Raw genomic sequence first — 72,089 nt, 5'->3', positions numbered from 1 at the left:
GTGAAGGGATGGTCATCTATATTCCAGGCAAATGGAAAACAGAAAAAAGCAGGCGTTGCAATCCTGTTCGCAGACACACAACAGGCTTTAAACCAACCAAAATAATTAAGGATAAGGATGGACACTTCATATTTGTTAAAGGTAATACTCAATATGATGATATCTCAATTGTTAATATTTATGCACCCAACCACAACGCACCTCAATTTATGAGAGAAACTCTAACAGACATGAGCAACTCGATTTCGTCCACTTCCATAGTAGTTGGAGATTTTAACACCCCTTTAGCAGTCCTGGATAGATCCTCCAAAAGGAAGCTAAGCAAAGAAATTTTAGATTTAAACTCAACCATTCAACATCTGGACTTAACAGACATCTACAGAACATTTCATCCCCCAAAAACTGAATACGCATTCTTCTCATCAGCCCACGGAAAATACTCCAAAATCGACCACATCATAGGCCACAAATCTAACCTCAGCAAATTAAAAAAAATAGAAATTATTCCTTGAATCTTCTCAGAGCATCATGGAATAAAAGTTGAACTAAATAACAACAGGAACCTGCATACCCATACAAAAACATGGAAGCTAAACTACCTTATCCTGAAGGATATGTGGGTTATAGACGAGATTAAGAAGGAAATCACCATATTTTTGTTTGTTTCTTTTTTTTTTATTAAATCATAACTGTATACATTGATATGATCATGGGGCATCATACACTCGCTTCATAGACCATTGACAGATTTTCATCACAATGGTTAACATAGCCTTCCTGGCATTATCTCAGTTACTGTGTCAAAACATTTACATTCTTGACACAGTTTCGCAAATACCCCTGTAAGATGCACCACAGGTATGATCCCACCAATCCCCCTCCCTCTACCCACCACCCCCCTCCTTCCCCATCTCTTTCCCTCTTCCCCCAATTGTTAGGTTGTAACTGGGTTATAACTTTCATGTGAGAGCCCCAAATTAGTTTCATAGTAGGGCTGAGTACATTGGGTACTCTTTCTTCCATTCTTGAGATACTCTACTAAGAAGAATATGTTCCAGTTCCATCCATGTAAACATGAAAGAGGTAAAGTCTCCATCTTTCTTTAAGGCTGCATAATATTCCATGGTGTACATATACCACAATTTATTAATCCATTCGTGGATTGATGGGCACTTGGGCTTTTTCCATGACTTAGCAATTATGAATTGGGCTGCAATAAACATTCTGGTACAAATATCTTTGTTATGTTGTGGTTTTTGGTCTTCTGGGTATATGCCCAGCAGAGGAATTACAGGATTGAATGGCAGATCTATTTTTAGATATCTGAGTGTTCTCCATATATCTTTCCAAAAGGAATGTAGTAATTTGCATTCCCACCAGCAGTGCAGAAGTGTTCCCTTTTCTCCACATCCACGCCAAGACCATCTCTGGTCTTGAGATTTTGTGATATAGGCTAGTCTTACTGGAGTTAGATGATATCTCAAAGTAGTTTTGATTTGCATTTCTCTGATGATTAAAGATGATGAGCAGTTTTTCATATGTCTGTAGGCTGTGCCCCTGTCTTCTTCAGAGAAGTTTCTCTTCAAATCCCTTGCCCAGCCTGCGATGGGATCTGTTGTTTTTTTCTTGCTGATGCATTTGAGTTCTCTGTGAATTCTGGTTATTAAACCTTTGTCAGAGATATACCCTGCAAATATCTTCTCCCATTCTGAGGGTTGTCTGCTTGCTTTACTTACTGTGTTCTTGGCTGTGCAGAAGCTTTTTAGTTTGATCAAGTCCCAGTAGTGTATTTTTGAAGCTGCTTCAATTGCCCTGGGGGTCCTCCTCATAAAATACTTGCCCAGACCAATTTCTTCAAGGGTTTTCCCTGCACTCTCCTCTAGCATTTTTATAGTTTCATGTCTTAAGTTAAAATCTTTAATCCAATGAGAGTCTATCTTAGTTAATGTTGAAAGGTGTGGGTCCAATTTCAGTCTTCTGCAGGTTGCCAGCCAGTTCACCCAGCACCATTTGTTAAATAGGGAATCTTTTCCCCACTGAATGTTTTTAATTGGCTTGTCAAAGATCAAATAGCGGTAAGTAGCTGGATTCATCTCATGGTTCTCTATTCTGTTCCAGATATCTACTTCTCTGTTTTTGTGCCAATACCATGCTGTTTTGATCACTATCAATTTTTAGTAAAGTCTGAGGTCTGGTAGTGTGATTCCACCTGTTTTGTTTTTATTTCTGAGTAATGTCTTGGCTATTCGAGTTTTTTTCTGATTCCATATAAAACGAAGTATTGTTTTTCCTTTTCTTTTTTTTTGGCTGGGGCTGGGTTTGAACCCACCACCTCCAGCACATGGGACCAGCGCCCTGCTCCTTGAGCCACAGGCACCACCCCGAAGTATTGTTTTTTCAAGATCTTTAAAATATGACAGCGGAGCTTTAATAGGGAGTGTGTTGAAATTACATATTGCTTTGGGTAGTATGGACATTTTAATAATGTTGATTCTTCCCAGCCACGAGCATGGTATGTTTTTCCATTTGTTAACATTTTCAGCTATTTCCTTTCTTAGAGTTTCATATTTCTCTTTATAGAGATCTTTCACGTCTTTTGTTAGGTAAATTCCCTACTATTTCATCTTCTTTGGCACTACTGTGAATGGGATAGAGTCCTTAACTGCTTTTTCAACTTGACTGTTGTTGGTATATATAAAGGCTACAAATTTATGGATGTTGATTTTGTAACCTGAGATGCTGCTGTATTCCTTGATCACTTCTAGGAGTTTTGTAGTAGAGTCCCTAGTGTTTTCCAGATACACAATCATATCATCTGCGAAGAGCGAAAGTTTGATCTCTTCTGACCCTATATGGATACCCTTGATCACCTTTTCTTCCCTAATTGTGATGGCTAAAACTTCCATTACAATGTTGAAAAGTAATGGAGACAATGGGCAGCCTTGTCTGGTTCCTGATCTGAGTGGAAATGATTCCAATTTAACTCCATTGAATATGATATTGCCTGTGGGCTTGCTGTAGATGGCCTCCATCAGTTTAAGAAAAGTCCCTTCTAGACCAATTTTCTTGAGTGTTCTGATCATGAAGGGATGCTGGATATTATCAAAAGCTTTTTCTGCATCGATTGAGAGAATCATATGGTCTTTGTTTTTTAATTTGTTTATGTGCTGAATTACATTTATAGATTTACGTATATTGAACCAGCCTTGAGACCCTGGGATAAAACCAACTTGGTCATGATGTATAATTTGTTTGATGTGTTGCTGGATTCTGTTTGTTAGGATCTTGTTGAGTATTTTTGCATCTATATTCATTAGTGATATTGGTCTGTAATTATCTTTTCTTGTTGGATCTTTTCCTGGTTTGGGGATCAGGGTGATGTTTGCTTCATAGAACGTGTTGGGTAGTCTTCCTTCTTTTTCTATCTTTTGGAACAGTTTGAGTAATATAGGTCCTAACTCCTCTTTAAAGGTTTGGTAGAATCTGACGTAAAACCATCTGGTCCCGGGCTTTTTTTTGGGGGAGATTTTTGTATGGTTGATGTTATTTCCGAACTTGATATGGGCCTGTTCAACATTTCCACTTGATTTTGGTTAAGTCTTGGAAGGTGACGTGCTTCCAAGTAACGGTCAATTTCCTTCAGATTTTCGTATTTCTGAGAGTAAAGTTTCTTGTAATATTCATTAAGGATTTTTTGGATTTCTGAGGAGTCTGTTGTTATTTCATCTTTGTTATTTCTGATTAATGAGATTAGAGATTTTATTCTTTTTTTCCTGATTAGGTTGGCCAAGGGTTTATCTATTTTGTTGACCTTTTCAAAAAACCAGCTTTTTGATTTATTGATCTGTTGTATTATTCTTTAGTTTTCAATTTCATTTAGTTCTGCTCTGATTTTGGTTATTTCTTTTCTTCTACTGGGTTTGGGGTTGGAGTGTTCTTCCATTTCCAGTCTCTTGAGATGTCCCATTAAGTTTCTTACTTCCTCTCTTTCTGTTCTCCTGAGGAAGGCTTGCAGTGCTATAAATTTCCCTCTTAGAACTACCTTTGCGGTGTCCCAGAGGTTCTGATAGTTCGTGTCTTCATTGTCATTTTGTTCCAGAAATTTGGCAATTTCCTTCTTGATCTCATCTCTGAGCCAGCTATCATTGAGCATAAGGTTATTTAACTTCCATGTTTTTGGATGTGTATGCAGGTTCCTGTTGTTACTCATCTCAAGTTTTATTCCATGATGGTCCGAGAAGATGCATGGGATAATTTCTATTCCTTTAAATTTACTGAGGTTAGACTTATGACCCAAGATGTGATTGATTCTGGAGTAAGTTCCGTGGGCTGATGAGAAGTATGTGTATTCAGTTTTGTTGGGATGAAATTTTCTGTAGATGTCTGCTAAATCTACATGCTGGATGGTTAGATTTAAATCTAGAATTTCTTTACTCAGCTTTGTGTTGGAGGATTGATCCATCACTGCCAAAGGAGTGTTAACATCTCCGACTATTATAGAGTTAGAGGAAATCAAGTTGCTCATGTCTGTTAGAGTTTTTCTTATAAATTGGGGTGCATTCTGGTTGGGTGCATAGATATTAATAATTGAAATCTCATCATATTGAGTCTTACCCTTAAGAAATATGAAGTGACCATTCTTGTCCTTCCTTACTTTTGTTGGTTTAAAGCCTATTGTATCTGCAAGTAAAATTGCAACTCCTGCTTTTTTCTGGTTACCATTTGCCTGAAATATGGATGACCATCCTTTCACCCTGAGTCTGTATTTGTCTTTTAAGTTAAGATGTGACTCTTGTATGCAACAAATGTCTGGCCTGAGTTTTTGTATCCGGTCAGCTAACCTATGTCTCTTTAGAGGGCAGTTTAAGCCATTCACATTAATGGAGAGTATTGATAAGTTTGGTGAAATTTGGGGTACTGAGTTTTTCGAAAGTCCAGTGGGCATTTTTAATCCTTTTGCCACTGTGGAAGTTGGAGTTTGATCAGAAGTTTCTGAGTGAGTTTACTTTTGTAGTAGAGGATTGGGTTGGTTATTATGGAGGATAGGTCTGAGAATATCCTGAAGAGCTGGTTTGGTTATGGCAAATTTCTTTAGCATATGTATGTCATTAAAGTATTTAATTTCTCCGTCATAAATGAAACTCAGTTTAGCTGGGTACAAGATCCGGGGTTGAAAGTTATTTTGCTTGAGGAGATTAAACATTGATGACCACCCTCTTCTGGCTTGAAAAGTTTCAGCAGAGAGATCTGCAGTCATTCTAATGTTCTTCCCTTTGAAGGTAATAGATTTCTTTCTCCTGGCAGCTTTGAGAATTTTCTCCTTCATATTAACTTTAGTGAAGTTAATTATGATATGCCTGGGGGATGTCTTATTGGAGTTGAGTCGTGCTGGGGTTCTGAAGCTATCTGCTATTTGAATTTCAGGTTCTCTAAGCATGTCTGGAAAATTCTCTTTCATAATTTTATGCAGAAGGGCCTCTGTGCCCAGTGAGGCCACTTCATCTGTTTCAGGAATTCCTATGAGTCGGATATTTGCCTTCTTCAAGTTATCCCAGAGCTCTCTGAGTGAGTGATCCATTTGTGCTCTCCATTTCTCTTCCTCTTTGAGAGTTTGGGAGCATTCAAAGGCTTTATCTTCGATGTCGGAGATCCTTTTTTCTGCTTGGTCCATTCTGTTGCTAAGGGATTCTACTGTATTTTTCATATCTTTGAGGGCTGCAAATTCTTGTTTCAGTGTGTCTAAGTCTTTGGTGGTTTTGTCTTTAAATTCGTTAAATTCTTGAGACAGCTTTTGAATTTCTCCACGAATTCCTAATTCCATTTTGTTAATCTTGTTTGCCATCCAAATTCTGAATTCGATTTCTGACATCTCAGCCAGTTGTTTGTGAATGGGATCTTCAATTACATCTGCCACATCTTTCCTTGGGGAGAGGGTTGATCTATTCTGGTTATTTATGATACCAGAGTTTTTCCTCTTATTCTGCCCCATGATTGTTTTACTCCCTTTGATTTTCCTCTGGTGTTTTCTCAAGGACCCGTACAGTGCTGTGGCCTGAGAAACTGGGGCCCTGTTTGGTGTAGAGGGGCTAAGTGGTTCTGTCTTGTTTTCAGCTGGTTTCTATCTTACCCTAGTGAAATAGTTACTCTGGGTTGAAGTCTCAGCTGTGGAGAAATACCAGCAATTAAGTCACCCCACCCACCACAGGCAACAAATGGAAAAGGAAAATCAAACCTTCCTACAACCACACACCCAGGGCACCACCTGGATAGTCCCCAGGTGAGTGACTCAGTTAAAAAGGTCTAAGTGAATTGTCTTAGTCAGCAGCTGCCTTGGGTGGGAGAGTTCAAGAGGTCCCTGGGAACTAGATCACAGGGGTCTGGTGACTGCTCTAAAATGTCTTACTCCAGGGCTGCGTGGAGTCAGGAAGAGCCACCAGTAAATATCAGTCTGGGAAGATTGATGCCTCCTTCCCCACCTTGCAGTTCTGTCCCACCCAGTCACTGTTAGCCCCACAGGGCTGTGACCCAGTCAGTTGTCTGCAGTGAGCAGATACTCCAGGGGTTTGCACCTGCCTAAGTCACAGGGTAGTCTGTGTCTGCTCGACTAGGCCGCTATTCTCTGCCTTTATCCAGCAGGGGGTGGTGTGGCCTGTCATCCTTGGGCACTTGATGGAGGCCGGAGGTGTTCACTCAGTTCCAGCCCCACCCTTAGTTTATGTTACTGGGTGAAGGAAACAACCCTGTGGGAGTTTGTTTTTGACCTTGCCAGATTCCTCTGCAGAGGAGAGGCTGATTTGAGTTCCCAGAACCTGTGCCTCAGGCCCTGTCTTTAGTCCTGCGGGTTTATATTCGCAGCACAATCAGTTGTTGGCTGTAGCTTCTTGGCCTCCTTTGTCTATAGGCTGGTGATCCCCTAAGGGCCAGGTGCATCTTAGGTTCAGTAGAGCCATCCTCTGGATCAGCCCCACCCTGGGAGTTTCTCGGCTCTGCGGGTGTGTTTTCTAGTCCCCGTGTTCTACCTCCAATAGAGGGCCAATCACCAGAATCTATAAAGAACTCAATTCAGTAAGAAAAAAATTAAACAATGTAAGTAAAAAAGTGGGCAAAGACAGATGCTTTTCAAAAGATAGACTAATGGCCAATAAACAGAAAAAATGCTCAACATCTCTAATCATCAAATGCAAATCAAAACCACAATGAGAGATCACCTCACTCCAGTGAGAATGGTGTTTATAAAAAAAAATCCCGAAATTACAGATGCTGTCCTTGACGTGCAGAGAAAGGAACTCTGATACATTGTTTGTGGGACTACAATCTAGTACAACCTCTATGGAAAGTAGTGTGAAGGTAGCTCGAAGAACTAAAAGTGGACCTACCATTTGATCTAGCAATCCCACTACTGGGTATTTAGCCAAAGGAAATATATCATTTTATCAAAAAGATATGTGCACCTGAATGTTGTTTATTGCAGCACAATTTGCAATCGCAAAGATGCATAAACAAGTCAAGTGCCCGTCAATACATGAGTGGATGAATAAAATGTGGCATATGTATTCTTTGGAGGGCTACTCAGCCATAAAAACACGGTGTACTAATAGATTTTATAAATCTAGATGGAACTGAAGGCCATTTTTCTCAGGAAGTATTGGAAGGACGGAAACACAAACACATGTTCTCACTATTAAATTGGAACTAGTTGATCAACTGACCCATGTGCACACATGGTAATAAAACTCAATGGAAAGCAAGCAGGTGGGAGGGTCATAAAAGAGAGAAGTAAATTCCCACCTAATGGGTACAATGCACTCTATTTGGGTAATGGGCACACTTCCGACTTTGACACAAACTGTACAAAGGCAATTCATGTAACCAAAACATTTGTAGCCCTGTAATGTTCTGAAATTAAACAAATGAATAAACAAGCCAAGCAAGTGTTATAAGCACTAGAAATACATTTTTTAAAACTTTTAAAAGTTCATAAAATGTGTGATGTATGTGATGTGTGTGTAAGATATGAAGTGATTCTCAAATGACACACAAGAACAAATAATAGGGGTGAACAATATCACTGCAGTATGAGAATTAACCATGTTCTATATACCAGCGATAAACCTGTGTGAAATGCATCTTTATTCATTTGTAATAATAGAGAAATCCATTTACATTAAAATATATGAATGACTCAAGAATAAAATAACAAATCTAGAAAATGTTCTACACTTTTATTGAAGAATCCTGAGTCTCCAGAAAAATCTCTGGAAAGCACAGAAGTAAATGTAGAGGTATAATGTGATCCATTTTTAGAAGGGAGAATTCTGCACAAATTGATCTCTATTTTTTACACAAATCGCTCTGTGTGCCAAGCCTTGTGTTAGCACAAAGCTGCTGATCTGTGGGCCTGTGTTTTAGTTATTTTTGTTCATGCCTCTTCTTTGGTCAGAACAGGAGCCCCTCAGGGTAGGGACATTGCACAGGGCCAAGGTGACAATAGGAATCAAAGAGCAATCTGGTATAGTTGCAAAATACATTTTTCTTAACCTGAAATTTTATAAAATGCATAGTTTTTTCTGTCACATGTTATAAGATAAACGCTTCCTTGTAAAGAAAAAAGTGTCCTCTCCAACTTGATCCCGTAAGCAGACCCCAAATGAGTTACACGGGTTGATATGAACAGCGGTCTTGCAGTGTAAGTTAAGAATGTGATCTCTCCTTTGCAGAATAAGCCAAAAGAAGATGGCTTACAAGAGCCAGGGAGATTTTCGTTAGTACTCTGGAAGACCTTGTGTTGGAAAACAGACACTACTCTTCCTAGAATCACAGAAGAGACCAGTGGCAGGAGGGTCATAGCCCATTCTCAAAATGGCTTTATGACTCCAGAGGAAGGAGCATCAGTGAGAGAGACCATGCCTGCTCCTGAGGTTAGCCACCCCCTGTGCGTACCAAGCCTGACTGAACCTTGGTGCCTGCCCTGGCGAGGGCTCCATGATCTAGACATAAGTGTGCTAAACCAGGGTCGCCAAACTTTTTCTGCAAAAGATTGTAAGCAAATGAGGTGAATGTGTCTGAAAAAAACTTCATGAACACTTAAATTGGAATTTTGTATCAGTTCCATGTATCATGAAATAGCATTCTTTCCATTTTTGTCAATATGTTAAAAATGTAAACACCATTCTAGCTCATGGACCACATAGACACAGGCATGGCCAGATTAGGCCTGCGAGGCGGTAGTTCCCAGGCCTCTGTTTCTTTTCAAATCAGACCTTTCTTCACCCCACAATGGAATGTTGTAAGCTGCCTCGTCCTCTCAAAGTTTCCCGGGAGATAAACACCTGCTTGTGTTCTGTTGAGTTTTACTACATGTGCGGGGTCAGTTGATGGATTAGTTCCACTTTAATAGTGAGCACACGTGGTGTTTGTTTTTAAATCCTTACGATAATTCACTTAGAAGAATGGTCTCCAGTGCCATCCAGGTTGTTACAAAGGGTGTTAGTTCACCATTTTTATGGCTAAGTAGTACTTCATGGTGTCTCCACTCTGGGGAGGGCAGTGCTGGTCTCTCCCCTCACTGGCCGGCACCCCAAGTCCTCTGTGTGGGCATCTGAAGCCTCCTCAAGCGGCTTGGGCAGTAAACCCTCTGGTCACCACTGAGGGCTCATTTCCTTTCTTCTCAACACACCAAGAGAAAGAAACCCACAGCCCTGGAGGAAGACGTGAAGGAGCTGGAGGAACCTGGCGGTGGAAACAACTTCTTCTCCCCCAGAGCTGGAGCTTGTGATGGAGGTCAGGGCAGTCTGCGTCCTCAGGCCAAATGGGGAACCGGGTTCTTCTCCAGGGCAGGATGTGCCTTATGCATCCCATGCCTAGCACAGTGCCTGGCCCTCCGCAGGGGAGCTGTCTGCAGTGACGCAGACGACCTGGGACATTCGGCCCTGGTGTGCTACCGTTACAGGAAGGAAAGCAGAGTCCCCCATCATTCCTCAGCATAGTGTATGTGCTGGTCTCGTCTTAGCTTCTGCACCTCCGTAGTGCCCGGGGCACCTGCTTCGCTCCTGGTGATCCCTTCATAGTTCGTATTGCTCAAACTGGAGCAAAGCATTTCTCTGAGGCAGGGGCCTTTTTCTTTCTTTGGAACAATCGGTGCAGCCGAGGAGGGACCCCACCTGGTGGATGAAGAATGGCAGCTCGGCAGTCCTCAGGGGACTCTGACAGGGTCATGCAGAGCTGACTCTGAGTGAGGAAAGAAGGGTTCCTTCTGTCACCCTGCACTTCAATTGTTAGGGCTTCAGATCTTTCATGGGCCAGCTGGGACTGCACTGGCCAGCAGGAGGGAAGCCCTGCCCTTAATCTAACATAGACTGTGCCTCTGTGAGCCCGTCTGCCCTTGCCCCTCCTTCACAAGGCTGAGTCTTCCCTGCCCTCCGAGCTCATGTGGTAGTTGCACAGGGAAGGTGTGTCTCATGAATGGGCAGATGGATGGATGGGTTTGCAGGAATCCAGAGGTCTGGGAAGCTGTCTGTGGCATTGCTCAAAAGCAGCTGCAAGGAGTACTCTCTTTCCTGCTAAAAATAGCTTTGGATAAACAATTCCAGGGGATCTGTGACTTCTGCTCTCCGTAATTCAAACAATACCTTAAGGTACCTGTTCCTGAAATAGAGCCCAGGCTGTGGTCTCAGAAGTGTCTTTGAGGAGGCTGGGGGCAGGTGAGCTTCCTTGGCACTCTGAGCCGTGTGTGACCCTCCTGCTCTCAGGTACATGAGTGTGAGGGGACTTGCTTTCCTCTGCTATTTCTTCTGAGACTGGAGTGCCCACCGAGCACCAGGCGATGTCACATGTCACCTCTCATCCCTGATCTCTAAGGTACCTGGCATTGCAGGGGTAGTTACCCCTACTTTAAAGGTGAAGATGCCAGGGCTGGGGTCATGAGAAGGGAAGGGCATTTGCACCCCCGATGCCTCACAGTGGCAGCGCTTTCCTGGATAAGATAAAGAGCACCAACTTGTCAACTATTAGTCTTTATTTTTCCATCCTCTCAAGTTCTTGAGATGAACACCGTGCCTTATGCGGGTTGTAGGTTGGCAGATAAGATTTTAAAAATTGGTAGGAGAAATAGTCCCCTGAACAAACAGTGGTGGGCTAAGCAGGACCAGTGGAAGGGACAAAGCATGACCCCACTGGGGACACCAGGCTCCACAGAAGAGCAGAATTTCACCAGGAGAAAGGTAAGTGGACCAGCAACCCTGACAGCAAGAACAGCAGAGGCTGAGGCATGAGGGCCTAAAGAACAAGGCAGGTCCAGGAAATGGTGAGTTCCCTGCGTGGTCAGCACAGGGCGCAGTGTGGGAGAAGGTGGAGGGGAGGCCCTGGCTTATTCACTGAGGAGACACAAACCAGTCCTGAGCATGGCCTCCAGCCTGGAGGAGGAGGGCAGGAATGAGACTTGGGGTCTACCAGCCGCACCCCCTTCCCTTTATAGATAAGCCATCAGGGCCACAGGGCGTGGTAAGGACAAAGCAGCCTCCCTGATTCTCAGACCCTATCTCCAGTTTTCCAGGCTGTGCAAAGTAAGCCAGGGAGAGATTGAGCCAGACTCTGGGGGGAAAGTCCAGACTACTGCTGGTCCTGAACATCTCATCAGCTGAGGACAAGGTTCCTGAGCTCCGCAGAAAAGAGGAGGTGCAGGAGGTACCAGGAGAAAATTCCATTAACTATAAGCTCAGTTGTGGTCCACTAAGTGAGGAAATAGGTGAAGAGGCCAAATAGGTCCTGGATTATATCAGTAGAGGAAGGCGCACTGAACAGAGGAGACCCTGGCTCTGTCTGTGCGGATGAGCTGGAGAGCACACCTGGGAGCTGGCTCCTGCAGCCAGCGGCCACAGACAATGGAAAGGACAGCAGCTGTGCCTCTGGCATTTCAGACCCAAGAGAACATGGGGCTTCCCTTGAAGTTGCTGCTGACAAGGAGAGTGAGGTCACCAGGGAGAGTGACCCAGACTGACAAGCCCAGTGCAGTGGCATGATCATAGTTCACTGCAGCCTTAAGCTCCTGGATTCAAATGATCCTCCCGTCTCAGCCTCCCAATTAGCTGGGACTACAGGTTCATGCCAACATGTCCAGCTAATTTTTCTTATTTTTTGTAGAGTTGAGACCTCTTTATGTTGTCTGGGCTGGTTTTGGACTCCTGACCTCAAACAATTCTCCCACTGTAGCTTCTCGAAGCGCTGGATTACAGGCCACTGGCCAGCCCTCGAATTTTAATTTGTTGAGCTACTTTCTAGCCAGCACAGATTCTGTAATTATAATTCCATTTAGTTAATGACTTGTTTATTTCAAAAGGTACATTTGAATGGGCTATGTCATTGTAGGCTGGTTGCTATGGTCACTTCCTTGCAAGTCTGTGGGCCTTTGTTACACAGCATCTGCACATTTCTGCTGCCCTCCTGCTGTCTTTGAGTCATTGAGGTTACTGTGGATGTTACTGGAAACAGTTCCCCATTGGACAGAGCCACACAGAGGGTGCACGCTACTTGACCCAAACAGATTTTTTTCCCCCACTCTGCTGGACTTCAGAACAGGCCAATCAATCTTCACTATGAAATTGAAGTAGGAGTAAACCAAGCACTGCCCTAAAGAAAACAAACTGTTGTTGGCAGGATATTAATTTTCATTAAGATAACTACTTATCATTTTAACCAACTGTGATAGACACCAACCATCCCAGCTTATCAGATATAATTTAAAGAATTAGCAGTGTATTGTAGGGTGGAGGAAGAGGTGTCTAGTGTCTGGAGACAAAATTAAGGCTAATGTCCTACCTTAGGAGTCTAGGTTAGCAGACTCAGAAATGTAATTCTGACCTCCCAGTGTCTGGTAGCAGGCCATTGCTTTTTATTGCGTACATTTTAAAATCCATTCAAGTGCAGAAGAAATTATGCTTAGAGAGTTATGAGAAAAACTCCTGTGTAACTCAGTTTGGAGGGCTCTTCATATACTGTAGGATGTAATGAAAGAACAATAAAGCAGCTACTAGGTTATGAGTCAGTTTGTCTCAGTCCCACTCCAAGGATAGTGCAGCGCAGACACACAGGACCTAGAGCTCCACATCCTCCCACCTCCCACAGCACCATGGCCGTCTGTCCCTTGCATGACAGTATGGCTACCACCCATTTATTCTAATGCCACAGTGCCGGGCCCCCAACACCCCTGAACCCCTGTCCCAGCCATTTGCACTGTCATTACCCATGTCTTAGATTATTTTTAACTTACCTCTAAAAATCACAGGGCCCCAGGCCTCAGACTTCTCTCTCTCTTTTTTTTAAATTCACCCTCCAGGTATATCATGCTGTCCAATGGCTTTGAACACCATTGGTTGAAATGAAGAGTCTCATATTTATGCCACTAACCTGAACTCCTTCTGAACTTCAGACTCAATAGCTACTCTTCCATCTCCACTTGGAAGCTAAACACACCAGAAATTTATGAAAACATTCAAACTTAATCTCTGGATGTTAGCTCTCCCCATACCTCCTTCTAGTGTTGTAGTCCCCCATCCACAACTAGCCATTAGTGTCTCAGTAAATGGCAACTTGACATTGAACTCTGTAACCAGCTGCAGAGACTCAAATCTGGCACCATCACTTCCACCTACCACGAGGCAGATCAGCGGTGAGGCACGGAGGATACCAGGTCCTGGTCCTTCTACCAAGACAGACTTGCTACAGTAAATGCCAATCTCAGAGATCACTTGATGGGCAGCTAGAGGTTCTCTCTGGGCTTCCTCCCACCCTAATCTGGTTAAATGTCTCACTACCTGTGGGATCCCGGTGACCACATAGAAAAGCAAGACCTTCTGCTGAGTAAGGGCCTGAGATTCAGACCCTGTTAAGGTGGATCATCACCCCATTCTCTAGCATTTCCTATGGAATTGGAACCTTAGTTGCCAACAGATAAAACTAGGTGGTTTCTTCTCCCAAACATATTCATAAATTTATTTGGGAGAAGAAATCCTTTTGGGGGAAAAAAAGGACTTGAATTCTGTTCTTACCCCACCTCCTTTCTTGAATTCAAGAGTTTTAAAAAAGAAAGAAAGAAAAATGCCTATATGAAAATTCAGTGGTCCCAATCATTGCAACTTCATGGGGTTGGATCATTGAAAGGATTCATGAGACTCCACATGTTGTAGATGAAGGATGTGAAACTTCCAGAGATGAATGCCAAGGATCTTCTTTCAGTTCCCCAGACAGTCTTCATCTTTGAAATAGGAGTCACCAAAATATGTATGAAATTTCTTGTTGGTTTTGGGGGAAAAAAGGCACAATTGATCTTGGAGTGGGGTGCTGGCTCCAGGCACATGGTTATACCTTGGGCATATGTGTCTAAAATGATACAACCTTAGGATCAAGAGCTGTAACACCTGGGGATAATTTATATTGAACCAACACAACTGAATTTGAGCAAGACAGAAAGTATGTCTTCCTTATTCTATTCAAGAACAAGCGGTCTTCCCACCTCCATCTCCACTGTAACTCTTAAATCTGTTCACTTCTCTTCGCACCCACTGTACACACCCTATTCCAAGCCACCGTCATTTCTCACATGGATTATTACAATTGCCTCCTGCCTGGAGTCCCTACTCCACGCCGGTTACCAGTGGTAGAGGTGATGACTTGGCATAACACCTTCATTCCAATTCTTTTTTTTTATTATTAATTTATTTTTTATTTTATTTCATTTTATTTTTTATTGTTAAATCATAGCTGTGTACATTAGTGCAATCAAGGGGTACAATGTGCTGGTTTCATATACAATCTGAAATACTCTCATCAAACTGTTCAACGTAGCCTTCATGGCATTTTCTTAGTTATTGTATGTAGACATTTGTATTCTGCGAAACAGGTAAGTTTCGCCTGTACCCATTCCAAGAGGCACCGTAGGTGTGGCCCCACCCATCACCCTCCCTCTCCCCTGGCCTCCCCTCTCCCTTCCCCTTCCTTGGCCCTTTTCTCTTTGCTTTGCTTGCTACATACATTCAAATTCCTTTTGAGCGTCTTCCTCTCTACTACAAAGAGTGAGCAGCAAAAGTTAAGTTTTTTACATTGCTTTGCACCTTGATACATATGCACAGCAGGTCACGCAGGGTAGTGAAGGAAGTCAGGGGCTCTTTCTTTCCATTTCTGCTATTTCCACTGGCAGAAATGGGAGCTCTTTCTACAGTAGCAGTCCAGGGTCCATTCACTGGGCGTGTAGGCATTTGGAGGCAGGCTGCAGTGATAGCAGTGAAAGTGGATCACAGCTCAGGTGTATTTTCTTCCAGGAAGTAGTGTGGAATATAATAAAAAAATTTAACCTGATTACAAATGTTTGGGAAAAAACCCACTGAAGGGAGGAACGTAAAGGTGCCGACCTCAGTAACTGGAAATGAGCAGAGTGTGTAAGATTAAAGTCAGACGGAACTATGCATACCCACAGTATTTGATATGGCAGAGCTGTTTCTCACAGGGTGATGTGGGTTAACAATTCTGAAAGCATCATACATGGGTATCAGAACTGAATACTTAAGTCAATGGACGGTGGATGGTGGGAGTCAGGCTTCTCACCCACAGAGACAGACATTCCTTTTCCTGATAAGATGAGGGAGGAGGTTAGGATGAACCATGTGGTACTGTAGGAAAATTGGAGACGTAACTATGAACTCTTGTTTAGCCTAATTATTTAAAGTTATTTTAAAAGACAAGCTCTCTCATTACTTTTCAGTTTTAGAAGTTTCTCAGCAATCCCATTATATAATCTTTCAGATGACTTTTAGGGCTAATTTTTTAGTTCAATGAATCCCATGGTGAGGAAATTGCACTAAATCTCCACGCTAATTCAGAAAGGGTGCATGTCTTCATGGAAGCTGCTTGTCAGACACACAGGACTGTTACACAGGTGGCAGTCTTGACTCAGGGTACCTGGGGAAGATAGGACTTATCTGAAGATCAGCAAGTGAGGATCTGTGATAGTTCATGCGGAAAGCAGCATTTCTTTGTTTCCTGCTTTTAATGGAAATGGAATTTAAGCCACTTACATCATTCATTATGAGTCTTTAAGCATGATTTAGTCATTTATTTTAAGCGTTCTTTTTTTAAAAAAATCTTCTAATCTGCTTTTCTTAGAGGAAGATGTCAGCTCTGTCTAGTTTGCTTTTGTGTTTTGTCGTGATTAGAAGGCGAACAATCAAAAGGGATAGATAGCAAGGCGCATGCCAGGCTTTGTGTGCAACCAGGTCCCTGTCCCACAATGCCAGGGGTACTGCCTGGAGGTCCCTCCTGGGTCAGGGCTCATCTGGGGCCAGGGCTGAGCATGTGGATGCCACGTCCAGCAGGTGCATCTGGAGTGCAGCCATGCTGAAGAAATGCAGAAGTGGGCCAACCTTGTCCTCCAAGGGTAGGTGCGTTTGGTGTGTTTTCTGCCGTCTGAGAAGGCAGAACTGCATTGGTGGTTTTTACAGGAAGAGCGAAGTCCCACTCCACCGCCAGATGCAAAGGTGGACAGTGGAGGGAGCACACTGGTCACTGGTGACAAGCAGGGAGAACAGAGGCCCACGGGCCCACTCTCGTCTTGGGGATGCGGTGACAGTGCAAAGCCTTGGTGGGGCTTGGCGGCACCAGAACACCTCCGCAGAAGCCAACAAACACTGATTACCTTGGTGAAGGACCCATCTGCTTCTAGCCCTGGGGAGCCTCCACCTTCCGGCACTCTGCTCCTTCCCTCCACTCTCCCCTACTTGCCAGCACCTTCTCTTCCACAGATCTGGGGATACCCCACTCCCTGTCTCTTCAGCTCGGGGCCCAGAATAGCTACTGCTCCAGATGGCTGGTGCATGTGGCCCAGCGTTCCACCAGCCGCTTCGCCAATCCTTCCATCTTCTGAGCTCAAGTGAGACAGCTTCCTGCACAAAGCCAGCAGGCAGGAGCTGGTCCAGTCTACCCCTCTAGTTTCTGCCCTGCACCTGTCTGAAACTCCACCCTCATCAAAGAAGTCTCTGTGCCTCCTGGGTGGCTCCTTCATGCTCCCCACCCCCATCACTGGCCCAGCCCTGCTCCAGGCAGCCAGAGGGAGCCTCCGGAGCTCTGGTCTATGATGCACTGACTATTCATTTCTCATTTTCTTCTATCTTGTCCTCCCATTTTCTTTTTCCTCTGGGGTTGAGTGAAAGGAGGTGAGAGTGGCCATCTCCTGTTAGAAATAATAAGAAATAACACAAGGGGAATAGGGCAGGAGAACCTCAGACATAGATGCATGGACATGTTGCTATATAGTCAAACATATCCTCCTGCGACTCTTATCAACAGTCCCTGAAATACACATGGCTATTCCTTGTCCCTTTTCACAGGTGATACAATGGGAGGTCAGAGAGGTCAGACACTTGCTCGGTACTGGAAGCCAGTGCTTCACAATGCCAGCATTTGCATCTTTCTACTCTTCATGTAACGCTGCGTCTTGAACAAAGAAACTGCAAAAGGAAGAGGCAGAAATAAATTGAAAATATGATGAAAAGGCAAAGCCACTTCACTCTCAGGTAAGATGCTTTAACGGAATCATTGCCATGCCCTGTTTGGTACAGGTCTGCATGGATGGGGCCACTGCGTCATACCAGCCGTGGATCCATATAAAGCAAAGCCCATAAAAAGGGCTGTGTATTTTTCCAATGTTAGTTGAGCACACACATGAATTTTCATGAGATTTAAGCATCAAAGACTGCGCCTTCAACTCAGCAGGATTCCATTAAGCATCACGAAAATTTTTAAGTCTCCCTAAATGCAAAGGAATTTCTATCAGTTTGCCTTTGATTTAGTATCCATGGCTTGAGTTTGTAATTGACCATCTGCCTTATTTGTTCTCGTGTCCTTTGGAATAATTTTCATTTGTGAAATTGTCAAGAGAGTCAGAAAATGGGGAGAGGACTGGTTAGACTCTCATAAATGTACATAGACCCCTCAGCAGAACAGCACTGGCTATGGAGGGACAGCCCAGGAGGGTTTGGTGGGAGCTGGGGGCCTGCCTGTGTCACCTGCAGGCTGACTGGGCACACTCAGTCGGAGACTCCCACACAGTCTGTCTTCACCACACTTGCTACCTCTCTCACTGCCCCTGTTGGGAAACTGATTAAAGACACAGGGTCTATGCTTTAATTTGTAAATATCTTTGGTAAGTTTGCAGAGTCTAGAAGAGACATGTTCTGGCTGTGAGACTAAGCATAGCCATAAGGCTTGTACACACATCTTGCAGGGCCGATATTACATATGGTGTGCAGTGTGACACATCTTGGCTTGGGAATTCCCCCCCCCCCCCCGGCCCTGGGATTTTCTGGAAACAAGGCCATCTCAGCACAGATGCAGTTCTCATAAACCTCAACAAATCTTTACTCTTACAAAAACAGCTTAAAATCTCTTTAGGAAAGAAACTCCTGGTAACTGACTCAGACTGAATACAGGTCTAAGAAAGGGGAAAGGCCAGTGTGGTGGTGCATGCCTGTAGTATCAGCCACAGGGAGGCTGAGGTGGGAGGATTGCTTGAGCCTAGGAGCTCTAATCACACCAGAAAATTGCCACTGAACTCCAGCCTAGGCAACATATTGAGACCCTATGCCTTAAGGAAAGGAGGTGGATGGGGGAAGAAACCCCTCATACTCTGTCTATCCCCAGACTCTGAGAAGAGCTCTGGAAGGACATACTCCTAGTCAGGTGGTCATCTGACCCCTGACCACAACTGGCCCAGGTCACTGGCATGCTCCTGCTATGCTTCTTGTCAGAAGAGAGGCTGCTTGAGCACCAGGCGATGTCTAAGGCTCCCCTTGTATGTGAATCAGACTGAAGGGTGGAGTCATCTCAGGAAGCTGGGTAACTAGGACCACAGAGAGTTTCACGCATACAAAGTTCCTTGCAGCTCAGACTGGTGCATCTGGACAGGCCTCACAGGAGCTTTCTGGGCAGACCAGACACACTCAGAGTATGACTTGTGCCATTTGGCTGGATTTCCAAAAATGTAAGTAATAGAAGAAGCTGAGTATTGATATTTCAGATAATCATGATTATAGATGTGCAGCAGTGGCAACAACATGAGATAATGAGATACTGTCTGGTTAAATTCTGTTGTCTTATTCTTTATTTGAAATCTTTTTTTTTTCTTTGTATGTTGCATGAGTTTTCTGGGGCTGCCTCAACAATTGACTGCAAACTGGGTAGCTTAAAGCAACAGAAACTTATTTTCTGATCTAGAGGCTGGGAAGTCAAAAATCAAGGTGCCAGGAGGCACATACTTCTTCGAAGGCTCGAGGGGAGGCTCTTTCTTGCCTGTCCCAGCTTCTGGCAGTCGCTGCTTGCCTTGCTGCTCCTCGGCTTGTAGGTGTGTGTCTCCCATCTCTGCCTCCATCATCGGATGGTCTTTGCCCTGGGTGTACCCATTGTCCCTCTGTGTCTCCAAATCTCTCTCTCCTTAGGACATTAGTCATTAGATTGGGGCCCACCTGAATCCCTCATGACCTCATCTTAGCTTAATTGCATTTGCAAAGATCATGTTCCCAAACAAGGTCACTGTCACATGGATAGGTGCGAGGGCTTAACATATCTTTTGAGGAGACACAACTCATCCCACAACATGTATTTTTACATAATTTTGATAATGTTTTTGATACAATTTGAAAGTCTGCACTTTCCACATAGCATTTGGATACATTTTCTTTATTGATTCTCATTGCAAATAGCTACTTTTAATGCTCAATCATATTCTTCAGTGCATGTGTGTATGTGTGTGAGTGCCTGGCCACGTGTGCACGTGTGTGGAGCATGCGTGTAGGTGAGAATGCATCTGTGTGTGTGAGTGTAAATGTCTCCACGTGCAACAGGATCAGGTGAAACGTGCCTGTGGAGACTTCCCTTGGCAGAGCACTTCCCCATTACCAAAACGTCCGTGATGGCAGTTAATCTTCACAAAAGCCTGGGAGGGATGGTTACATCACTTTCCAAAGGAAGAAAATAAGATTCAGAAAACAAATTTCTGCTGGAGATTATTAAGCTAGTGAGTGACAAAACCAAGACCCAAATCCAGCTGTTTTGTAGCCCGAACTGTTGCCTTTTCTTATGTCTCAGCGGCCCCTTCAGCTATCTCAGCATGAATATCATCACATGTGTGTATGGGGGGGACAAGCCGATCTACTCTGGTTTTGGTACCTGCATCCCAACCACACAAATGAAAGATTCTGGAATCCACCGTATGTCTGTGTCACATCCCCTTGATTTTGTCCATGCTGTTGATACTACCTGGAATGCCCTTTGTCCTGTGTGCTCTCCTGACTAGATAAATGAGGGTCTGCCAAAATTCAGATCAAACATTGCCACCTCCAGGAAGCCTTCCTGATTTTGCTGGCCATGTGTCCTCTCCCCATCCCCATGGCCTTTCCACTTGGTGTGGGCACACTGTCACTGAACCACTCGGCCCTCTTCTCATCAGTGCACACGGATGCTTGCTGGGTAGGAACAGATGAAGTGGAGCACCCTGTTCTTCTTTTAGCCACCAACATCTTTTTTTTTTTTTTTTTTGAGACAGAACCTCAAGCTGTCATCCTGGGTAGAGTGCTGTGGCGTCACAGCTCACAGCAACCTCCAACTCCTGGGTGCAAGTGAGTCTCCTGCCTCTGCCTCCCAAGTAGCTGGGACTACAGGTGCCCGCCACAACGCCCGGCTATTTTTTGGTTGCAGCCGTCATTGTTGTTTGGCGGGCCTGGGCTGGATTTGAACCTGCCAGCTCAGGTGTATGTGGCTGGCGCCTTAGCCGCTTCAGCGACAGGCGCCGAGCCTAGCCACCACCATCTTGTGATAGGAAAGCAGTTTCCGGAAGTGGACTGTGGATAAGCATAGGCTGCCAGAGACCAAGGCCACTGGACTCGGAGTCCCGAGGCCCGGGCTCACATCTCAGTTTGCTGTTGCTGATGCACCGTGTGACATCAGATTCTTCAAACTCCATGCCCCTTCTGGGAATGCAGGAGCTTGGCTGAAGCAGAGTCAGTAGCAATGAGAAATATAGGGGTGGATCAAGAACTGGGGCTCTAAGAAAGTAGGGTGCTTTCCCCACTCACTTCAAAATGACTTTGAACTATGAAATAGGAAAATTTCTTCCTAACTGTTTTGCAGCTGCAGCTGTCCTGATCCTTGAACTGGGGCTTTCCCGTCTTCTCAGGGACAGGCCTGAGGCAGGCCTTGCTAGCCGCACACAGTCTTTCCTGACAAGCCAACGCAGGCGTGGGAATCCCTCTCCATCTGGTACTCAGATGCTTCTAACTGACCGGATCTGGCACAAGAATCAAGCAATCACCCTCCAGGGCTAAAGTCATACCCAAATACATTTCTGTTTCTTCGAGACATGCTCCTCTCTATTCCAGAGGGGCAAACCTGGGGTTCCTGTTTCAAGTTTTTTCTTGGCCCAGAGTGCCCTTCTTTTTCCCTCTCTCTGCTTGTCTGAATCCCAGCCACCCTTCAGTGCTGAGACCAAACACACCTCCCATGGCCTTCCTTCAATACCCCAGGGCCCAGAGGAGGTGTCCGCCCCTCCCCTCTGGGCCGGGTCAGCTCTGTCCTTACTCCTGCTGGGATGCACGGCTGCTGCTCCTGCTCTGCGGTCACAGTCCTTGCATCTCGCTCTCCACTTTTTCCCGCCATGTTTACTGGCTTCTCAGTTTCTGGCATCTAGAAGGACGCACACAGAGGTGTGGATGCCACTGAGTGACAACAGTGTGCCCCTGTGCTGCTCCATGGACCCTGGGCACATCATCGCCATATCCTGGTATCTGCATGAAGCAAGCACCTCCCAGACATCACGAGTGACTGTGCTGCTGCCCCTTCTGGGGGTCCCTGGTAAAGACAGCAACTCTGGCTTGGTTGCAGAATATCCTAAACTTAGGTGATCCTCTGGTGCACACCAACATTGTGATTTCTAACAAGAAAATGCATCTGGGCAGTGTCTACTAGTGGGTTTTTCTTTGGGAACTCGAGAAACCAGTTCTACCCATTTAAACAGAAAGACATTTTAACACAGGTATTAACATGCCTCCTGGGTTGAGCTGGAGGTGGGTGACAAGAGGCCTGGAGCCTGTGGGGCCAGGACCACTGCCCCAGTCCAGGGTTGAGCTGCCCTAGAGCTGACACTGTGCTCAGGATGCTGTCCCAGGACTTCTGTCACCAATTACCCCCTGGACCAGGCATGGCAGCCATCCTGGCCAGAATGTACACAAGTCACCTGCTTCCCCCAGTGAGCAGCCCAGAGACCTGTGCCTGTCACCCAGGTCCAGTGGGCTTTTTCAGGAGGAAGCTGCGTCAGAAGGGAAGGACCCCGGCCCTGTGAAGAGGAGGAGAGGCCCCAGTGTCCTGTTCCCTTCAGCGCACCTCCTTGTATGCCAGTAGCAGTCTAGCCCGGGAGACACAGCACGTGGTACAGCAGAACTTTTCCTCCAGCTGCCCTGGCATTGCCTTTCATGTCCCATCTTGGTTCCTTCTTCTTGTGAGTTCTTGATGTCTTGGGACAATTGGGTCCATTGGGACTGGGAAGGTTCCAGTTGTCACCCATAGCTTTTCAGGTTTAGCGGGGGAAAAGTGAAGGCCCCTGAACTCACCATCCATTGCTGTGGTCTCAGCACCACCGGAGGGAAGGCCAGTTACAGCCAGGATAGTAGGGTCAAGGAGCTGCCCTGGGAGACCAGGGGAAGGGGAATCCAAAGCCCTGGCTCCTGAAGGTCTACGCATACAGCCCCTGCATTCTAAGTATCCCTCCTCTCAGAACACAGGAATAAACGCAAAACATTTCCAAACCCAGTATAGCCCAGACAGTGGCTGTTCCTATTGCTTGGTGTGGAAGAGGCGGGCACTCACACGGGTTATTGGAATAGGCAAGGGGTCAGAGGTGGAGGGCAGGGCATGTGGGGGCTCGCCATGGCCTGGAGAAGGCTCCAGAGCCCCCCTTAAGGTTCCGTGTCTGCCCTCTCATTCGGGCTCACTGACATGGTGCCCAGCCCTGCAGAGACAGGACCTGAGGTTCAGGAGGGTGAATGTCCTGCCCGAGGTCACACAGGACAAGAAGAACAAGGCGCTAGGATCGACTTTGTGAAATGGGCACCAGCTGCCAGCTCTGAAAACCATGGTGACCAGCACTGCCCAGGAGACTGGAGATACAGCCTCGGCTCTTCCTTCAGGCCACCCTAGGCAGATGTCCTCGGAGACATTGTCTGCAGGATGGGGCTGTGGGCTCGAGTTCTTCAAAAGGGCATGATCATGTGTCTCACTAACCTCACTGTCTATTTCTATAGCAAAAAATTAAAAATAATAATCCTACATAATTGGTGAGGACATCTCATGGCTTTAAGAATTTTTTTTCTTCCTCATTGTTTATTACTCTTCCCTGGTGGCCCTTCATTCCCCTAGGTTGGTGACACCAACAAAACCCATCAGGAGAATTCCAAAGAACCTAATTAATCTTTCTTTTTGTTGGGCCACGTCAGGAGCAATGAAAATGCCCCAGCTGGGTAGTAATGAGTGCACTGTGGGGCCTAGCTGCGGGATGGGGCAGGCGGGGGAGCACATGAGTCTGGACAAAGGCACACTGGTGAACTGCAGAGATGGTTGTGTAATGTGCAATAGGCCCCATAACCCCCTCCAGGGCTGCCCAACTCGCATTTCTGTCTCTCTCCACAGAGCTCGCTAGCCTTTTGAATTTTGTCTTCATCTTTTTCTTTCTTTGCTTTATAGTTTTACTGCCTGTATTCGATTCCCTGGGCAGCAGCTGTAGAGTTTTGCCTATTTCGATGGTTCCTGAATGGACTGGCACTGTGTTGGTTATTGTGTGACTTGTTTCTGTCATAGACATTTTGCCTCTTTGACCCTCCAGTGATGCCAGCAGCAGCTGGGCATTTGGTCTCTCTGCAGGTCTGTCATCCACAGGTGAATAAGGGGCTGTTGATCCCAGAGTGGGGTGGAGGTGGACCCAGTTGGGCTCCCCTGCCCAAGGGTATTGTGAAATGGGGCTGAGAAGTAAACCTGCTCTTGGGCCACAGAGTTTTCAATGGCTGCATATCGTAACTAGCTGAAGGCAAGCACATGTATTAGCACTTACACACTTATGTATATACACCTATAGTATATCAGTATATATACGTGTTAACAAAATACCAGTTGAAACAAAATGTATCACACCCAAAAGAACACTTTCAATTATCTAATAATTTATAGGAAAATACTTTTGTTTTGATGAAGAAAGGAAAAAAATAAACATTTCAGGTATTTAAATTTAATGAATTCCAAGAGTCATCAAACATGAGTTTGAAAGTTAATAAAACTAGCAGAAACATTTCAAAAATGGTATTGAAGTCTTAGATGATGAAAGACGTACTAATATACAAAGATCACAGCCAGTTTGAAAAGGGTCAGCCTTTTTTTGCATTTTATTTTTTATGTAATTAAAAAAATTGACAAGTGACAAATTGTATGCTTGTAAATTTCTGGTGTACAATGAGATATTTTGATATTAGTATACATTGTGGAACGATTAAATCAAGCTAATTAACACATCCATCACCTCACCTACTTTTTTTCATGAACATTTAAAAATTGTTCATGAACAATTCATGAACATTTAAAAGGTACTCTCTACCAATTTTCAAATATAGTATAAACTGTAGTTACCATGCCATGCAGCAGATCTCCTGAGCTTTTCCTTCTTGCCTCATTGAATCCTTGCATCCTTTGACTAACATTTCCCCAATCAGCTCCCCTGGCCAGCCTGTGACAACCAGTATTCTGCTCTCTGCTTTTATAAGTTTGATTGTTTTAGACTCTACAGAAAAGTGGAGATTTTTTTTTTTTTGATTTTTTTTAGACTCCACAGAAAAGTGAGATCGTGCAGTATTTGTCTTTCTGTGCCTTACTTATTTCACTAGGTATAGTGTCATTTTTAAATGTAGTTATTGTACAACTGAAACAAGAGAAATGATTCAGAACCATAAATAAGTTCAATAATGGTTGAGAGAAATTTTCTACTATTTGCAACTACAAGTCACCTAATGCCTATCAATTCAATGGGAAAATTGGTGAGAGAGCTGGAAAAATTCCCATGTCAAACCATGGCATCATTTCACTTGTAACAGGTGCATCAGATAAAAATAGCAAAAAAGCAATTTCTTTAAAAAATAAGAAATCACAATGACATATCATCTCACACTCATTTGGATGGCTATTATTTAAAAAAATAGAAACTAGTAAGTGTTGGCAAGGATGTGGAGAAATGGGAATTTTTGTGAAATTTTGGTGGTGCAGCTGCCGTGGAAAATAGCATGATAGCTCCTCCAAATATTGAAAATAGAATTACCATATGAGCCAGCAATTCCACTCTTGGGTATATACTCCCCCAAACTAGAAAAACAGGGTCTCCAAGAGCCACAACATGGAAGAATCTTAAGGAAATTATGCTACGTGAAATAAGGCAGCCACAAAAGAACAAACAAAGCATGATTTCACTCAGACAAGGTAACTCACGTATTCAAGCTCACAGAAACATAAAGTAGATTGGTGGTTGTCAAGGCCAGGTGGAGGGAAAGTGGGAAGTCAGGGGACGGTAGGCACAGTTTCAAGTTTTACAAGATGTTAAGAACTCTGGAGATGATGGATGGTGGGAATTGTTACACAAGACCATGAATGTACTTAATGCTGCTGAATCACACACTTAAAAATGGTAAAGATGGTAACTTTCCTTGTGTGTATTATTTAAAATTAGAAATTGTTAGAGTTGATAAGAAATCTGCACTCCAATTTACATTGCTTGGTAAGCACTTAATGTGGCAGAATATTGTTCTGCCTGAAAGATAAAAGAGAATTTTTAGTTTGATTTGTGTATTAATAAATTTACCGTGGAAATTGTTCAGTATCTGTCTCTCGTTACTGTGTATCCCACATCCCATATTGACCTACTACACATTTTTCTAGGAGAGACCTGACCTCTACAACCTTCTTGAAGATAATTTCTGGTGCAGCACATGTGTGCAAGAGTTTCTGGGACCTACCCAGGATGAGGAAAACGGTGCTTTCGGGATTTGAGCACTTTCAACTTACAGCTTTGTGAACTCAGCACTGGAGGCTAGCGATTTCCACCTCAGTGATACTTTTAACTGCATCCTAGAAATTCTGGTAAGTGGTATTCTCATTAGCCCTCAGCTGTAAGGATTGTCTTGTTTCCATTATGATTTCTTCTGTGATCCATGAATTCTTTACATGTACACGAGGTTTTATTTCTAAATGTGTGGTGTTTTTCTCATGTTCTGTTCATTATTGATTTCTAACTTAATTGAGTTGTGGCCAGAGAATGGGGTTTACTATTTGAAATTCATCAAAGTTAGCAAGTGGTTAACAGGGATGTATACTGCCAAACTGTTGGGTGCAATGTTCTATAAACATTAGATCCAGACTATTAATTTTGTTGTTCTAATCTTCTACATTCTTACTGATGTTTGGGCCTGCTTGATCTACCTTAATGAAAAGGGTAGTTTAAACCCTCCACTGCGATAGTGCATTTATTAAATGTTCCTAGTTTCCTGACAATTTTTACTTTGTACAATTTGAGGCTATTTTATCAGGAACTTAATAAGCTTAGAGATGCTTTTTCTTCCTGTTAAAATGGAAACTTTTGTGGAAAGCTGATTTGCCTGATAGTCAACTAGCCACATCAGTGTTTTTCTGGTTGGTATTTGTCTGGTCCGCTCAGGTTTTAACTCTCTCCATGTCCTTATGTTTTCACTGGGGCTCAAATATGAAGTGACCATTCTTATCCTTCCTTACTTTTGTTGGTTTAAAGCCTATTGTACCTGCAAATAGAATTGCAACACCTGCTTTTTTTCTGATTACCATTTGCCTGAAATATGGATGACCATCCTTTCACCCTGAGTCTATATTTATCTTTTAAGGTAAGATGTGACTCTTGTATGCAGCAAATATCTGGCCTGAGTTTTTGTATCTAGTCAGCTAAGCTGTGCCTCTTTAGAGGACAGTTTAAGCCATTCACATTAATGGAGAATATTGATAAGTCTGGTAAAATTTTGGGTAACAAGTTTTTTGAAATCCAGTGGACATTTTTAATCCTTTCGCCACTGTGGAAGTTGGAGTTTGATCCAAAGTTTCTGAGTGAGTTTACTTTTGTGGTAGAGGATTGGGCAGGTCATTATGGAGGATAGGTCTGAGAATATCCTGAAGAGCTGGTTTCGTTATGGCAATTTTCTTCAACATATGAATGTCATTGAAGTATTTAATTTCTCCATCATAAATGAAACTCAGTTTAGCTGGATACAGGATCTGGGGTTGAAAGTTATTTTGCTTTAGGAGATTAAAAGTCAATGACCACCCTCTTCTGGCTTGCAAAGTTTCAGCAGAGAGATCTGCAGTCATTCTAATATTCTTCCCTTTGTAGGTAATGGATTTCTTTTTTTTTCTATTTTTATTTTTATTATTATTTTTTTTATTTAATCATAGCTGTGTACATTGATATAATCATGGGTCATCATTCACTAGCTTCACAGACCGTTTACCAAGTTTCACACATACCCTTGGGTAATGGATTTCTTACGTCTGGCTGCTTTGAGAATTTTCTCCTTCATATTAACTTTAGTGAAGTTAATTATGATATGCCTGGGGGACGTCTTCTTCAGATTGAGTCGTGCTGGGGTTCTGAAACTGTCTGCTGTCTGAATTTCAGAATCTTTTGGCATGTCTGGAAAATTTTGTTTCATAATTTCATGGAGAAGGGCCTCTGTGCCTTGCAAGGCCACCTCATCACTTTTAGGGATTCCAATGAGGTGGATATTAGCCTTCTTCAAATTATCCCAGAGTTCTCTGAGAGAATGATCTGTTTTTGCTCTCCATTTCTCTTCCTCTTTGAGAGTTTGGGAGTGTTCAAAGGCTTTGTCTTCAATGTCAGAAATCCTTTCTTCTGCTTGTTCCACTCTGTTACTGAGGGATTCTACTGTATTTTTTCAGATTTTTGAGGGCTGCAAATTCTTGCTTTAGTGCATCAAAATCTTTGGTGGTTTTGTCTTTAAATTTGTTAAATTCTTGAGACAACTTTTGAATTTCTCCTCAAATTTCTAATTCTGACTTTTGAATTGCTCCTCGAATTTCTAATTCCAAATTTTCCTCCATTCTATTAATCTTGTTTGCAATCCAAATTCTGAATTCGATTTCTGACATCTCGGCCAGTTATTTATGAATGGGATCTTCAGTAATATCTGCCATATCTTTCCTTGGGGGGGGGGGTGATCTATTCTGGTTATTCATGTTACCAGAGTTTTTCCGCTGAGTCCGCCCCATGATTGTTTTACACCATTTGATTTGTCCCCTGGAGCTTTGTTGAGGACCGGTACAGTGCTGTGGCCTGAGATACTGGGGACCTGTTTGGTGTGGTGGGGCTAAGTGGTTCTGTCTTATTTTCAGCTGGTCTCTGTTTGACCCTAGTGAAACAGTTACTCTGGGTTGAAGTCTCAGCTGTGGAGAAATGCCAGCAATTAAGTCACCCTGCCCCCCACAGGCAACAATTGGAAAAGGAAAATCAAACCTTCCTACAACCACACACCCAGGGCACTACCTGAATAGTCCTCAGGTGATCGGCTCAGTTCAAAAGGTCCAAATCAATTGTCTGAGTCAGCACCTGTCTCAGGTGGGAGAGTTTAAAAGGTCTCTGGCAACTGGATCGCGGGGGTCTGGTGACTACTCAGATATGACTTGCTCCAGTGCTCCATGGAGTCAGGAGGACCAACCCAGCAAATAGATCAGTCTGGGAAGGTTGATGCCTCCTTCCCCACCTTGCACCTCTGTCATACCCAGTCACTGATAGCCCCGCAGGGCTGTGACCCAGTTGCCTGTAGTGAACAGATGCTTCAGGGGTTTGCACCTGCCTGAATCACAAGGAAATCTATTTCTGCTCAACCAGGCCACTGTGCTCTGCCTCTATCTAGCAGGGGGAGGTGAGCCCTGACAACCTTAGGCGTTTGATGGAGGCTGGGGTGTTCACTCAGGTTCAGCCCCTCCCCTGATTGATGTTACTGACAGAACAGAACAACTTTGTGGGAATTTGTTTCTGTCCCTGCTAAATTCCCCTGCAAAAGTAAAGCTGTTTTGAGTTCCCAGAGCCTGCGCCTCAGGCCCTGTCTTAGCTCCTGCAGGTTTGTATTTGGTTAGCTGTCAGTTCTAGCCTCCTGTCTTCCTTTGTTTACAGGCTGACAATCCCTTGAGGGTCGGGTGCGTCTTAGGCTCAGTAAAGCGGTCCTCTGGATCAGCCCCTCCCTGGGAACTTCCTGTCTCTCCACGTGCGTTTCTAGTCCCTGTGCTCTGCCCAGGCTGGTACCGCCTCAGGCAAATCCTTTACTCATGGAGCCTGCATTTCCATCCCAGATCTGTTCTGTGGTGGTTGCTACCTGAGTAGATGCCCAGCCTCCTCTGGTTGCCCAGGGAGACAGTGGATGTGGCTTCGGAATATCAGGGAGTGAGCCCTATTGTTGCCAAAAGACAGCTGCTGCTCTGTGCCTCGGGGCACCGCCGCTCCGGTGTGGTTCCCTCTCAGCCGACTGTCCTCTCCTCACTCCCGTGCTGCAGAATCAGCACTGACCAGCTGCAGTTTAGGCCCTGTCCACACCCCTCAAGAAATCACCCAAGAATCTGGACTCCTGGGGGACAGGCCTCCAGACCTCAGAGTGAGAGTGGAGGGGAGTGCTGGGAGCTCAGAGTTGCAGGTAGGGAATATATACAGTTTTATACAGTTTTGTGCCTGGCAGGAGAATGCCGTGGTACCCTAGTAGGGGAGGTAGGTCCAGTTTTTAGAGGGTGTCTCCCATGGAGTGTAGTGGGAGGACCTTTGAACTCCGCTTGTTTGTTTGTGGGGCACACCGAGCTGTTCTCATGGGGGAGGGGACTCCTGTCTGCTTGGTGATGGATTTTGTACCTTTTGTTTGTATTCTTGGGGTCGCAGCTCCCCTCAGCGGGGTTGATGTGCATTCTTCAACTTTCTCTCTTGGTGCAGCTCTAATTCACCAGGTTACTTGCTAAATTTCTGTCCTTTAACTCTCCTTCTGGACGGGAGCCTCTGTGGAGAGCTGGCTTCAGTCAGCCATCTTGTCTCTGCCCCTATTGTGATTTTTTAATGCTGAATTCATTAGTTTAGCGGGTTTGGGTAAATTCTTTGGAGTTTTCTATGTAGATGATAGTGCTATCTGTAAATAGGGGAAGTTTATTTCTTTCTTTCTGATTGATATGGCTTATATTTCTATTTTGTTGCCTTATAGCTAGAATGTTCAGTATTATTATGAAAAAGTGGAGAGAGCTAACATATCTTCTGTTCTGGGTTTTAAAGTGAAAACTTTTTGATCTTTTGCTTTTTAGTATGCTAGCTTTGGGTATTTTTTAAAGATCCTCTTTATCAAATTTAGGTAGTTTCCCTTCATGCCTCTTTTGCTGAGAATTTTTATCATGAATGTATATTAACCTTTTTCAAATGTTCTTCCAATATTCATTTATAAATATATATATTTTTTCAATTGTTCTTCCAATATTCATTTATAAATATATTTATTTTGTTAATTTTTTTTTTGAGACAGAATCTTCCTCTGTCATCTAGGCTGGAGTATAGTGGCAACATCATCATAGCTCTCTGCAACCTCCAACTCCTGGGCTCAAGCAATCCTCCCGCCTCAGCCTCCCAAATAGCTAGGACTATAATGCATGACACCACACCCAGCTAATGTTTTATTTATTTATTTATTGTGGAGACAGAGTCTTGGCTATGTTACTAAGGCTGGTCAAGAATTCCTGAGCTAAAGCAATCCTCTACTTTGGCTCCCAAAGTGCTGGGATTACAGGTGTGAACCATCATGCTTGGGCCTTATTTTGTGAAGTATTTATTCAACCCAAAATTTAAAATATTAGTGGAAATGTGTTCAGGAAATACAGAGGTGTAAATTCTTTTTCTATTCACTTATGTATCAATTTGTGTTTTAACTTTTTACTTTTTCTTCTTTATAGAAACAAATACTGAGCAATTTTATTCATGAAATTAATTAGTTGGAACCAAGAAACTTTAAAGGAAATGTTACTTAATTCTCTCAACTACTTTAAACTTCTGTGTCAAAAATCACAGTGTTTTTAATAATCTATCAACTAATAATGCCATTGTATTTTCTTTCAATTTTGTTGTAAGCAAGCAATTGGAACCCTCCCCCCTACCCCCCGACTTGCCAAGGGATTTTTAAATCTAGGCATTAGGAGGGCAGGTAGTGATCTTTTCCTTATACCTCCATGTGAAATTTGTGGGGCAGAGAGCAAAGCCACCATCCGCATGCTCCTGGACAGAGAGGGATACAAGCTGAGGGCTCTGGAGCCCTGTCCCTGGGGCACACTATGCAGTGCTTCTCTCTGTCCTCAGGAAGCTCTACTGTTCCCTCCAGAGTCATCTCATACTTTCCCAGTGGCTCATGCATCCTGCAGCACATAGATGACCCAGAGCAGGGAGCGGTTCAGGAGTCTCCACTCCCATAGACTGCCTGTCTGTGTTCTTCTCTGACCCAGAGGAAGGGCTTGTTATTGGAGGTCTCAGACAGCATTCTGACATGGCCTTAGAGAAGCTCTAGAGACCATCCTAAAACCCCACCTGCTGTCCCTCTGCAACATCAGCACGTCTGATGAGGCTTTGGTTTCCACCAGCACTCGGCTTGGGTCAGTGGCCGTGCCATCAGGTTGCAGCACTGGATGAGTTCCCTCATGTACAGATAGTCACCCTGAGACCCTGTCTTAGTCTGCTCAGCCTACCGTAACAAAATATTCACCCTGAGGCTGTAATGCTTTATAAGAAATAAAGCTCTCCTTTCCAAAGTTACAGATTTTGTGATTTTCTAAGTTGGCAGCACTACTGAAGTTTTAGGCTGGACAATTCACTGTTGGGGAAGGTGTGGCCTATGTATTGTAGGATATTTAGCAGTATTTCTTCCCCAGCTGTGGTAACCAGACATTCCAGATGACCTGGGTTGGGGGGCAACATCGCCCATGTTTGAAAACCTCTGGATTGGAGGAAAATCAGAAGAGCCTAGATGTGCTGAGTCAGCCATAGCAAACTCAGCTTCAGGGCTGAGTGGGACATTACAAAGTTAACAAGTTCTGGTTGGACTTGACAATGTGGAACTCACTAGAACTGATACTGTGGTACCTTCTTAGCTTGTTATTTTCTGACATGCAACTCAACTCCCAGCAGCTGAGAGACTTTCTCTGGCCACTTGAGCCTATTGTTTCTGTGTAAGGGGCAGCCCAGAGGCATTAGGGAATTAATGCCCTATGTGTGCCCCTAATTAAAGGCTGACAGAAGATGGTTGATACATTTCATCACTTCATCACCCTCTGTCTGAGATGTAAGTTTTATACTTTCTCCCAACGTTCCCAGCAAGATTGAGTTTCATTTGCCTGTAGAGGTAACTTATTTAATGATGCACCCTTTTTTGGCTTTTTCTCATTAGCAGTCTCACATTCCCAATTTACTTGTGTTCAAATCCTTGCTTCAGTATCTGCTTCTGGGGGAATAAAAACATATCTAAGATTTATGTTCACCAGAGTTTTGACAATGAAGTTTCAATAATACAGTGAAGAATAGACATAAACAATTTGGGGTCACTTGATATTTATATGAAGAAAAAAACTCCCATGCCTAACTCATATCATGCATGGAATAATTTCTAGGTGAATTACAGGTCTCAATATAAGGTTGTAAGGACCACAGAGCTTCTAGGAGTTACTATCAGAGAATGTTTTCCTGACCTAGATCTAGGGAGACAGTAAACAGGAAATAAAAGGTACTAATCAAAAACAAAAAGGAAAATATTGTTAACATAGGTCACATCAAAATTAATGTTCAACAAGAAAAACAAGAGAGAGAAAAGGGAAATTCATAAAAATCAATGAACTAAAAAGTGATAACCATGTGAGAGTCCCAAATTAGTTTCATAGTAGGGCTGTGTACATTGGGTATTTTTTCTTCCATTCTTGGGATACTTTACTAAAAAGAATATGTTCCAGCTCCATCCATGTAAACATGAAAGAGGTAAAGTATAACCCAGCTACAACTTAACAATAGGGGGAAGTGGGAAGGGGGGGTAGGTAGAGGGAGGGGAATCGGTGGGATCACACCTGTGGTGCATATTATAGGGGTATTTGCGAAACTTGGTAAATGTAGAATGTAAATGTTTTGGCACAGTAACTGAGATAACGCCGGAAAGGCTATGTTAACTACTGTGATAAAAATGTGTCAAATGGTTTATGAAGTGAGTGTATGATGCCCCATAATCATATCATTGTATACAGTTATGATTTAATAAAAAAAAATAAATAATAAAAAAAAAAAGTGATAACCCAAGAGAAAGAAGTGTTTCTGAACAGAGGAAATTCAAATGGTCAATGAACATGGGAACATGTGCCCAATCTCATCAGTTAAATAGTAAAAGCAAATTAGATGTCTCTTTATACCTATCTTAATCCCCATCATTTATAAGATTTATAATAACAACTATAATACATTTCTGCCTATGACCTTGCAGTTCATGCACAAAGATTTGCATAGGAATGTTCAAAGGATGGTTATTGCTAAAGGTCCCCAGATTGGAGATGTTGGGGCCAAGGGTGCTTCACCTTTGCCATCTAAAGGTTTGCTAAAAAGTCAGCTCATAAAAGGCAGATTAATTGGAGACAAGCACACAAATGTATTTGATTATAGTTTAATGTGACACAGGGAAGTTCAGAATGAAGATCCAACCCACAGTGGGGTTCAGAAGCTTATATACTATCTTGAGGTTACAAAAAGAATGGTGTCTTTTTTGATCCTGGTAAAACAGTTTATGGGAGAGGGGAGAAAAGGAAATCTATTGAGGGGAAATAAATGATTACTAGGGAGAATAAAAGGATGGGGAACAGAGATTAAGTGATACAAGTTCTCTCTGGAATTTGAATGAGTTTGAAAGAGGCATGTTATCTTGTAAAAGAGTTTGCTCAGTTGTAGTTAACATTCTTCATTTTCTTTCCCTAAAGCAGTGACTTTAAACTGGTGTGCCACAGCACAATGGTGTGCTATGAGACGATCTTAGGTGTGCTTCAAAAATATTTAAAGATCATTAATTAAATTATGTTTGAAAGAAGTTCCAAGCGCAGTAAGCATATTCTTTCTTTTTACTTGTTCTTTTTGATTAACATAATTTAAGTGTGCAGCAGAAGCTTAACTATAGGTTCAAGAGTGCCGTGAAATAAAAAAGTTGGAAAAATCCTGTCCTAAAGAATAATGAGCTAATAGAGAAGGGAAGAAAAAACAATTGTTCTCCTTTTTGTGGGTCTGGATCTTAGGTAGATAAAGGAAATTCAATTTCATCCTGTGCTGTGTGTGTAAATGTGTGTGTGTGTGTGTGTGTGTGTGTGTTCAGAGAGACCTTGAAACTTCTTCAGTTCAGCATGTCAAAACACCATATTTGGGGGTGTTATTTTCTGATCCCCAACATTCCCTGTTTGAAATTTCCCTAGAAGTTTCATATAGTAAAGTGGAGTTGGTGGCCCTGGAGAGAAAAGTTGAGTTAAAAGCAGAGTAGAAAATCTATTAAACCAGTCTTCCAAATGGCTAACAAGCATATGAAAAATGCTCATTGTCCCTAATTATCAGGGGAATGCAAATAAAAACCACCCCGAGATATCACCTACTCCAGTGAGAATAGCCCAGATCACAAAGCCTCAAAGTTGCAGACGCTGGCGTGGTTGCGGAGAGGAGGGAACACTTTTACCCTGCTGGTGGGACTGTAAACTAATACAACCCTTTTGGAAGGAAGTATGGAGAACCCTAAAAGAACTCAAAGTAGACCTCCCATTTGATCCTACAATTCTATTACTGGACATCTACCCAGAAGACAAAAAAGTTGCAGCTCAATTTACAATTGCCAAATTGTGGAAATAGCCTAAATGCCCACCAATCCTGGAATGGACTAACAAGCTGTGGTATATGTATACCATGGAATACTACACAGCCACTAAAAAGGATGGTGACTTTACATCTTTTGTGTTAATTTGGATGCAGTTAAAATACATTCTTCTTAGTAAAGCATCACAAGAATGGAGAAGCAAGAATCCAATGTACTCAATTCTGATATGAGGACAACTGATGGTGGGGGGAAGTGGAATGGGGGAGGGGAAAGAGGGAAGGAGGGAGCAGGGCGTTAGGCCACAGTGTGTGACACACCTCTTGGGGGCTGGGACATTATTAATAAAGAGACTTCACCCAGCAGACACAAGCAGTGTAACCTGGCTTATTGTACTCTCAATGATTCCCCAACAATAAAAAAATAAATAAAAAAAAACCAGTCTTCCTATTTTTGAGAATAGGCCAGTCCCATTATACAGCCATGTCTCATCTCAGGAGATGGAACTGCAGAAGAGCTTTAAAATAGAAAAAAAAATGAAGATTAATGTTTGGAACAATCTATTATATAAACCAGTTTTCTGAGAGTCTGGAGGGCATTCAATTGAGGTCTCTAGATGTGAGACTGAAAGCATTCTTAGTTAAAGTGGAAGTAAACAGTAGCTATCTGATAATTTTTCTCACCTGTAGTTTGTATATTCATAACGTATGGTAGCAGGGCCTCAGGAAAAATGCAGTAGCAATTTCATTGAGTCCAAGTCAGAAAAATGGAAGATTTGGAAACATTAGTTTGGAGACTTGTAGCCAGGAAAGAATTCAGGATTCCTTCTAAATTGTAGGCACATAATAAAAACTCAAAAACAATGGACAATTTTTTCATGTGTTTGTTAGCCAGGCTTATTGTACCCTCAATGAATCCCCAACAATAAAAAAAACAAAACAAACAATGGACAAGGCTGGAATCTAGTAATGGGTGTACTATAATTTATTTCTGAAACTTTTTTTCACTCTCTAGTTTACCATTTTTACTCAGGAAAAATTATAGTAGGACCAATTTATTTGCAAAATAAGTTTTGGTCTTATTATACTTGGCCTGATTATTTGCATAAAGTATAGCAAGAATAGTGATTGACCATGTAGGTTCTTTTAAGTTGGCTTTACTAGAAGTTTTTCATAAGGAATCTCAGATGAGACCTGTCAAAGCCTAGCCAAGCTAGGGTTTTACCGTCAGACTATTTTTAAATACCAGTAATTCCTCTTTTCTCAATGTCTCAAAATAATTCAAGTTTCCAGGGCCTATCAGAAAGTGACATCCTTTGCATAATACAGGGCAGGAAATTGGTAAAGAAACTGTTTAGACAAGGTATCAGACCAGTCTTTCCAAAGGGGCTTTTTATCAGCTTTATAAAGTCAACCCTGATTCCTCAAAGCAGTCTGGGCTTATCTGAAGGCATGCCATTCCAGTCAAAGTCTTGCTCACCAGTGTTTCCAGTTTTGTCCTGTTACAAAAGAAACAGATTCTTATTGAATTTATGCAAACAACTATATTGTCAGAAATTAAGAATACTCAGAAGTAGTTTCCAAATTCTGGAGAAATCAAGTAGAAAGAAAGAGAAATGCTTCAAATTTTGCTTATGAAAGTATAGTTTAACGAATTCATTGTATGCAATAAATAGCTCAAAAGAAGGGAAAAAATAAGTTTTCTTGACTCTAGAAAACAAAACAAAAAGAATTAGCAATGTTTCAAACAAGTCATAAAAATCTATTTTGGTCTTCTATTAGTTTAGTCCCATATAATTACCTCAAATTGTTCTATTCGGTATTGGGTTAGCAATTCTCCTGAATGCATCAGATTTTTATTTTATTGTATTTTTTTGAGACATAGTCTCACTATGTCACCTTTGGTAGAGTGCTGTGGTGTCACAGCTCACAGCAACCTCAAACTCTTGAGTTTAAGTGATTCTCTTGCCTCAGCCTCCCAAATAGCTAGGACTACAGGCATCTGCCACAATTCCTGGCTATTTTTTGTTGCAGTTGTCATTGTTGTTTTAGCTGGCCTGGGCTGGGTTCGAACCTGCCAGCTCAGGTGTATGTGGCCAGAGCCTACCCACTGAGCTATGAGTACCACCTTGCATCAGCTTTTGATTAGACTCTTGGAAGTTTTTTTTCCCAGTCCTATGGTATGATCTCCAAAGTTATCAGAAACCTGTCTTTTATAGTACTTGTTAGAGTCTTTTCTATAAATTTCTTAAAGAAGAAGCAAATTTTGGACTGTAGCTTATTATAATACCAGTAATTCCTCTTTTCTCAAGATCTTAAAATAATGTAATGGGATTGCAGTAAGGGGTTGCAGGATCAAATGGAAGGTCTAGTTTGAGTTCTTTTTGAGAAGAAAAGTTCTTTGCTTTTTGAGAAGAATCAGGGTAAAACAATAATTGTCTATGAATAACAAGTTTAGAATAGCCATGTTTAAAGACATAATTAACAAAGGAATTGGGTTATTTCTGTGGCACAGAGAAATTTAACATAATAATCATAACTATTAATGATAACATATGTAGGAACTTAGGATGGAGGTGTGTTATGAGCCAAATTGTATCCCTAAGAATTCATGTGTTGAAGTTCTAACCCCAGGATGTCAGCATGTAAGTGTATTTGGAGATAAGGTTTTTATTTTTTTATTTTTTTTTATTAAATCATAACTGTATACATTGATATGATCATGGGGCATCCTATACTCGCTTCATAGACCATTTGACACATTTTCATCACAATGGTTAACATAGTTAACGTGAGGTCATATGGCTGGGTACTATTTTAATATGACTAGGGTCCTTTAAAGAAGAGGAGATAGGACATAGATACACACAGTGGGATGACAACATGAGGATACAGGGAGAAGAAGGCAGTCTACAAGCCAACAACAGAGGTCTTAGGAGGAAAAAATCCTGTTGTTACCTTGATCTCAGACTTCTTGCCTCTAGGACTGTGAGAAATAAAATGTGTATCGTTTAAACTGCCTAGTTAGTGGTATTTGTTACAGCATCTTGAGCTGACAGATACAAAGAATATGCTACTTTGCATAGCAAGTTGCCAATATAAAATAATGGTGATATCCAAACATAGACCAAACAGTATCAAACCTAAGTGCTTTCCTACAGAATGAGATAAGTTTTCCTGTAGCACTGTTTATAATGAAAGAAGGGAGAGTGGGAGAAGGTTGTGGGGGTGGCAAAGAGAGACACCTGTTCAGGCCTGGGCAAGTCAGAAAAAGGAAAGTGCTGCCCTCCACTGAAATCCACAACTTAACAGAGTTGCCTGGCCGTGGTCAGATCTCAGGATGTGTTTTTAACTCCTGCTGATTTAGGAACTGGCTCTCAGCTGAGTCTCAACTGAGTTCACCCCACTTGGGGATGGAATGGAGCAGCCAGGAACATCACTGCAGATAGGTGGTAATTACTGAACACCACAGGCTATGATGATGAAGAAGAGTTCAGTTTCTCCTTTTTAGCTTCAAGAAGATGAGTGTACAAGTTTAATTTCAAAATAAACCCTCATACAAATATAAAATAAATTTGAGTTCAAAATTTTAGGTCATTAAATGATAAAAGAACTAATGAGATGTTAATACTTATTCATAGCTACAAAGGAAATAAAATACCTAGGATTATATTTAACAAAGAATGTTAAAGACCCCTACAAGGAGAACTACAAAACACAGATGAAAGAAATCTCAGTGGAAAAACATCTCCTGCTCATGGATTGGTGGAATCAACATAATTAAAATATCCATACTACCCTAAGTGATTTACAGATTCAGTGCAATCCAAATACCAGTGTCATCTTTCACAGATCTACAAAAATAATAATCTTAAGCTTTCCTTGGAACCAAAAAAGAGCCCAAGCAGCCAAAGAAATCTTAAGTAAAAATAACAAACCTGGAGGCATCACATTACCTGAGTTTAAATTATACTATAAGATTGTAGTAAGCCAAACAGTATAGTGCTGGTATAAAAGCTGTGACATAGACTGATGGAACAGAAGAGAGAACCTAGAAATACAACCAATGAATCTACAATCAATGAATCTTTGAAAAAACAGATGATGACATGCACTGGGCAAAGGAAGCCCCATCTAATAAACGGTGCTATGAAAATCAAACAGCCCCATGCAGAAGAATTAAACTGGATCCCTGACTCTCATCATATACAAAAAATTAATTCAAGGTGTATTAAATGCTTAAATATAACTCATGAAACCATAAAAATTCTAGAAGAACATGTAAGAAAAACTCTTTTATAAATGGGCCTCGGCAAAGAATTTATAACTAAGACCCCCAAAGGCAAATATGCATAGCAACAAAAAAATAAATGAGAATTAAATGAAAAAGCTTCCACACAACCCAAGGAAATAATTAACAAAGTGAATAGACAACCTATAGATTAGGAGAAAATATTTGCAAACTATACATCTGACAAAGGACTGATATCCTGTATGTGTAAAGAACTCAAACAAATCAGCAAGAAAAAAACAAATAACCCCATCAAAAAGTGGGCCAGTGACATTAATAGAAGTTCGTTAAAAGAAGATGGATGAATGACTAACAAGCATATGAAAAAATGCTCATCACTAATTATCCACAGAAATACAAATTAAAACTACAATGAGATACCACCTAACCCCTATCAGAATGGCTGTTATTAAAAGGTCAAAGAACAATAGATGCTGATGTGAATGCAGAGAGATAGGAAGGGATATACACTGTTGGTAGGACTGGACATTAGTACAACCTTTATGGAAAACAGTATGGAGAGCCCACAGGAAATGAATGTAGACCTACTACCCACTGCTGTATATCTACTCAAAGGAAATGGAGTCATTTTATCAAAAAGACACCTGCACTTAAATGTTTATTGCACTGCAGTTCACAATTGCAAAGATGGGGAATCAATCTAAGTGCCCATCGCTGATACATGGGTACACATGGGCACAAAGCAATATAAAGGTCATGAAAAAATCAAGAAGGGGAGAACGGGTGTGGGATAAAAACTTACCTATTGGGTACAATGAACACTGTCACGGTGATGGATACAGCAATAGCCCTAACTTAAGCATTATATAAGACATTCATGTAACAAAACCCTTATACCCCTTAATTAATATTTTGAAATAAAAAAAGAAAAGGCGAAGCAAAAAAACCCTTATTCAAAAGAGAATTTGAGGAATATATCTGTAGAGTTTTTTAGTTAAACTAATGATGAAATGAATTTCCTAAGAGATACCAACTGAGATACAAGCTAAGAGATGCTAAAGAAACAAGACAGTCAACATACTCTTGGAGTTGGTGTTTGACCTGATGAAAATGGTGTTGGACAAGAAGCATTACACTGCTCTCATCTCTCTACAGCTAAACCCCTACCCTTACAGAGTTGTAATGGGAAGAAGAAAGCCAGACAAAGGAACACTGGCCTAGAAAATCAGTAACCTTCAGGAATAAAGACCTTACCCAGCTCGGCACTGAGAAGACACCCCTATTCAGATGGGCCTTGGCTTATGATAGGGTTATGTCTTGGTAAACCCATTGTTAAGTTGAAAATATCAAGTCAAAAAAGCACTTAATATTGCTAACATACCAAACATCATAGCTTAGCCTGGCCTACCTTAAACATGCTCAGACATTTACTCCAGGCGGGGAAAATCATCTGGCAACAGTCACTGTAGAATATTTGTGATTTACCACTGTGATCCCACTGCTGACGGAGCTGCAGCTTGCTAAGAATATGGTACGGCTTTCTACTGAATGGATTGCACTTTTGCACCATTGTAAATGGAATTTCTATAAGTGAACCATTGTAAGTTGGTGCCCTCTGTATATGAGGCCACCCTGCCCCATTCCCTTACTTACCTGTGGCCTACCTAATTCATAAAGAGGGTTAAGATAGTTGACTTTACAAATAAAATTTTTTCTCCGTGTGGGTGTCCATCCTGCTTCGTGGGCTTGCAGACCGGCTCTTCATTCTCTAAACCATGGTGCAGGCTGCCCACTTTCTAGAAGCTTCCTTCACTCATGTCACTCCCCACCTCTTCTTCCCTGTTGTTCTCACGCACAGTCTACACCTTTGTACCATAAATGTTTTTGTTTCCTGTTCAGTAGATCCTACAAGACCATGAGCTCTTTCAGGGCCAAACCTGACCTATGTAAATCCCAGCTGTCAACACTGGGTCTGTCATAGAGTAAAAGCTCAGTAAATATTTGTCTAGGTTAGCTGAATTTGAATTATTGCTCTTGTAATAGGCATAGGAAAATTTGATATTTCTATTCTGGCAAGCACAACTTAGGCAGGGCTGGAATTTGTGCAGTCTGGTAGGATGATGTTAATTCCTAAAGCAGGTGTCAACAGCAGCCTCTTATGACAAACTGAGCTGTCAGTCTTTAACACTTCCTAAGAGCATCAGCCTTAACCATCCTAAAGCTGGAGAATCACTTACCGCTTATATTGGTGCTTCCTGAAACACGTTTGTTCCAAATTTTACCTATCTCATAATAGTTAACAACTACCCTTCCCCACAAACCCCTTAAAAACAAAATGGTTAAATATATTACATGTAATTGGTGATGCAAGCACCTTCCTCCCTGGCACATGTGGTACAGCTGTTTCACTAATTACTGATGGACTATGAACTAAAAAACTACCCAGAATAATTTGCCCATGCATTTTAATGGGTACTGGAAACTGACTAACCTCTTCCCTCAAGCAATATTTCTCAGCTCATGAAGTATTAATGCCCCCATCAAAGATGTATATCTACTTAAAAAAAACCTCTTGGAGGTGGAGGCTCCTGCTGAGCAAGGTGACATCTGCCACCATGGGGAATCATGTTCTATTCAGAGCATGCATGCGTGTGTGGTGCATGATTTACATATGTGGGCCACCCCAGCCCTTTGAGCAGTAATGCCACATGACAAGCTGTAGTGCTCTATTATGCACAACAGTGAACATAATAAATTATGGAACGATTTAAGTTCCGTGGGCACGATCTGTATTGACAGAAGGGAGAGACATGATCAAAGGGCAGTGCACCTTGTAAATCATAACAGGCGCCTTCACTCACACATGCACACTGAAACGCCCTCCCCAAACATGAAGAAATCTGTGTGAAGGTGTCACCTCAGTATAGTTGGTGCCACACAAAAGGGGGCAGATTCACAACATGGGGGTTTAGTGCAGTGGGAGCTCAAGAGTCGAACCTTAAGAGGAGATGAAAAGGACGATTCCAATGAATGGTACAGGGATGGAATAATGAAGCACGCACAGAAGTTCACTAACGACATCTTGATAATAACTTTGCAGGTGTATGTACAAATACAGTGACAACATGTTCTGATTTTCCCAGGACAATAGGATTGTCTTAGGATTCCCACATAGCTTATTATTTACCCTGGGTTTTCAATTTTTAATTTAGTTTTATTACAAATAATCACATGAAAATATCTTGGGATGCTATTTGTACTTTGTACTTCCAGTGGCTGTCATGGGTGTGTCTAATAGCATGTGAGAGGCATGTGCAGTGAACAGGGCTGACTTGAACACATGATGGACTCTGAAGGGCAAGCAGCATGCACAGCCTCTGATACATGCAGGCACCAGACCACTTGTCTCTAGAAGAAAAAACAGTTGCTGAGAAATCATCAGCTTTTGCTTCAAAAGTTCACAATTAAAATTTTAAGAACATGGTGCTCAGAAATGAAAAATCAAGACATACAAGGATTGAAGCTATATGAAGGTATCATTTCGAGAAGTATGATTTTTTAGATCAAAAGGCTGTTGTCCTAAATCAATTTTTTAATTTTTATTTTTAGATCTTTTGCATATATGAAAAGTAAATTAAAGCCATGTCTGTTATTATGTGGCCTCCATTTGCAGAAAAAAAACTTCAAAATCAGTCAAATTGTGACAGTTTTTTGGGGGGCTATTAGGTGCTTTAAATAGAAAATTAGTGAAAACAAATTTTTTCGTCTAATTCATATAGTCAATATGAAGATGTTTGTTCTATAGAAAGTAAAACATCTAACCTAATGTGAATGTTACTATAAATTTAATTTGTAAATTGATATTGAAGATAAAATAATTTTTTTTGTGATAAATATGAACACAAATTTTAGTGGAGTACAGGTCATAGAAAACCAATATACTTACTAAACTAAGAAACTGGCACAGAATGTGTTTAGTAGATAAGCAAAGAAAATAATGACTCACAGTCAGGAAAAATTAGTCACTGAAATAGACTTCAAAAGGACTCAGATAAAAAAAAAAAAGGACTCAGATGCTGGAATCAGCATCGTGAATTTTGAAATGCCTGTAATAAACATGCTTGCAAAGTGTCAGGAGTAACTGAATGTATTAAATAAGTGGACAGGTGAGAAAATTTTAGGAAAGATTTGAAAAGTTACATAAAGAATATAATGGAAATCCTAGAGATGAAAATTGAAAATTCACTGGGTATTTTCTTAAATGCCATGAAGGCTATGTTAACCAGTTTGGTGAAAATATTTCAGACTGTATATGGAACCAGCATATTGTACCTCATGATTGCATTATTGTACACAGCTATGATTTAATAAAAAAACATTCGCTGGGTAGATTTAGCAGAAGATTGGCTAGAACAGAGAAAAGGATCAGTAATATTAAAGAAAAATCAAAAGAAACCATCCAAAGTGAAACACAGAGATAAAAATACAAAAGATTACAAAAGAAAGGATAGTCTCAATGGCATGTTTAATGATATCAAGGGGTCTATTATACCTACAAGTGGCATCTCAGAGGCAACAGAAGAGGGAAAAAATGGAGTATACTAATATTTTAATAAAAGGAGGGATGAGGAGGGCGTTGGGGGAAGGGGGGAGGCCTGATGGAGGGAGGGTAAATGGTGGGGCCATACCTATGGTGCGTATTGCAAGGGCACATGTCCAATCTATTAAGTATAGAGTATAAATGTCTTAACACAATTATTAATTAGATGAGGTGAAGGATACATTAACTTGTTCGATGTAAGCATTCCAAATTGTATATAAAATCAGTACCTTGTACCCCATAAATGCATTAATGTATACATGATTATGTGTTTATGACTTAATAAAAAAAACAAAATATGCACATATTTGTCAAAAGTTTGCAAATTTTTGAGGGATGAGAGATTACTTAAGGGGTTTAATATATACTAGTCAGGGGATGGCTACATTCAGGGCCTAGACTTTACTGCTATGCAATATATCTGTGTAACAAAACTGCTTTTGTATCCCCTAAATCTGTAAAAAAAAAGTTCACAAATTTGATCAAGCTCATCAACCTACAAATTTAGGAATCACTCCATACCCCAGATAGTATAAATATATTTTCACCTCCAACTCCTTACCCTTCCTCCTCACCCAGAATATTAGATCAAAGCAAACCAAATAAAAACTGCCAAAAACTAAAGTGAAAAAACAATCTTAAAAACAGCCTTCTATCCAGGGAGCAGTGATAAGAACAAGTGCTTGCTCTTCATAAGCAACATGGAGACCAGTGAAAAATGGACTGTATTACAGTGCTGCTAGAAAAAAAGAAAATGACCACCCAGACAGCATTTGATATGCAGAGGTTCCCAATAATGAACATGAAATACGTTTTCAATATATCAAAGCTGAGAAAGTTTCTCATCAGCAGACCTGCACTATAATTGTGGTACATGTATACCATGGAATATTATGCAGCCTTAAAGAAAGATGGAGACTTTACCTCTTTCGTGTTTACATGGATGGAGCTGGAACATATTCTTCTTAGCAAAGTATCTCAGGAATGGAAGAAAAAGTATCCAATGTACTCAGCTCTACTGTGAAGCTAAATTATAGCTTTCACATGAAGGCTATAACCCAACTATAGCACAAGAATATGAGGAAAGGGCCAAGGAAGGGGAAGGGAGGGGGGAGGTTATGGTGGAGGAAGGGTCATGGATGGGGCCACATCTACAGTGCATCTTAGAATGGGTACAGGCGAAACTTACTAAATGCAGAATACAAATGCCTACATACAATGACTAAGAAAATGCTGTGAAGGCTACGTTGAACAGTTTGATGAGAATATTTCAGATTGTATATGAAACCAGCACATTGTACCCCTTGATTGCACTAATGTACACAGCTATGATTTAACAATAAAAATAAATTAATTAATAAAAAAAAAGAAATGACAGAAGAACTTCAGGCCGACGGGAAAGGCTATCAGACAGAAATGGCAGTCACCAGGGAGAAAGTGCAATGGAAAAGGTAAATAAACGTTGATAAATTGTAAATTATTATTTTTCTTTCTCTTTAAAAATTCTTTTAAACTCAATCTAACATTTAAAGATAAAGTAATTATGAGGTGTGTAGGGATTATGACATTTTAAAGTAAAATACATGCCCACAGAAGCAGAGGGACAGGTTTATTTTAGCAGTGACCTACGTCCACTGTCGTAGGTCATTACTTTACAGAGGCAGTGAGTGCTGGTCAGTTGGGTAAACTGAGACTGACAATGGATGGATGTATATTGCAGTCTATAGAGTAACCTCTAACTTGTAACACAAAGGTTCAGATAGAGTAGCAACAGAGGAAAGAAAATGGAAAAATAGCCAATTAACTCCTCAAGAAAGATAATTCGAAATCTACTGTCCTGATTGAAAGCTTTAAAACTTGTCTTGCTTTCTTTCCAAGCTACAAATGCTTTCTTCTTTTTATAAAATGTCCCATTTTAGTTAAATATGTAGAGGCATGTGAGTTTTATTTATTTATTTTTAGAGACAGAGTCTCACTTTGTTGCTGGTAGAGTGCTGTGCCATCACAGCTCACGGCAACCTCCAGCTCTTGGGCTTAGGCAATTCTCTTGCCTCAGCCTCCCAAGTAGCTGGGACTATAGGTACCCACCACAATGCCCGGCTATTTTTTTTTGTTGTTGTTGTAGTTGCAGTTAGGCTGGGGCCGGATATGAACCTGCCACCCTCAGTATATGGGGCTGGAGCTCTACTCACTGAGCCACAGGTGCTGTCTGGATGTGGATTTTTAGTAAGACTATGCATTAGATAATAAATGTGTTGAACAAATTTGTCCAACAAGAACATAGGATGTCCATGCTTAACATTAGGCACTAAGTCTTTTGGGTGACCAGAACCTTGCTCAAATTTTCCATTATCCGGAAATGATCAGACACGGCACTTTCTTCTTCCTGCTACTGAGCATCACCAAGAACAGGCTGGTAGCTGACAGCTGCCTTCTTCTAAGAATCTGGATCTGAATGTCCATGTTTTTAAACTGAAGGCAAACAGAAATAATCTGCTCCCAGTACCTACCAGAGAAGTCGCCCTGTGGACTCACAGAAGGAGAAGTAATCAGTGACTTCAGAACACATTGGTTTGACTATACGGTTTCTTCTCTAAAGACAAAAGAAATGCCACAAAAGTTTAAAACTCCTTTCTATAATATTCTGTTTGCAATAATTTTTATATTATTGTCATTTTCATGTACGTATCTTTCATGTAAATTACCTACTTTTTTAAGAATTAAGATTTTTAAAGTATAATGTAACAGGAAGTACAATTATATAGTACTAGAATAAAAATAATTTTTTTTTTTTTTTTTTTTGTAGAGACAGAGTCTCACTGTACCGCCCTTGGGTAGAGTGCCGTGGTGTCACACGGCTCACAGCAACCTCCAACTCCTGGGCTTAAGCGATTCTCTTGCCTCAGCCTCCCAAGTAGCTGGGACTACAGGCGCCCACCACAACGCCCGGCTATTTTTTGGTTGCAGTTTGGCTGGCGCTGGGTTTGAACCCGCCACCCTTGGCATATGGGGCCGGCGCCCTACTCACTGAGCCACAGGCGCCACCCGAATAAAAATAATTTTTAAGGGTGGTGCCCATAGCTCAGTGGGTAGGGCGCCAGCCACATACACCAAGGTTGGAAGGTTCAAACCCGGTCCCGGGCCAATTAAAACAACAATGACAACTTCAACAACAATAACAACAACAAAACAGCCAGGCATTGTGGTGGGTGTCAGTAGTCCCAGCTACTAGGGAGGCTGAGGCAAGAGAATCGCTTAAGCCCAAGAGTTTGAGGTTGCTGTGAGCTGTGATGTCATGGCACTCTACCCAGGGTGACAGCTTAAGACTCTGTCTCAAAAAAATGATAATAATTTTTAAGTAGGGACACTGTCATATTAATACTGAATTGAAAATATCAATACAAAGTTGTGCTTTTAACAAAAGTTGTCATGTCTTCCTACAAGTGTGGAAACGGCCTTGCAGTAACGTTATCTCTTAACATAAATGGGAAGTCCAGGAAGTGGTACCCAATACTTTTCTCCAGTGAAAGTCAGGAGGGGACATGTTTGCCTGGAATATTTTTTTTTTTTTGTGTGTGTGTGTGTGTGTACCAGAAAGCAAGGAAGAATTAAAGCCTAAAAAATTTAAAAATAATTAAAGATTAAGGAACAAAAGAATCAATCTATGAGGGAGTCTCACAAGTCATATCTGTAGCAATTTGCCTGCCCAAAGCAGAATGATGACAGTGATTGAAAGCATTTAAATATATAAAAACCCGCTAGTCTGTGTTCTAAAAAAGAATGAACGATTGTGAGTCCATGCTGGTAATAAATAGGTGACTAAACAGACAAATGAGAGAGGGGAGGGCTCTGCTTTATAGTGGAATGACAAATGTTTAGTTTCAGTAAGTTTAACTTACTATCCATTATTCAATTTCATCAATAATAGCCCCAATAATGTCTTTAGTGAGGTGTTTTCCTCCCTTCAGGATAATTGCATATTTTTGGTCTGCAAACGGTATTAGCATCTGTCTAGTCTCCTTTAACCTAAGGTATTTCTTTGCCTTTTTTTGTTTTTGCACTTGACGTTTGTCTGATTTTTTTTCCCCCATAATAAGATTCAAGGTATGCATTACTTATTCCTGGCTAAAGCAGCACTTCAGTGAGTTGTGCATTTTTCATGGAAGATTCTTGCATGGACCAATGTTTATTTTGTCATCTCCAAGACTCTTTCCACATTTACCAGTTGGTCCTCAGAATTCTACTGTGACAACAGCCCTATCTTCACTCCCACTTATTTATCTATCTATCACTGAAATAGACTCACGAATTTCTATTTTTCCCAATGGTTTGTAATTCACCGTGATACCTAATTATTTTTGCCCACAAATTGTCCCAAATGTGGCTAGTTGGAGTCCCTTCAAAGCAGGCCCTTGTGCCTTGTGATATTCTTGGGTCATTTTTCTTTTGAGTACTTCCTTAGGCTTTGTTACCACAAAGTGTTCTGGGATCATCTTGTGTCCACTCTGCCACATCCTGGAATCAACCATTTCTCCAAAGAGCTCTGAACTTTTGTAAATAAGTAGAAACTAATGAATCCTGTAGTCTTTCAAATAAGTACCAAAAACCACACAGAAGGAGGTGAGGGATAGATAGTAACTAACCCTAGAAACTACTGAAATCATCTTGGGGCCCATAGATCCACACTCTGGGAAGGCTGGGTGGGGGGTATGTCAATAGAGTATCTTTGCTTCTTTACCCTGGGAGGAAAGATATCAATAGATACATAGATGATAGATAGATAATAGGTGATAGATATTGATAGATATAGATGATAGGTGATAGAGATACACACACCTCCACACAGACCTTCATACACACTTCAGTATACCCACATGCAAGCATAGATTCATACACACGATTTAGAAGTCATGAGTTTACCCTGACACTTCCCATTCCAATTCTTGCCTCTGGCATTCCATATTTGTAACTTCCAGTCTTCCACAATGAGAATCTGACTCCCAACCGCATCAGCACATTGGCTTATTTACTGAAACCCTCTATAATCTAAAATAATTTCTTTGCTTTGTCCAGGCTTCTAGAAACACCGATCTTCCTGAAAGAGATTAGCTCCTAATTGGCATGCATCTCTCCCCTCCACCTTCCTAGAGTGTGGACCTATGGCCCATTGCTGATGGCAACAGTTTCTAGGATTTGTTATTGTTTGTCTCCCATACTCTTCTGTGTAGTTTTGGTATTTATTTGAAATTCTATAGGATTCATCAGTTTTCACTTTTATTTTCCCACAATGTCCCATCCTTGTTTATTTCTTTTTAGTTTTTTGAATGTATAGAATCTTATCATGCTTCCAAAAGTCAAAATGGTAAAAAAAAGTACAATCAGAGAAATGTCCCTGCCTCCAGCACACCATTTCTCTCCTCAATCCTGCTTCTGTTTCTTTTTCTGGTTTATTCTTCCTTTTTAAAAAGATAAGCAGATATTTGTATTTTTAATCCCCTCTTCTTATAGAAAACTAGTAGATAACACTTGTTCTTTAGCACCTTGCATGTTTCATTTAACACTGTCTCTTGACAGTCACTCTATATTCTTTCAAAGAGATCTTCCTGGGAAGCACCTGTAGCTCAAGGAGTAGGGCACTGGCCCCATATACCAGAGGTGGTGGGTTCAAACCCAGCTCTGGCCAAAAACTGGAAAAAAAAAAGATCTTCCTCATTCTTTTTTACAGTGGCACATTACAACATTGTGTATTTATTCCACAGTTTATGCAACTAATTCCCTATGTATGGTAGTTTCCAATATTGTGCAGTTACTAATAATGTCGTAGTCTATGTGCTTCATATATACATGTGCATGTTGTCAGAAGTGGCAAATTCATTGTGAATGGAAAAACACAAACTCTGTAAAATAACTTAATGTGGTTTATTCCGAGCCAAGATGAGTGAGTATAGCCTTGGAAAACAGAGTCTCAGAGGTCCTAAGAAAGTGCACCCAGTGCAGTCAGGTTATTGTTTGGTTTTATACATTTTAGGGAGATAAGAATTACATGTAAAATCATAAACCAATACACAAATCAATACTTTGGTTTAGCTCAAAAGGGTGGAACATCTTGAAGTAGGGACTTGCAAGTCATAGGTTACTTAGGTGAGGTTAGGGATTTTTTAGTTGGAAATTGGTTGAGAGTATTAAGGTTTGTCTAAAAATTTTGAATGAGTAGGAAGGAATGCTTAGATTAAGACAGGATGTGATATCATGCTAGAACAAAAAAAGGAAGACCTGCTTAACAAGATTTCATGAATAATAAGGAGGGACTTCAACCTTGCCTTGCATGGTCTTGGGTCTGGTGTATAATTAGGCATCTTATTGCCATAAAGACTCTGTTTTGTCAGTTTTAGGATCTCTGTTTTAACATTAATGCCAGTCAGTTGTTGTGTCTAAAAACTCTAAAAGGGAGGGGGTATTATGAGATGTGTGCAATTTCTCTTCTTGTCAGGGCTAAGAACTTAGTTTTAGGTTTTTCTAGGGTCCTTTTTTTTTTTTTTTTTTTTTTGTAGAGACAGAGTCTCACTTTATGGCCCTCGGTAGAGTGCCATGGCCTCACACAGCTCACAGCAATCTCCAACTCCTGGGCTTAAGGGATTCTCTTGCCTCAGCCTCCCGAGTAGTTGGGACTACAGGCGCCCACCACAACGCCCAGCTATTTTTTGGTTGCAGTTTGGCCGGGGCCGGGTTTGAACCCGCCACCCTCGGTATATGGGGCCGGCGCCCTACTGACTGAGCCACAGGTTTTTCTAGGGTCCTTAGAAAACCTGAGCCTTCCCACCACTGACTGAATAGACACCCCCACCCCCCACCACCCCAATTAGACCTGAGAAAAACCTGAAAGCTGACTTACCAGCCATGTTTAGAAGGAAGGTTGGACACACCTCCATTATACACCCTCCCTCTTGTCTAAAGCAGTGGTCCTCAACCTTCCTAATGCCCTCTAATGCCATGATCCTTTTACTATTAGTAATATTAATGTCATTTATTTTGACATTAATTTTGAAATATAGATTCACAAGAAGTTGGAAAAAAGTGTGTAAAGAGGTACAAGCTTGAGAGCATTCTTGATGAGAATAAAATGGAGTCAGTCAGACTAAGGCTGATATGAAACAGCTTTTCTGGTTAGTTTAGGTCCTATGTGACCTTAACCTCCTGTCTCCCATTCTTATTGTTTTGTAAATTTAGCTCCCACGCCAAAGATGCCTCTCTTGAATAGTTTAGGAGGATTGATTTAGAAAATTAACTTTTGAATTTGAAATGTTATAATAGGTCACTGAGTTGTGCTGATTATTATTTAAAATATGAGGGGGGAGAGAGATTAAAGATGGCGGCCGAGTAACAGCTTCCCTGCAACTGGGAACAGCGAGTCTGGGGAGACAAGACTCCAGGCATCTCTGGCCGGTGGGATCTGCCTATAACCATCCCTTTGAGGATACAGGGAGCCAGCAAGGGACTTCTGGACCCCAAGAGGAGGACAAAAACAATGGAAAACTGGCAAGTGGTTGCGTGTGTTCGATCGACCTAATCACGCCGGCAACCGTAAGTATAAGCATCAGTGAGACTGCAAACCAGAAAGGCCTTACCTGTGAACTGTTTCGGTGTTCTTGGACTTGGCACTCAGTTGAACTGCCTTGGGGAGAGCTTGAGCAGGAGTGTGGAGAACTTTGGGCATTGTCTGGGGCCCCAGACTGAACCACTGAGCTGGGCGCAGGAAGCCATTGTGAAAGAACCACCCCGGCAAGCTCCGCCCTCAGCGTCTCAGAGCAAGGATTGGGCGGGTCAAAGTGACCTACTGATTGAGCAGCCTAAAGGCAGGGACTGAGCTGCCTTACAGCCTTAATCCTTAGGGGCAGAGTGAGACGGTTTTGGCACACTGGAGCCTTGGGCTGTTGCCCTGGGTTGAATGCTGTGACGTCACAGCTTATAGCAACCTCAAACTCCTGGGCTTGGTGCCACTCAGACGTCCATGAGAGCAGTGCAGCGACCCCCGACCCGTGACCCGCACCCACCGGGCCTCCACATTCCCTGACCAGGAACTGCGGGAGCCACGCAACCCTGCATCCTCCCTCCTGTGTCCTCCCAGCTTCCACACTAGCCCGTTCATCTGGACAGGGACTCTGGTAGCTGCGTGTCCTTTGGAGCCCTCCCTGCCTCTGCGCAGAGCTCTTCTCCTGGCCAGAGACTACTGGAGCCTTGGGCTCTCTGTGCCAAAGTCACTGGGTGCCTGGCACTCCCAGAACCGTGCGCACCACCCCCAGCCCTGTTGCTGGATCTGGGTGTGTCACAAACTGGAGCTGCTTCTACAACCAGAACTCCCTAGCTAGAGCAGCCCCAAAGGAACTACACAGGGTCACTCCCTACAAAGATCCAGCAACAATAGAGTGATCCCGCTGGGGTCTAATCTTGGAGAGACACCTCCCCAACTCTGAGGACAGCCAGAGGCAATGGTGAAAAACAATCATGAGGTGAAATCAACAGAAAAACTCTGGCAATATGAATAATCAGAGTAGATCAATTCCCCCAAGGATCAATGGGGCAGAAACAGCACAAGACCCCATGCACAAACAAATAGCTGAGATGTCAGAAATTGAATTCAGGATCTGGATAGCAAATAAGATCGAATTAGAATTCCAAAAGTTATCTCAAGAATTCAATGGATTCAAAGACCAAATGACCAAAGATTTTGACACATTGAGACAAGAAGTTGCATCCCTCAAAGATCTGAGAAACACAGTAGAATCCCTCAGTAACAGAATGGAGCAAGAAGAAGAAAGGATTTCTGACATTGAAGACAAAGCTTTTGAACGCTCCCAAACCCTCAAAGAAGAAGAGAAATAGAGAGCAAAAACAGACCACTCTCTCAGAGAGCTCTCGGATAATTTGAAGAAAACCAATACTCATCTTATAGGGATCCCCGAAAGTGATGAAGTGGCTTCACAAGTCACAGAGTCTCTTCTCCATGAGATTATGAAGGAGAACTTTCCAGACATGCCAAGAGATTCCGAAATTCAGATAGTAGACAGTTTCAGAACTCCAAAACGACTCAACCCAAATAAGACATCCCCCAGACACATCATAACCAATTTCACTAAAGTTAATATGAAGGAGAAAATTCTGAAAGCTGCCAGACGAAAGAAAACTATTACCTACAAGGGGAAGAATATCAGAATAACTGCAGATCTCTCTGCTGAAACCTTTCAAGCTAGAAGAGGATGGTCATTGACTTTTAATCTCCTAAAACAAAATAACTTTCAACCCAGGATCCTGTACCCAGCTAAACTGAGCTTCATTTATGACAGAGAAATTAAATACTTCAACGACATTCACATGTTGAAGAAATTTGCCACAATTAACCAGCTCTCCAGGACATTCTTAGAACTATCCTCCATAAAGACCAGCATAATTCTCCACCACAAAAGTAAACCCACCCAAAAAATTTCTGATCAAATTCCAACTTCCACAGTCGCAAAAAGATTAAAAATGTCCACCGGTCTCTCGAAAGGCTTATCAATACTCTCAATTAATGTGAATGGTTTAAATTGTCCTCTAAAGAGGCATAGGTTGGCGGACTGGATACAAAAACTCAAGCCAGATATCTGCTGCATCCAAGAATCGCATCTTGCATTAAAAGACAGATATAGACTCAAGGTGAAGGGATGGTCATCTATATTCCAGGCAAATGGAAAGCAGAAAAAAGCAGGCATTGCAATCCTGTTCTCAGATGCAATAGGCTTTAAACCAACAAAAATAATTAAGGATAAGGATGGACACTTCATATTTATTAAAGGTAACACTCAATATGATGAGATCTCAATTATTAATATTTATGCACCCAACCACAATGCACCTCAATTTATAAGAGAAACTCTAACAGACATGAGCAACTCGATTTCCTCCACTTCCATAGTAGTTGGAGATTTTAACACCCCTTTAGCAGTCTGGGATAGATCCTCCAAAAAGAAGCTAAGCAAAGAAATTTTAGATTTAAACTCAACCATTCAACATCTGGACTTAACAGACATCTACAGAACATGTCATCCCAAAAAAACTGAATACACATTCTTCTCATCAGCCCACAGAACATACTCCAAAATCGACCACATCCTAGGCCACAAATCTAACCTCAGCAAATTTAAAAAAATAGAAATTATTCCCTGCACATTCTCAGACCATCATAGAATAAAAGTTGAACTAAATAACAAGAGGAATCTGCATACCCATACAAAAACATGGAATCTAAACAACATTATGCTGAAGGATACATGGGTTATAGACGAGATTAAGAAGGAAATCACCATATTTTTGGAACAAAACAACAATCAAGACATGAATTACCAGAACCACTGGGATACTGCAAAGGCAGTCCTAAGAGGGAAGTTTATAGCACTGCAAGCCTTCCTCAAGAAAATGGAAAGAGAGGAAGTCAATAACTTAATGGAACATCTCAAGCAACTGGAGAAAGAAGAAGAACACTTCACTCCAAATGCAGCAGAAGAAAAGAAATAACCAAAATCAGAGCAGAATTAAATGAAATTGAAAACAAAAGAATTATAAAACAGATCAATAAATCCAAAAGCTGGTTTTTTGAAAAGATTAATAAAATAGATAAACCTTTGGCCAACCTAACCAGGAAAAAAAGAGTAAAATCTCTAATTTCATCAATCAGAAATGGTAATGATGAAATAACAACAGACTCCTCAGAAATTCAAAAAATCCTGAACGAATACTACAAGAAACTTTACTCTCACAAATATGAAAATCTGAAAGAAATCGACCAATACATGGAAGCACGCCACCTATCAAGACTTAGCCAGAATGAAGTGGAAATGTTGAACAGGCCTATATCAAGTTCTGAAATAGCATCAACTATACAAAATCTCCCTAAAAAGAAAAGCCCAGGACCAGATGGCTTTACGTCAGAATTCTACCAAACATTTAAAGAAGAACTAGTACCTATACTACTAAACCTCTTCCAAAATATAGAAAAAGAAGGAATATTACCCAGCACATTCTACAAAGCAAACATCACCTTGATCCCCAAACCAGGGAAAGACCCAACAAGAAAAGAAAATTATAGACCAATATTACTAATGAATATAGATGCTAAAATACTCAATAAGATCCTAACAAACAGAATCCAACAACACATCAAAAAAATTATACACTATGACCAAGTCGGATTTATCCCTGGGTCTCAAGGCCGGTTCAATATAGGTAAATCTATAAATGTAATTCAACACATAAACAAACTTAAAAATAAAGACCATATGATTCTTTCAATTGATGCAGAGAAAGCTTTTGATAATATCCAGCATCCTTCATGATCAGAGCACTTAAGAAAATTGGTATAGAAGGGACATTTCTTAAACTAATAGAGGCCATCTACAGCAAACCCACAGCCAATATCGTATGGAATGGAGTTAAGTTGAAATCATTTCCACTCAGATCAGGAACCAGGCAAGGTTGCCCATTGTCTCCATTGCTCTTTAACATTGTAATGGAAGTTTCAGCCATTGCAATTAGGGAAGAAAAGGCGATCAAGGGTATCCACGTAGGGTCAGAAGAGATCAAACTTTCACTCTTTGCAGATGATATGATCGTATATCTGGAAAACACTAGGGATTCTACTACAAAGCTTTTAGAAGTGATCAAGGAATACAGCAATGTCTCAGGCTACAAAATCAACACCCATAAATCTGTAGCCTTTATATATACCAACAATAAGCAAGCCGAACAAACAGTCAAGGACTCTATTCCTTTCACAGTAGTGCCAAAGAAGGTGAAATATTTGGGAGTATACCTAACAAAGGACGTGAAAAATCTCTACAAAGAGAACTATGAAACTCTAAGAAAAGAAATAGCCGAAGATGTTAACAGATGGAAAAACATACCATGCTCATGGCTGGGAAGAATGAACATTGTTAAAATGTCCATACTACCCAAAGCAATATATAATTTTAATGCAATTCCTATTAAAGCTCCATTGTCATACTTTAAAGATCTTGAAAAAATAAAACTTCATTTTATATGGAATCAGAAAAAACCTCAAATAGCCAAAATATTACTGAGTAATGAAGACAAAGCAGGAGGAATCACGCTACCAGACCTGAGACTGTACTATAAATCCATAGTGATCAAAACAGCATGGTACTGGCACAAAAGCAGAGAAGTAGATGTCTGGAACAGAATAGAGAACCAAGAGATGGATCCAGCTACTTACCGTTATTTGATCTTTGACAAGCCAATGAAAAACATTCAGTGGGGAAAAGATTCCCTATTTAACAAATGGTGCTGGGTGAACTGACTGGCAACCTGTAGAAGATTGAAACTGGACTCACACCTTTCACCATTAACTAAGATAGACTCTCACTGGATCAAAGATTTAAACTTAAGACATGAAACTATAAAAATACTTGAAGAAAGTGCAGGGAAAACTCTTGAAGGAATCGGCCTGGGTGAATATTTTATGAGGAGGACTCCCCAGGCAATTGAAGCAGTATCAAAAATACACTACTGGGACCTGATCAAACTAAAAAACTTCTGCACAGCCAAGAACACAGTGAGTAAAGCAAGCAGACAGCCCTCAGAATGGGAGAAAATATTTGCAGGTTATACCTCCGATAAAGGTCTAATAACTAGAATCCACAGAGAACTCAAACGTATTAACAAGAAAAGAACACGTGACCCCATCTCAGGGTGGGCAAGGGACTTGAAGGGAAACTTCTCTAAAGAAGACTGATGCAAGATCTACAAACACATGAAAAAAAGCTCATCATCCTTAATCATCAGAGAAATGCAAATTAAAAACTACTCTGAAATATCACCTAACCCCAGTAAGAGTAGCCCACATAACAAAATCCCCAAACCAGAAATGTTGGCATGGAGGAAAGGTGGGAATGCCCACTAATACGTTCTACACTGCTTGTGGGAATGCCCACTAATACATTCCTTCTGGAAGGATGTTTGGAGAATACTTAGAGACCTAAAAATAGACCTGCCATTCGATCCTATATTCCTTTACTAGGTTTATACCCAGAAGGCCAAAAGTCACAATATAACAAAGACATCTATACCAGAATGTTTATTGCAGCCCAATTCATAATTGCTAAGTCATGGAAGAAGCCCAAGTGCCCATCGACCCACGAATGGACTAGCAAATTGTGGTACATGTATACTATGGAATACTATGCAGCCTTAAAGAAAGATGGAGACTTTACCTCTTTCATGTTTACATGGATGGAGCTGGAACATATTCTTCTTAGTGAAGTATCTCAGGAATGGAAGAAAAGGTATCCAATGTACTCAGCCCTACTAAGAAGCTAAATTATAGCTTTCACATGAAGACTATAACCCAACTATAGCACAAGACTATGGGGAAAGGGCCAAGGAAGGGGAAGGGAGGGGGGAGGTTTTGGTGGAGGGAGGGTAATGGGTGGGGCCACATCTATGGTGCATCTTAGAATGGGTACAGGCAATTGCAGTAATGTACACAGCTATGATTTAACCATAAAAAAAAAAGAGGAAAAAAAGAAATCTAAAAAAAAATAAAATATGAGTTAGTGTGGTTTTTTACTTCAATGTTTAGGTATAAAACTGTGCTTCTGGAAATAGAAGAAGAGAACAGTCTTGGAGAGGCTACTGTCACTGTTCTCCAGAATCACTGGCCTTCTGACCAAGTTTGGTGGACGCATCTCTGTCTGTGTATGTTGGCTGACAGTGACAGGCGCTGGACCCTCTTCGTCTGGTAACACTTTGAGGACTATAGCAAAGTTTATCTTTTCCAATGTCTATCTAGTTGTTCTTAAACCACTCATAACCCTAACCCTAACCTTCATCCTAGTCTAGATTTCTATCTGCAGTTGAATCAATTTGTGGACTTCTATTCCACTGATCTGTCTGTTCATGTGCCAGTTTATTACACTCTTAATTATGGAGATTTTTCTAATATGCTTTAAGGTCTGAGATCTTGCTGGTATAGAGACATTCTGACCCCCAATAAAATTTGATGTCTACTTTTGTATGTATCAAGAGTGTCCTATGAAGGAGCTAAGGAAATTTCACCCCCAAATATGACTACTATGAATACTTTGAATTAAAGGCCATTCCAGATTAGAAGCATTTGGAAAGGGCTTTCCCTCTATCTACATAAAACCAGACTGACTGGATCAAAGATCAAAAATCAAAATCAAAAGAAGGCAACTGATTTTCTTTCCTCCCACTGTTACTCAATATATTGCCGGAAAGAAGATCAAGAATGTTAGCAAACCTGGCTCAAATCATTTAAAATACGATACCTATCCTTCAATTTAATTTATACGTCAGTCTGTTTCCCCTCATCTCCCTAGCAACCACTTATGGCACCCCCCAAGGCATTTATAAAGGTATTTGACTATCACTGAGACATTGGGTATTCACTCTTGTGATTCTCCCTATGTGCATGGTATTGGAGTTAAATATTTCTCTTATTTATCTGACTTAATTGTGAGTTGATCTTTAAGCGAACTTTTTTTTTTTCCTGGTTAAAGATATTTGTTTATTTCATTTAATCTTCACAACTAACTTAAGACAATTTGACTTGTCTGAAGTCACAAAGCTGAAACTCAATTTTCCCAATTGCTAGTACTTTTCTGTTTTCACTTTTTTTAAAAATTAATTTTAAATCATAGCTGTGTACATTAATGCGATCACGAATGGATCAATAAACTGTGGTATATGTACACTATGGAATATTATGCAGTCTTAAAGAAAGATGGAGACTTTACCTTGTTCATGTTTACATGGAGCTGGAACATATTCTTCTTAGTAAAGTATCTCAAGAATGGAAGAAAAAGTATCCAATGTACTCAGCCCTGCTACGAAACTAATTTTTGGCTTTCATGTGAAAGCTATAACTCACTTATAACCTAAGAATTTGGGGAATGGGGAGAGGGAGGGGAGGGAGTGGGGAGGTGGGTGGAGGGAGGGGGATTGGTGGGATTACACCTGCGGTGCATCTTACAAGGGTACATGTGAAACTTAGTAAAAGTAGAATATAACTGTCTTAACACAATAACCAAGAAAATGCCAGGAAGGCTATGTTAACCAGTGTGATGAAAATGTGTCAAACTGTTTATAAAACCAATGTATGGTGCCCCATGATCACATTAATGTACACAGCTATGATTTAAGTGAACTTTTGCGAAAAAGGGCAAGTTTCCCCTCTGCCCTACACCTGTTGTGGTGTTTTGGATTTTTTGGGGTACAGATTTCAAATATTTCATGTGAATTTTATTCTAAGTAATTACTTTTTTGGTTACAATTATAAATGTCTTTTTATCGATTATATATCTTTCAACATTATTCCCAACAATTTTCCCACATTATTACCAGGTAATTATATTGAATATAAGTAAATGCTATTGTTTTTTTCCTTTTAATTTTGTATTTTGAAATCATTATAGAGTCACAGGAAGTTGCAAAAATAGTACAGAGAGACCCCATTTACTTCTTTCATCTAATTTCCCTGATGACATCTTACCAGAGTAGAGTACAATCTCAAGACCAGGCAAGAGGCCATTGGCACAATCCATAGACTTATTCAGATTCTTCCACTTTTCCATGTACTCATTTTGTGTGTGCAGGTGTGTATCTGTTTGTGCATGCACAGTTCTATGCGATGTTGTCACGTGTAGATTTGAGTAACAACCATACAATCGAGATACAGAACTGTCTCATCACCACAAATAGTCTTTTATGGTAGAAATATTATTGGACAAAGAGGGTCCAGCTGCCAGTCAGCCAATATGCAGAGACAGGGATAGATCCACCAAACTTTATTTCACCAACCTTTATTTGTCAGAAGGCAAATTCTGGAGAACAGTGAGGATACCTCTCCGAGACTCTTCTATTCTATTTCCAAAATCACAGTTTTAAGGATAAAAGTTAAAAGCAAGAACCGTACTAACCCTTATCTTGAACAACCATAATAAACACTTATTTTAAACAACAGTAATCGCCATAACTTATGACCATTTATAAACAATAATTGACATAACTCACGACCCATATAACAACATTTCAATCCAAAAGTTAATTTCCTAGATCAATTGCCCTAATGTACTCAAGATATACACTTGAGTTAAAGCCAAATTTACAAAACAACAAAGATGGAAGACGTGAGGACCTAAACCTGCCAACCCAGCTGTGTTGTCTCAGCCCTCGCCCGACTGACTTCATCTTATTGTTACTACATGTGCTGTCAACACCATCTGCCTATTCCTGCCCCTTCTGCCCCGAAACCATGATGTACACAGAGCACTCCACCCAGCAACAGCAGAATGCACGTTCTTCTCAAGTGCACGTGAAACATCCTCTAAGGTAGATCCCAGGTTAGGTCACAAAACAAATCTTAACAAATTTGAGAAGATTAAAATCACATCGAGCATCTTTTATGACTCTGATGGAATGAAATTAGAAATCAATAGCTCAAAGGAAACTGGAAAATTAAAAAATACATGGCATTTAAGCAACACACGCTGAAGACCAATTAGTCAAAGAAGAAATAACCAGGGGAACTAGAAAATACCTTGAAACAACTGAAAATGAAAGCACAGCATGGGATGAAGCAAGAGCAGTACCCCACGGTAAGTTTATAGCAGTAAATATCTGCACTAAAAAAGGAAGAAAATACCAAATCAATAACCTAACTTTATACCTCAAGGAAGAAGAAAAAGAAGAATAAACTAAACCCAAAGTTAGGAGAAGGCAGGAAACAACAGGTATTAGGGCAAAAATAAATAAAAAGGAGAATAGCAAAAAGGATATAATGATCAACAAAGCTAAAAGTTAATTTTCTAAAAAGGTCAAAAGACAAACCTTGACTAAATGAAAGAGAGACGACCCAAATAGCTAAAATTAGAAATGAGAGAGGATATTACAACCAATGCTACAGAAATAAGTGGTATCATAATAGACTTCTATCAGCAATTCTGCGCTAGTAAATTGGATAACCTAGAAGAAATAGGTACATTTCCAGAAACATACAATCTACCAAGATTGAATGATGAAGAAATGAAAAACCTGAACCAATCCATAACTACTAAGGAGATTGAGTAGGTAACAAAAAAAGCTCTCAAGGAAGAAAAGCCCAGGACCAGATAACTTCACTTGGAGAATTCTGCTAAACATTTAAAGAGCTAACATCATCCTTCTCAAAATGCTAGGAAGATAGGTACCTTGAATGGCCTTAGCTGTTCCAGCTCTCTCTCTGGTCCTCAGGATGACTGTAGAATGCACTGAGAATGTGCCCAGAACAGCCTGGGTTTTGTCCTTGTCCTCTCTAGACCAGAGGGTTCTGCAAAGTTTTTGCTCAGTGCTCTACTTTTCTCCAAGGTATAAAAGCCTAGAGCAGACTGCTTTCAGGTCTTCCAGCTATGAGGCAAAGTCAAACATATGTAGTACTCAGATGTGACTCTGGCCACCGTAGGCAGCTTTCTGCGCCTTGGGAGACTGGCTGACCATTAATGTTAAGGCTTCTGTTGGTTCTTACCGCCTCTCTGTAAGTAATAAACTTGCTCTGCATGACATGTGTGTCTGTCTCACATGACTTATATGTGTACTACAGCAATGGGGTTTGTGCATAACCTCCTCCTAGATCTAGAAACCTAAGCAGAAAATGGTAAGGTGTTTTTGGAGTCCTACCCATGCACAGTATCAGGGAAATGTTTGGAGTCTTCCTCTGGATGTGAAATCTGCTTAACACTACAGACCAATATTCCTCATGAATATTGATATTAAAAGCGTCAACTTTTGAATTCACTAATGATGTGAATACAACAATACTACGTATTCTAAATGGACTATACTCCATGACCAAGTGGAATTGTTCTTGGAATAACAGAACGATTCCACATATGAAAATAAATCAATGTAATATACCACATTAACAGAATGAAAAAGGGTACACAATCAACCCAGTTGACGCAGAAAAAGCATTTAATGAAACTCAGCACCCTTCTATGATACAAAACACTCAACTAATATGGAAAAGAAGGAAATTACCTGAACATAATAAAGGCTACATACAAAAAACCCACACAAAATTATACTCAGTGGTGAAAAACTGAAAGTCTTTCCTGTAAGCCAGAAAGAAGGCAAGGATGCCTACCCTTCACCACTTCTAGTGAACACAGTACTGGAAGTCTTAATCAGAACAGTTATCCAAAAATCCTAAAAATTCCACCAAAAAAAGTCCTGTTGGAGTGAATAAATAAATTCAGTAAAGTTGCAGGATATATAACTGACATCCAAAAATCACCTGTGATTCTATACAGTAATAATGAATAATGCAAAAAGGAAATTAAGAAAACAATCCTATTTGCAATACCATCAATAGCCAAAAGACTTGCCAACTGGATCTTAAGGCGAAATCTGCACATCCATTTTCACTGCAACATTATTTACAGTAGCTAAGAGGTAGAAGCAACTTAGGTGTCCAGTGATAAATAAATGGGTAAAGAACGTATATCATATACATAGAATGAAACATTACTGCCTTTAAAGGGAAGGAAATTCTGAAAGGGGCTACCAGATGGATGAACTTTGAGAGCATTATGCTAAATGAAAGAAGCCAAGCGCAAAAAGACAAAAAATGAGTACTGCATGATTTCACGTCTTTTAGGGATCTAAAATAGTCAAACTCATAGGAAAAGAAAATAGAAGGGTGGTTGCCAGAGGATGGAGGAAAGGGGGAGGAAAAGGGAGCTGTAAGATGGGTACAGCAGGATTTCAGTTTTGCATGATAAACAAGTTATTGGGATCTGTGGTGTGACACTATGCATACAGTTAACACCGTTGAATTGCACACTTAAAAGTGGTTAAGATGATGAATTTTGTTATACAGTTTTTTTCATCACAGTAAAAAAAGGTTTGGAACTTCAGAAAGAATGATTGAATAGGTAAAGATAGGTAATGATTGAATAGGTAAAGTTAGGTAATGATTGAATAGGTAACTATAATAGCTGGTTTCCTCCCGAATTTCTCAAATAATATGAGAGTTGAAGCAAAATATATAAGAGCATCTGCTGTGTACTCAATGTGTGTAGAAGAAATATTGGAGATAATTATTTTTCTTAAATGGAAATGGTACAGGGACTTACGTAGAAATAAGGTTTCAGTACTTCACTCAAACTGAAAACCTTAATGATAGTATGTTGTGATAAGTTGTGTATCTATATTATAATACCCAGAAGAAGCCACAAAGAAATATACTGAGAAACACTGTAAATGAAATAAGATGGAATCCTGTAAAATCCTTAAGCAACCCACATATAGCTAGAAAAGAAAAGTGGAAAGGAAGATGAGAAACAGAGGATGCAAACAGAAAATAACAGGAATAAATAATAAAATGGCAAACTTAAGCTCTGACAGATCAAGAATTACTTAGGCTAAACACACCCTTTATAAGACAGATCGGCACAATGGATTAAAAACCGTGACTCGGCTATATGCTATCTATAAGAAACCCCCTCAAACGCAATGATAAAGGTAGGTTTAAAATAAAGAAGATTGGAAAAGGTAAATTATGCTGACATTATTCAAAAACAAAACCAAAAGTTGCTATATTAAGAGCAGATAAAATAGACCTCCGAACAAAGAAAATTACAAGGGAAAAACAGGGAATAAATCTATCAAGAGATGTGTAAGAGCACATCACATATTATTGGGATAAATGCAAGAAGATAAAAATAATTGAGGGATATTTATGTTCCTGGATCAGAGATTAATGGTATTTTTGAAATGTCCATATTCTCCAATTTAATCCATTGGTTCGATGCTACCCCAATCAAAATACTAGTGGTTATTTTTTATGGAAAACAACAGACTAATTCTAAACATTATACAGAACTTAAAAGGGTCAATAGTAACCAAGACAGTCCAGAGGAAGCAGAAAAAAGCTGGATGATATATAAGCACAGTTGACAGGAACTATTAGAAACTATATGAAATAAGACAGATAGTATTGGATTGTGAATAAATAGAATGAAATTTAGTTGCCTAAACACAGACCCACATATACGGGGTCCCCTGATCTATGACAAAAGTGGGTCATAAAGAGACAAGAATGATATTTTCAATGAATTTGCTGGATCAATAGCCACATGAATATCTACTTTGCATCATATGCAAAAATCAATTCTCGATGGACTGCAGATCTACAGTGTGAAGGGAATAACATAAAAGCTTTTCTAGGAAACAGAGCAGTTTCACAGCTTCACTGGAGGAGGCGATGAAAACCTCTAATCATTAACTATACTGTGTATTAAAATGAAGAATTTAGGTTTAGTGAAGGACATCTTTAAGAGAGTAAAAAATGTAACTTACAAGAGAAGGAGATATTCACAACATAAACACAGCTGAACTTTGTTATTTGTGGATTTCATATTTGTGAATTTACCTACTGGCTAAAATATAATCATAACCCCCAAATCAGTACTCACGGCACTTCTGTGTCATTTGCAGACAAATGCAAAGTTTGAGTTATCTGATATTCACGTTCCCAGCTGAGGTCAAACAAGGTGATACTCTGCCTTCTTGTATCAGCTCTCATGCTATTAATAAGTATATTTTGCATAGTCTATGTAGTGCCATTTTTTTTTTTTTTGCATTTTTGTGTTTTTTGTTGGTAACTTTGCTGTTTCAAATGGCTCCCAAGGGTAGCACTGAAACTCTATCTAGTGTCCCTAAGAGCGAGAAGGCTATGATGTGCTTTATGGAGAAAATGAGTGTGTTAGATCAGCTTTGTTCGAGTATGAGTTACAGTGCTGATGGCCATGAGTTCAAGGTCAATGCATCGATACAATATCCTACATCCAGAATAAGGAAGAGGAAATTTACCAATCTGCATGGAAGGCATTTCTACAAAGTGCTCAGGTAACAATTATAGTGTGTGAGGATGCTACAGAAAAGATGGGAGGCAGCTAAATTTATGGATTCATGAAAGATAACCAACTTTTAAAAAGCGCAGGGGAATGCATTGTTGGACGCAGAATGACAAAGAAATTTACAGTCATGTTACTCAGGGAAAGGAAATATTAAATCCTTCGCCCTAGTGCTATTTCAGAAGCAAGATGGCATGAAAAATAAACTTGCAGATGAGGCAGGTTCTGCAGAGACTGTGGAAGAATCTAAAAAATACTTGCTAAGTACGTATTGGCAAGAAAAAGGTTATGTGGAAGATAAGGTTTTAAAAGCTGATGAGATTGGCTTGTTTCATGAGGACATTGTCAAGTGAACCTATATAAAGCTAATACCATTTCAGTTGATGAAAACATTGCAGCCAGAGGCTCTCAGGAGGTTAACTCTGTGTTTTTCCTAGGACCAGTAGTTTTGTATTTGCTAATTCAGTGTTCACAATGAATTTGCAGAACTTAACTACCACAAACAATATGAGCAGACTTAGCTGAAAAAGGATTTGTATACAGAATATTTAAAAAATTCCCACTACTCAATATAAGAAGACAAACAACACAATAGAAAAACAGCAAAAGATTTGAGCAGATATTTTTAAACAGGACATCAAACTATGGGACATCAGACATAGATCCATTTCATTAGCTATATAGGAAATGAAAATTAAAATCACAAGGTGATACCGTTGTGTACCGACCAGAAGGCTAATGTGTCACCTTTCAACAGAGTATTTGAAACATCCTAAATTTTTGACTCTGGGGGCAATTGGTAAACTATGACACATTTTTTGATAATATATTGCACAGCTAATAGTATGTTTATTTCACAGAAGAATGAGTGGAAGAAAATATACCAATATGTTAAGACGAATGGTTGTCTCTGGCTGATCAGATTAAAGATAACATGTTACCTTTATATTTTTTCAGAATATTTTGAGATTCATCACATAAGTGTGGCTACGTTTGTTTAAAAAAATTGTATGTGGGGCGGCACCTGTGGCTCAAAGAAGTAGGGTGCCGGCCCCATATGCCAGAGGTGGCGGGTTCAAACCCAGCCCCAGCCAAAAATTGCAAAAAAAAAAAAAAAAAAAATTTGTATGTGCTATTTTCTGGAAAAGGAATGACAACTTTATCATTCACATTTTTCTAACTCACAAAGATGTATTTGGTTTTTCTTTTTATGCCAATAGCCAATTCTGGTGTCTCTGTAGGGTAGTTTCTGGCACAGAAATTACCTTTCAAATTAAAGTTTAAAATACACTATGAAACATTCTAAATGAATTCTGGAAGAATAAATTGTATCTTATTCAAAATAAACATCCTGGTTTCTGTGTTGTAAATCAGAATAATAAAAATCTCATCACAGAAATGAGAAAAAAAATTGCCTCAGTCATCTGATAGAATATAAACAATGAAAAGCCTTATAGTACAGCACAGAATTAGACCATCAATCAATATTGGTTACACAGCTAGGGTTTTACTATAATATTTTCTTGGCAATAAATATGTTCCGTTTGGTCTCCTTATAGGAAACAGAGAAGAAAAGTAATAACACAAAGTTCAGATCTGGAAAATTCAGACTCGTAAATTATCTTCTTTTCTATATGTATAAGAGAAGCTGGATGGAGTAATTCAAGGGTGCAAAAGTCAAATCTTAGGTCCTGAATTATACACTAATGGATACTTGACTTTCATTCTCTCCTATGCGAGTTGAAGGCATTGACTAGTCCCTGCGTCTGACTGATGGAAGCCTAGGGCTCCACAGCTGGTGAAGACACCTTCCCTGAGGCCTCCCAGCCACCCACCTACAGAGCCCCATGGAAAGTCAGCGGGAACCCATGAGGCCACCTGCAGCTGCTGCAGGATTTGAAGTTCTGCTCCTAGTGAAAGATGTACAGAAATGGTTCCAACAAGCAGAAACCAGTGCCAAGCACGGAATTCATCCTGATCCTCTAATGACAGGTTCCTCTGGAGAATGGCCCACCCCATCCTGCGGGGTCTCCTGCAGTTGTGAGTGAAACTACAGCTGGAGAGAAAGATAGATCCTCAAGGATGGAGTTGGTGGTGTGGCTTCCATGATGGGGGCTGTGAGCTGGGCATGTGGTTGCTGTGGCTGCCCAGAGGGAGGCAGCTTCCCCTATGGCCAGGAACAGAGTGTGGACTGATTTGGATCTGGGGCTGGTGAGAGGTGAGCCCCCGCACACACATAATGGCCTTTGCCAGGGAAAACCCAGTGTGGACTGGACATTGCCATGGTGAATTTTGTGCCTAATGTTGAAATTCCTTCTGTGACATATACATCTAAGAGATGAAGGCTCACATGTTTGAAGGCACCAAGGTATTTGAAAAGCAATGTGTGAGACCAAAACCAACCATGAACAGGTGCCTTGGGGTCAAGCCACTGATTGTATTTGTCCCACATTTGCACCACATGGCACGGAGAGAACCGCCCAGTAGGCCGGGCCCAGGGCAGGCCCAGCTCAGCAGGACTGTTTAGGGGTCCAGTTCTCCCCTGGCTCCGGCACTACTCAGGCTGCTAGAAGAACAACACACTCAAACATGGGGCTGGACTCCTTTGAAGAGAGATGCCCAATGCAAATTTAAAAAAAGTTATCCAAGTAGGTATTTCTTAAATCCAAAATGACAATTCCAAATCTAAAATGAATTCTAGAAGTTTACCCACGTGTGTAACCCAGATGTCGGTGTGATTCTTGTGGCATGAAAAGCATCCTTCATGTCTGATTGGACAATGTTGAATTTACCTGGGCCCTGAGATCCTGGAAAGTGACAGATGAAGACCTCCCCTCTTTTTGTGACAATGAAACTCGTCCCCCATGTGACTCATGTGTCCCTTGTCACGTGGCCAGACCCATTCCCTCCAAATTCCTATCTTTGCTTCATAAAAGCTTAGCTGAGCTGCTTGTCCCAACCAGCCAGTAGGGACAAAGTGCCATTCACCCTGCGCTGATTTATCTTTTTTCCTCCAGGGCTCTGCTCTTGGCCAAGGCTCAGCCTGAGCAGTCACAGGCCCCCCACGCATAAGCCTCGGGTCACACCTTGTCTGATCTGCTGTTCGAACTTGGCACCCTCATCCCCCTTCCCCATATTCACTCCTTGTTCACTCCTCTTTTAGGAGGAAAAGCTATTTGCCTAACTTCTGAGCTGCTTGCAACAGTCCCCTCTCCCCTTGAATAATCCTTCTGAGTAAAAGCTCATCCTCACTAAATCTAGATTTGCTTTTCGTGCGACAAACCCACTAACTCCACAGCCCGTGAAAGCCTGTAGCCCTCTCCTGGGGCAGGCCTGGCCTGAGCGTGGGCAGCAGCACAAGTAAAAACAGCCCACATGGCAAATGTCTGAGATGCAGATCAACTGTACATCAGGCCTGCAAACAATGACATAAAATGTCCTCCCTTCCCACCTCCACAAATAAACCTCTCCAGTGACCTGAAGGCCGGGTTTGGATTTAGAACAGAAACAGCCGTGCGGGGAGAACCAGCTGTGGCTAACTGCTGCTCACGTTCAGTGTTACTGCCAGCCCGTGCCAGGCCCACCTCTGCCCTTCCACATCTGCTTGTGGAGGATGAGTGCTCTGCAGAAGCTGTTGGCTCCCTACCTATTGGTCCCTTCGGCTTGGTTTGGGGACAAACTCGGCTTTGGAGTGGACTCCTTTTGACTTTGGAATCCCAGCATCTGGTCTGGACAAATCTTTGTCAGTCTTCCTCTCTCTTTCCCCTTCGTGTGAGCAGGAGGCGGCAAGCTTTTCCTGTAAAGGGTCAGATAGTAAATATTTCAAGCTTTGTGGGCCTTATGGTCTTTGTCCCCCACTGCCCTCCTCTGCCCTTGTAGCAGGAAAGCAGCCACACACAACACAAAAGAGAAATGTCATTCATGTTCACCAAAAATTATGTTTTATTATATTGAAAAACTTTTAAATTAAAAAATTTTTTTAGTGTGGTGGGGCTAGGTGGCTCTGTCTTTTCCTCTACTAGGAGTATATATAAAAGACCAAAAATCACTTTGCAACAAAGATATTTGCACCAGATTATTCATTGTAGCTCAATTCATAATTTCCAGGTCATGGAAAAAGCCCAAGTGCCCACTGACTCATGAATGGATTAATAAATTGTGGTATATGTACACCATGGAATACTATGCAGCCTTAGAAAAGATGGAGACTTTACCTCTTTCATGTTTACATGGATGGAGCTGGAATATATTCTCTTTAGTAAAGTATCTCAAGAATGGAAGGAAAAGTATCCAATGTACTCAGTCTTACTATGAAACCAATTTACATTTACTCACACTTTCTTACGAAAGATAGATCACAACCATAGCCCAGGATGAAGGAGAGAAATGGAGAGGGAAGGGAGGGGAGAGGGAGGTTTGACAGAGGGAGGGTAAATGGCGGGACCACACCTATGGAGCGTATTGCAAGGGTACAAGTCAAATCTGTCAAGTATAGAACATAAATGTCTTCACACAATAATCAAGTAAAAATGAGGCGAAAACTATATTAATTAATTTGATGTAAGCATTCCAAATTGTATTAAAAAAACAACACATTTACCCCACAAGTGCATAAACGTATTCATGATCTATGTGTATCTGACTTAATAAAAGGGAAAAAAAAAATTTCTTTTTCTTCCCGGCCCACCCACTGAAATTTAAATGCCAAACTCCGTCTTGCGGAAGCCCTCACCTTTGGGGTGTCTTTATTTGAGCAGCAGCCCTGCCTACACATGAACTCAGAGCATCCTGGTGCCAGCTCTGCTTTCTTTACTTGTGTGAGGGGCCAGGGTCAACATGCTTCATACGTGTGCCTTCACATGTTACAGTCGATACTCTGGGATGAGTTCAAGGTTGCATCTCATCTCTCACCTCCTTGATGCTGGTGTGAAGCTGTTTCTGAGGGACGACCTCACTCTATTTTTCCAGCTTGACAGCTGGTACCCGATGGTGACACATGCCATACTGTGCCTTTGTTTCACCTGCACAGCTCCAGTATAAGTGAAAGAACCAGACCAGCACCATTCTTAGGAGTTAAGTTTCGCCCCCCACCTCCCGCCATTTAGTTTCACCTTCCAGGCAAGCCCGGGCAAGCCGGGGCAAGCCCAGGCATCATGAGACAACTGACCAATCCAGAAGTGCCCCCTTTGTTTCAAGCTGTGTACGCCCACCCGCTGCGCGGGACCATAAAAACCCCCTACTCCAGAGCCCTGGGGCTCCTGGCTTGGATCCGTTGTAATGGAGACCCCAGGAGTCCAAGTTGGAACTTGAAATAAAACGGCTTTTTGCTTTTGCATGGGACTCGGCTCCCTGGTGGTCTTTGAGGGGGACTTCAAGATCTGAGCACAACGTAAGTTAACCCTTAATTCTAAGGCAAATCCACCAGAGACCACAGTATTCCCCTTAACACAGCTGCTCTTATATGCGGCACAGCACATCTAGAGCCCAAAATGTTCCCGCTCGCCCCCTCCCCCATATCTCTAAATTTCGATGAACCTTGTGGGAGGGTGTACAGTTTTAAATGAAATGCATATATTTGTCTGATGATGAAACTAAAAAATAAAGGAAAATATGTGAGTAAAATTTTAAACTGTCAGTAAAATTATTACCCACAGATAACCATAGTTACCATTTGTGTATGTTTCCTGCTTTTTTAAAAAAAATTAATGCAACGATATAAGAATGTTCACATATGGAATCCCACGCTACAACATAATTGTAACAACTGCATGTTCCACCATGGTGAGTCCGCTGTAGTGCAACACCCAGTACTGGACATTTAAATTGTTTTGATTTTTTTTTTTTTTTTTTGGCCAGGTCTGGGCTTGAACCTGCCACCTCCGGCATATGGGGCCCATGCCCTACCCCTTTGAGCCACAGGCGCCGCCCTGGTTTGATTTTTTTATTGCTGTGATTCATACTTGTAAGAACATTTCCCTATAAAAATGTTTTTCTGTATTTTTAATATTTCTCCAAATAGATTCCCTGTCATAGTATTACTGAACAAAGTTTATAATCATGTTAAAGCTCTTTTCACATATTGTCAAATTGCTTTCCATAAATTGTGGCTCAAGGAGTAGGGCGCCGGTCCCATATGCCTGAGGTGGCGGGTTCAAACCTAGCCCTGGCCAGAAACCAAAAAAAAAAAAGAATTCCCTGGATTCCACCTCCACATAGGCATAGAGGAGGGTCCATCTCATCGCAGTCAGCGGTGTTGAATATTAATGCTTGTGTGTGTGTGTGTGATCTTACTAAACAATGGTTGTAGGAGGAAAAAGTGAAGAGCAGAAAAATTTTCTTATGACAAGGCGTGACCTCCAGCTCTCCAAAGACCACTACTAGCTGCATCTTTTTCTGATTTGTGATTACGGCCGCAACTCTAAAACATGCTTTCCCTTCTTTGCCCAGTTTATCACACTCTGACAATGTATATTGACATTAATTACACTGATATAAAAGATTAGGACTTAGCCACTCAAAATACAGCCCCTCACCCCTTGGTGCTTCTGTGTTTTATGGCAGTGGCTCAGGTTAGTGTGTGTCACATTCTCTGTCCTTAATCCATTGGCTTCAGCCAACCTCTCATTTGCCTCCAGTAACCCTGACTCGAGTCCCCTCATCTTTGCGCCTTCACTGCCCCTCCCCCATCTCAGCTGCATCGTCACTTCTGTAACTGCAGGTGAGGCTCCGTGCATTACTTCTAACTGATTGTGAAATTTAACAAGCAATAAGCAAGTACTTGTCAGTCAACGCGGTAAAGCAAACTCATACTAAAACCCTCCCTGTTCCAATGACTGAAAAAACATAAAAGGGGGAGAATAAGACAGAAAGTGTCAACATAAGAGGTATGAAGCTGTTGACAAGAAAAGAACACAATGAAAATCTAGAAGCTCTGGCTCAGTGGGTCACCAGGCTCCAGTCAGGCAGGCATCGCCCTGGCCACCCTCTAGGCAGGCTCGGGCAGGGAGAGACTGAGCCAAGCTCCCAGGGGCTGTGGGCCGGGGCCCAGCCACTGCCTGCCAGCTGGGGAGTCATGTTATCACCAGAGCCGTGGGCCGTGGGGGAGTGGAGAGACTGGCTGGCGGCCAGATCTGCAAGATCCCCCCTGCGGCTGGTGGAGACAGCCCAGAGCAGGTGTTCACAGGAGAGAGTCAGGGGGAGCCAGAGGAGAGAGAGAGAGAAACAAAAGCCCACTCCTTCCAAGGGGCTGAAGTCCCCAATTCCAAACCAAATGGAGAGGCTGAGATTAACACA

This window comes from Nycticebus coucang, chromosome 11, assembly GCF_027406575.1.
Source record: "Nycticebus coucang isolate mNycCou1 chromosome 11, mNycCou1.pri, whole genome shotgun sequence".
Taxonomy (NCBI): domain Eukaryota; kingdom Metazoa; phylum Chordata; class Mammalia; order Primates; family Lorisidae; genus Nycticebus; species Nycticebus coucang.
Note: the sequence above shows the minus strand (reverse complement) of the source record.